The following is a 72,089-nucleotide window of genomic DNA, read 5'->3' as shown; positions in this document are numbered from 1 at the left end:
TACTTTCCCCTCACATATCGTAATGAGAAGGAAATGAATTTCTTCGCCTCCGTCAAGGAGGGATGATAGTGGCAGAGTACGAGAACAGGTTCACGAAGCTGGCCAGATATGCTCCCCTGATATTAGCAGACCAACTGATGCGAATGCAGCAATTTTCTAAGGGTCTGCGAGTCGAGATACGCTCAAAGATGTGTTGCGCTAGCATATCCAACTATACTAAGCTAGTGGGCATGTCTCTGCGAGCTGAGCAGGACGGGGACAGGCTGTCCCGTACATGTGTGCCTATAGCTCCCAGGCCTCGACCGAATTTACCGAGCAGACCGTTTCTCTACAAGAGGCCCCGTGCAGACTCGCCTCCTAGACTTACGGCTCCACTAGCCCCGATGAGACGATCAGACTTGTGGTGCACCTATTACAAGAGGTTGGCCATATAGATGCCTACTGCTTCACCAAGATGAGAGATAACGGCTTCTCGCCGCCTTAAAAGATCAATCGTTAGCTTCCTTAAGCCATATCAGCTTCACCTTTGCGATCAGTACTGCCAGCATAGCCTTTCTATAGGCCTAATGTGCCACGTAGTAAGCCACCTCAACAGCCTATGGTACCACAACCAAACCGTTCTCAACAGGCCCGTGTGCACTTACTTGCAGCTGAGGCATCCGAAGCAGCAGTTATAGCACTGATGGCTTTCAAAGTCACCGCGCATATTCAAGGTACACCAGTATTCTTATTGGTAGACACCGGGTCCACTATCTCTATATTATCGTGCGCAGCAGTCAAGCAACTTGGTTGAAAACTAGTCCTATGTTGGGCTAAGATTCCTTACCGCCATAGGGACCCTCTCAGATACTACCAAGATGTGTAAGGGTTGTTCGATAGACTTAGGGAGCAAAACAATACTCGTCGACCTAATTATTTCCCCTCTATATCATTACAAGTGATCCCCGGTATGGATTGGCTCACCAAGATGAAGGCAGAGAGCAATTGTGACACTCGAGTGGTGACAGCCCATGGACCTGAGGGCACGACCTTTACATTCCCAGTGCAGGTCAGTTGGTACTACTGCATTAGTTGTTATGCTACCCTGCTAGAGGATGTTGATGGTTCGACACTTAGGAACACACCAGTAGTTTAGGATTTTACAGATGTGTTCAGGAAGATACCTGGATTACCTCCTCAGCGTGAGATCGATTTTACCATTGACCTTGTATCTGGTGCGACTCCCATTTCACTACCGACTTATCGCATGCCTCCATGTGAAATGGAGGAGTTGAGGAAATAGATCGATGATCTATTGGATGCAGGCTTTATACGACCGAGTGTATCTCCTTGGGGAGCACCCGTGTTGTTTGTGAAGAAGAAGGATGGATCACTGCGATTGTGTATTGATTATCGCAGGTTGAACCAAGTGACAGTGAAGAGCAAGTATCCTTTGCCCAGGATAGACGATCTGTTCAACCAGTTGAAGGGGGCGCAATATTTCACTAAGATCAACTTGCAGTCAGGGTATCACTAGTTGTGTGTTAGGGATGAGGACATGCAGAAGACAACTTTCAAGACCAGTTTTAGGCACTACAAGTTCCTTTTGATGTCATTTAGACTCACAAACGCATCGACCATGTTCATGGACCTGATGAACTGGGTATTTCGGCCGTATCTATTCCGATTCATCATTGTGTTTATAGATGACATCCTGATATATTCTAAGAGTCGGAAGGAACACGAGGAACACCTGCAAGCAGTCTTTGATACACTCAGAAAGAACCAGTTGTTTGTGCAGTACAAGAAGTGCGACTTCTGAAAGGAAAAAGTCAAGTTCCTGGGATATGTGGTTTCCGAGGAAGGGATAGCTGTGGACCTTGCTAAGGTGACTGCAGTTTAGGACTGGGAGCAGCCCGGTTCGGTTACAGAAGTGAGGAGTTTCCTCGGCCAGGCAGGTTACTACCGTCGATTCATTAAGGACTTTTCCGAGATAGCCAGACCGTTGTCTCAGCTCACTCAGAAGGATCTTAAGTTTGCCTAGAATGAAAAGGTAAAAACAGCTTTTCAGGAACTGAAGGATAAGTTGACGTCCGCCCCTGTGCTAGTATTGCCAAAGCAAAGGGTCAAGTATACGATATACACCGGCGCGTCTCGTGTTAGTTTAGGTTGTGTTCTAATGCAGAAGGATAGGGTTATTGCCTATGTATCGCCACAGTTGAGAAAACACGAGGAAAACTACCCTATGCACGACCTGGAGTTAGTGACCATCATCTTTGCATTAAAGCTCTGGAGACATTACCCCTATGGAGAGGAGTTCGAGCTCTTTTACGACCACAAGATCCTCAGATACATATTCACACAGAGAGACCTGAATATGAGGCAGCGGTGATGGATGAAAACCTTAAAGGATTTCAAGTTCGAGCTCTCCTACCATTTGGGCAAGGCCAACCTTGTGGCAGACGGGTTGATCCGCAAGAAGACGATAGCATTTGCGGCTCTGCTTATGATAGATGAGTGGAATATGGTTGAGTTTATGCGAGACTTCAAGCAGAAGCTTACGGTGGAGGAACCGATCGAGAGTGTCGCACATATTCATGTACAACCACTTATCGATGACTGAATCATAGTGGCTCAGGGGGAAGATGAATGGTTGCTAAAGTTGAGGAAGCGAGCTAGTGATGATGCAAACTTAGAATAGAGAGTTGGTACGGATGGGGGTTTACGTTATCGTGGCCGCCTATGCTTCCCAAACTTTCATGACTTGAGAAGGGAAATTCTCGAAGCTGCTCACAATTCGAAGATGGCGATGCATCCCGGCAGTACGAAGATGTACCGAGATATGAAGGGATTATACTGGTGGGACAACATGAAGGCCCACATAGCAGATTATGTCTCTCGTTGTCTCACGTGCCAACAGGTCAAGGCAGAGCATCGCCGACCTCCTGGACTACTTCAGCCCATGCCCATAGCTGAATGGAAATGGGATTTCATCTCTATGGATTTCATTTTAGGGTTGCCAAAGACGAGGAAGGGACATGACTCCATTTGGGTGATTGTGGAACGGTTGACGAAATCGGCTCATTTTCTCCCTATTAGAGTCTCAAATTCAGTAGATGATTTGGCAAGGTTGTACATCAAGGAGATAGTACGTCTGCATGGAGTTCCTATAGAGATCGTGTCGGACCAAGACAAGCGATTCACATCTATCTTCTGGACTCGTATCCAGGAAGCAATGGGTGTGAAGCTGAAGTTCAGTACCGCGTTCCACCCATAAACTGACGAGCGGACGGAATGGGTGAATCACGTGTTGGAAGACTTGCTGCGAGCTTGTGTGCTTAATTTCAAGGATAGTTAGGATGACTGTCTTCCTTATGCTAAGTTCGCTTATAACAATAGCTTTCAGGCGAGTATTGGTATGGCTCCCTATGAGGCATTGTATGGGCGCCTATGTAGAGTACCACATTGCTGGGCGGAAGTGGGTGAGAAAAGTTTGATTGACCCAAAGTTAGTACAGGCGACCTTAGAGAAGATCGACATTATTAGGCGTCGACTTCTTGCAATAGAGAGCAGATATAAGAGTTACGTCGATACGAGGCGGCGGCCGCTAGAGTTTAAAGTTGGGGACCATGTATTCTTAAAGGTTTCCCCCATGAAGGGAGTCCTTGGGTTTGGAAAGAAGGGAAAACTCACGCTGAGATTTATTGGCCCATCCAAATACTAGATCGAGTGGGTGTGGTAGCTTACCGCATTACTTTGCCAATACCACTCACAGGCGTGCAAAACGTATTTCATGTATCGATGCTGAAGAAATACGTTCCTGACCCTTCCCACATTATTAGATGGGAGCAGGTACAGTTGAGTGAGGATGCTGCTTATGTACTGCGAATGACACGTATCCTGGATAGGAAAGAACAGGTATTGCGTAGTAAGGTTATCCCGCTTGTGAAGGTGCTATGGACACATCACACCGAAGACGAGGCTACTTGGGAAACAGAAGTCGAGGTCCGCAAGAACTACCCTCAGATTCTCAAGGAGTATGAAAAGGTACTGATTTCGTTGATGAAATTTTTTCTTAAGGGGGGTAGATTATAACGTCTCGAAAAAATCCGTACAAAGACCCGAGTACCACCTCAGGCAGAAATCACTATGGACCAAATCCTTTAGAAATTAAACAAAAATTAATTAAGTACTAAACAAAATTAATTAGTAGATTAGCTTGAACCGCTTTCTATACGAACTGCAAGACCCAAAACTAGTAAAATCGTTAACTCTACATTACCTAAAAACATAGGGTCAATCTCTAAACCCAGTTGCTCTCGGGAGCATCTTGAAACTCCGTATCGGACCTGGACCGCGCGTTGAAAGTTCGATTACTGCGAAACTCTATGGTTATGACCGCCTTACTGGGCTTGACAACCATCTCAAAAATCAAGTCCAAATAGTATCCAGAGGCGCACAACCTGAGCCCGGTGTGAAGTGTGTGAGAAACGTGAATATCTTTAGAAATGAACTCGAACTTAAGTGAATTAGGCCGTTCACTTGCAGGCCAATTTTAAGGTTTCAAACTGACAGATTCTGACCCAATTACACCCTCGGATCAGGGAAAATTTCCAACACATGTTAGTGTACTTGTGACCCTAATCGAGTGGCGATGACCGTTGAATTGAAACTGGTCCTCCGCGGTCGATCTATAAATCCGATCGGACCGAAAACTTAACCTGACATAGATCCATTGTCAGGGAATTTTCTCTTGACCGTATGCAGAAAATGGGCCTCCGGATGAGCCCCGTTGGCCCGAAACAACCACTCCTTGGCTATAACCTAAGTATACCATGGCCCTGGGGCCATTGACATCAGTTCTGGGCCTATATAAGGGCCTTAACCCACCCCTCTCTCATTCCATACGAATTCTCTAAACCCTAGGAGAGATAAGAGAGAAAAGAGAAGGAAAGAGTGAGGAGAAATGAGAGAGAGAGTGAGAGATAATTCCTAAGATTCGATCCCACCGCTCTACGTGCTGAATCGCCTCTCTCTTGTCGTTACACTGGCGATTCCGACTCCAATGTTGGGTAAGAAATCCTAAACCTAACCTGTTTTAGGTATCCAAATAGAGTAAATGGTGAAATAACTAACCTATTTCATATTATAGGTTGCCGTTATGCCGTAGACGAAGACTTAGTATTCGAACTGAGTTCGATACGGGTTTATCGGCGAAAGGTGCGGACTATAAACGTTTAGGTTATGCTTTTCAAGGCTTTCAATGTCAGTAATGATTTATGACGAACTTGATTGTTATCACATGTGCTTAGATGCGATGTTTTCCGTGTATTACATATATATATGAACTATGTTGAATATAGTGCATTCCATGTGTTTGTTGAAATGTCTGAATGAAATTAGAATTATGATTTGTGCTTGCCATGATTAATGGTTGAGAATATATGATTGTTGTACGTATAGCAACTCCCTTGTGAAAGGATTTGCTATAATATATGTTTTAACTAATTTATTACATGTATGTGATATGTGTAGTCTAAGTGTTTGATAAAATGCCTGAATGAGAAAATGCTTGTTGAAATATATTTAATGAGGGTGTTGAGATAGGATTCTCAATTCCCTTATCAATAGTTACAGTTTTTTTTTATGTAACCTATCTTACTACTACATGATTTATGGATGAAATGCCTATGTAATGACATGTGCACTATGTGTTTGTTGAAATGCTCAAATGAGATTTATATTTAGATTGGTTGTCACATGTTGTACTTAACTATCACATGTGAATGAAATTGTTTTGGAGTGTGATTGGGGCTACGATGTAGTCCAGGCAATCGATAACGACTTCCGATCGTGTGGCTGAATCAGTTTAGCCACGACGGACCCGTTCGATGAATCCGAGTCGTACGGTGATTATCGACAGTGGTTAGGCCATAAGGAGTGCGTATGTGCTCCATGTAGATTAATTCAACGTGCGCTCGTACCAATCGAGCTTGTCCAGTAACCCGATTGGCCTAATGTGTGTTCACCATGTATGGACGCTACTACTTGAATCAAGGTACCAACTTACCAGTGAAAAGCCCATTTAACCTTGGTACCACGATCCATTAAGACTCATGAGCCGGGTATGGTGGTATGGGACACTGTGTTCGAGCTGTCGGCATACGCTGGGGCGACAAGCCTCCCCGTAGTGTCTAGTGAGTAAACCAAACTCGTGATCCGAATACAGTGGTGTGGGACACTGTATTCGAGCTATCGGCCTACGCTAAGGTGACGAGCCTTTCCCGTAGTGACCTCAAATTTAAACTAGGCCTACGCCGAGGTAACGAGCCTCCCGTAGCGACCTGAACTTGCCTGTCCACTATTTTTAAATTAGGGGTGACATTGCCCTATAACTTGCCTATCGTATGTGATTAACTAGGATTGACGACCCTAGATGGATCATTGTTTGGGTAAATGATATAAACGGAGGTACCTTAGCTTCCCAAACCTGTTGTATGAATGGGTCTAATAAAGGATTGGGCTAACATGATCATGCACCGCATTACATGTGCCTTTGGCGTAAGAGTTGAGCACAGTGGAAGGGATGCATGCCGTGATCATGAGATGATATCGCAGAGGGAGTATAGGCGAGGGCATGCATCATTAACACATATCATCCTTGCATTAACCAGAGTACCTAGGAATGCTTGTTGTATTGCTTTATCATTACTGCTTGACTGAATTGATAACATGTTAACCTTTGCCTTATAGCTCCACTGAGTTGATCACTTACTCCCACTCTAGGACAGTGTTTTAAAACACCAACCAAACTCTGTTGTAGTTGTAAGTGATCATGAGGCTTATGAGATGGAGCCTGTCTTCTATGATGATGAGGAGGAGTTCTCCTACATGCAACTCTCTAGCGGGTCTATGTAGACCTGGAATTGCGTATTGGGGCTACAAGGATATGGATAGATGACATTACACTTTATCATTTTGTATATTTTGGAACCATACATATAATTATTTAACCTGGTGACGTTCATACTCTGGGGACTTACAATCACTTGTATGCTCTATATATTTATCACAGTCTTCCGCTTGCATAATTTAACTATCTCTGGAGTATGATATGCTAATTTAGTATAATCTCACTCATGTTTAATGCACTAATATGGACAACATTTAATCATCATTATCTATGTTGCATAAGTGATGTGTTAGAACTCGGGAGCCGAGCTTCTGCTCGACCCCCAATTTTCAGGGCGTTACACATGCACACTTGGCAAGTAGTAAAGGAACTCCTTCCCAGTTGGAGTATCCTGAAGAGCAAAGGAGCCATTGTAGTTAGTTCACACAGACATCTGTGGACCATTTGAAACACCCCCTCTTGGAGGTAATAAATATTTTATTACTTTCATTGATGATTTTAACAGAAAGCTATGGGTGTACTATATCAAAAAAAAATCTGTTGCTTTTACTATCTTCAAGAATTTCAAAGCTCGTGTTGAAACTGAAAGTGGCTTCAAAATCAAAGTTCTCAAATCTGACAGAGGTGGGGAGTACACCTCAAATGTTTTTCGAGAATATTGCAGGAAACATGGCATTAAGCAACAACACACTGCAGCTTACACACCATAACATAATGGAATTGTGGAATGGAAGAACCGCACCATCCTCGACATGACGAGGACCATGTTGAAGGAGAAAGGCTTACCGAAGAACTTTTGAGGAGAGGCAGTTGCATGTACTACATATCTGCTCAATCAGTGTCCCACTAAGAGCGTCAGGTTCATGACACCATAGGAGGCATGGAGCAGCTACAAGCCGAGTGTGGCGCACCTTAAAATCTTAGGGTGTGTTTCCTACGCTCAAGTTCCAGAAGCAAGAAGGAAGAAACTTGATGATCGTGGCAAGAAGTGTACGTATCTTCATCGGCTACAACAAAGAATTAAAAACATACAAGCTCTACAACCCACTAACTAATAAGGTGGTGGTGAGTAGAGATGTGGTGTTCTGTGAGGAAGAAGCCTGGAAGTGGAACCAGGAAGATTCGGCTAAAGAAAATCAGGTTGAGGCCAAAGAATTTGAAGAAGAGAGGCATGTGAATTAGGAATAAACACCCACATCACCCCCTTCGGATCACAGAAGTCCAGGAGTACGTTATATCTTCCCTAGAAGTACTTCATCAAATCAGAATTCAGCTATCACATCTTTATCTAATTCTCCTTCACCCTTAGCTCCTATCAAAATGTGAAGCCTCAATGACATCTACGCAGAAACTGAAGAAGTGAATTTATTCTGCCTGTATGCAGACCATGAGCCTCTTACATTTGAGCAGGCCGTGAATGATAAATGTTGGAGAAAGGCTATGGAAGAAGAGATCCATGTCATCGAGAAGAATCACACATGGGAGTTGATCTCACTCCCTAAAGGCCAGAGGATAATTAATCTCAAATGGGTGTATAAAATCAAGCAGAATGCCAATGGTAAGATCAAACGATATAAGGTAAGGCTTGTAGCAAAGGACTACAGACAAAAATACGAGGTAGACTATGAAGAAGTTTTTGCCCCAGTTGCTCGCCTTGACACTGTGAGGATGATTATTTCCCTTGCAGCTCATCACAATTAGATGATCTACCAATTGGATGTGAAATCCGCATACTTAAATGGAATACTTGAAGAAGAAGTCTATGTCGACTAGCCTAAAGGCTTTGTCATGCAAGGGGAGGAACATAAGATGTATCAGATGAAGAAAGCCCTGTATGGGTTGAAACAAGCCCCTCATGCTTGGAATGCATAGATCGACGATTATCTTTAAGAGAATGGTTTCATCAAATGTCCGTATGAGCACGCCGTCTATAAAAAGAAGAATGCCCATGGCAATATGCTTATAGCTTGTTTATATGTTGATAATATGCTATTCACTAGAAACAGTCAGGTGATATTTGAAGAATTCAAGCAGGTTATGTTCAATGAGTTCGAGATGACTGATGGTGGATTGATGTCCTTCTTCTTGGGCATCGAAGTGAAACAACAAGTCGGCGGCATCTATATATCACAGAAGAAGTATGCAAAAGAACTTCTTGAGAAGTTTTGGATAACCAATTGTAAAGCCGTGAATACACCTGTTGCAACAAGCCTAAAGCTCACAAAAGATTGCGAATGAAGAAATGTTGACTCAACTTTATTCAAGAGCCTGATCAGAAGACTAAGGTACCTCACAATCACTAGGCCAGATATAGTCTATAGTGTTGGGCTTCTAAGCCGGTATATGGAAGCGCCAAAAGAGTCACACTGGCTAGCTAGGAAAAGAATTCTGAAATATATCAAAGAGACTATTGAATTCGGTCTCTTTTATCCCTACGATGATAAGGCGATTCTTTATGGATACTCTGATAGTGATTTGGGTGGTGACCAAGACGAAAGAAGGAGTACCATAGGCTATGCTTTCTATCTTGGATCGACAACATTCAAATGGAACTCAAAGAAGTAAAGTACGGTAGCACTGTCCACATGTAAAGCCGAGTATGTAACAGTTTCGTCCACTGTATGTGAGGCGATATGGTTAAGGAGTATGCTAAAGGAGTTGAAGCATTCGCAGGAAGAATGCACTGTCATATATGTGGACAACAAGTCGACAATTGAACTTGCCAAAAATCCAGTGCAACATGGGAGGAGCAAGCACATTAATACAAGGAATCATTTCCTGAGAGATCAAGTGAAGCAGAAATTAGTGAAGCTAGAGTACTGTCATACCACTGAACAAGTGGCAGACATCTTCACCAAAGCATTACCGACTGATACATTCAAGAAACTTAGATTGATGCTTGGAATGAAACCTGTTTTTCTTTGAAGGGGAGTTTTGGAGTTGCAAACCCAAAACCCATTTTCCATGTGTCTGTTGATCTTCCAATGCACAACAACAGTTCCCATGAGGCTGTTTTGGAAGATGGAAAGCATCTGTAAGCTTCTAGGAATATTTATGTTGGAAGCTCCTAATAGGGGTATTTTTGTCTTTTCACATTTCATTCAAAAGCCTATAAATAGGCATCTTGTGTTTCCGGTTTGAGCAAGTGCAAGAAGCAAGTTTGCAGCAGCAAGCAGCAGTAAAACAGTTTTAAAAATTCTGTTTTGGTTTCTTTTCTCTCTTTCTTCCTTCGAATCAGTTTTTTTCCTGAGTTGTGTTAAGGCTTTATAAAGCCAAAATTCCTGTCTTCTTAAAACACTTTAAAATCTGGCTCGTACAGCCAACAAAAAGAACTTCCTCTCACTGTCTAGATTTTTGTTCATTTTTCACTACATGTACCATGGCCCATACAACAAAAAAGCACAAGCTTTACTTTCAAATAAATAAATAAATAATAAAAAAGGCACAAGCTTTGTTGTTCGTTTCGCTTTTTTTGTTCTTTTGTTATGGTTATCTAATCTTTTAAGAGGTTGAGTAATATTCATACAACTGCCATTTTTGAGTCAAATGATTTTCAGCCATTTTCGAGTAAAATGATTTTCAATATTTTGTTAATCAGTTACTTGTTTGTTTAGATTACTAGTAATTGTTTTTTATTAGGATTTCATAATCTTTTTTTTTTCCTCTTCTCATTTCCGTTGTTCTAGTGTTTTCGTCATTTTAATTATTTTCAATTTTTTGTATTAAAACTAGATGGCCCTTGATAGAGCACAATGGCAGAACAAGATTCATGCAGCCAACCCCAATTAATTGTGTGATAAGGCTTAGCTGATGATGATGATGATGATGATAATGATTTTTTAAATTTGTTATTTCCCCATGGATGGAATTGACCCCATGCCTAGACTTTTGGAGATTGCACTACTGGACACTTTAGGACACCCTTTTATGTTAGTTCGTTGTACAGTTTTCAGTTTGTTGCACTCTGCTCTTCCCACCCATAACCAGGCATGAACAAGATATGCGTGGACTGCTGAAGTAAGATTTGTAGCATTGATTGAGTTTCCCTATTTCAGGTGGGAAATCCTCCGTTCTCTTGGATGTGAAACCTTGTGATGATGAAACAATAAAGAAGCTGGAAGAGGCTGTCCGCAGTGTTGAAATGCAGGGCCTATTATGGGGAGCATGTATGGTTGATTTCCGTTTATATTTCAGGTTCTATTTCCTTTATGGCCCATTTGGAAGTTGAGAGAATGGGGTTGGGTCTGCCCATTTCACAAGTGAGATGAGAATGACTCATCTCCCTTGTGTTTTGGAGTGAGAAATGTGGTAAAATGCCACTCCTAAGCCCATCGAAAACGAAGGTGAATTGCTTCTGCTCAAAAGAGTGGAATAAAAGCTAATTTCCATAGACTTCCTGATGGGAGTGTTGAATTCAAATGGCATTGGTAATTGCTTTGTCTTTGCAGCAAAACTAGCCCCTTTTGACTATGAGATAAAGAAACTGCAAATCATGTTGACCATCATAGATGACCTTTGTCTCTGTTGACAACCTCATCGAAAATTACCTCACAGCGGAGCCTGCCAATGAATACATACAAAGCTAGCTGCAATATTGTGGCCTTTTAACATCTTTGGACTTCGCATTTTCAATTTTAGGCCTCTTTTTCCTTTTTGAGATGAGTGTTCAATAGAGAAACGGTCATACGCAGGCTTGTTATCTCACAAGAATGTATGTAAGGTTGAAGGACATTACTAGTAAGTCATACAGTTGTGAGAAATTCCTTGTTTAGGGACAGTTTGGGCTCACCCTCAAAATGGGTGTTTGACGTCTAAACTGCATTTTGAGCAAACGCTAATTTGCATTGTGCATTTGCATACACTTTTGCAAATCCCATCTCATCCCCCTGGCAAAATCATTGCTAAAAAGCTGGTTTGGTTTCGTCGAGTCAACCGAAAAAAGTACCCATGAAAACTCCTTTTGTGTAATTGTCCAAACAAGCCCTTATCAGAATGTGGGCTCAATGTTAATAGAAATGCAGTGACAATTTGGAGGATTTTTGAATCCTGTGCGAGATCTGGGTTGTTTAGCTGGTGGCCCTATCTTGGTTGTTAGGTAGTCCACATGTACGGAGAATTTTGACTTAAAATGCACTGACCAGTGGAGTGTATATGTGGCCCACGTGAATAATAATCTATTCTGATATCTTGGCCGTTGAACTTAGATGGGGCCACCATATGAATGTCAATTTTGCACATCTGAACGTTAGGAAGTGTTTTCTTTGATAGGGATCAGTTGGCTGAGGCCTATTGATTGCATTCTCATCCTCTCAAGATAGCATGTGAATTTCTTGTTATGAACCTTTTAATTAAGTGGACCCATGATTTGACACGGTAATGCAGTTTCTGAATTTGCCTGTTATCCATTCCATGGTTCTAAAACTCACCGACTTGTCTTGAAACTCAGCTTACTCAACTCCAATTGGCGAGATTTTGAGCCAAGTCGCTAGAAAACTCAGTTGTGGGTCCAATTTGATCCAGAAGATGCATCGAGTCAGATGACTCACATCACTTGGTCAACTGGAAACAACTCATGACGATTTGAGCTGAGTCACCTGATGTGTGGGGTTCATTGGGGACGGACTCATTTCGCATAAATTGTTTGAAGGTAGAAAGCCTTCCACTGGCAGACGATCATTTTTTTCACAGGATTTCTCATTACTTTTGTCAGCATTCACATTCACACTTCTGATATCTCTAAATGTTGTCACCAAAAACCTTTCCCTATTGATCACTAATACTTGGTCACAATGTCATTATCAATAAAAAGATTGGATGTGTTTTAGGTATGCTCCACACATCATGAGTGTATATCAACCATTGTATTCTATTATTGATAATGTCTTTTTAGCAGTAAAGATTTTACTTGTAATCTGAAACATAGCTTTTTGCCAGGTTTCAGATTACAATTAAAAGTTGTAATGTGTTTACAGCCCGAAAAGCCTTTACAAGCAAATGCAGGTATCTGAACAGCCCCTACACTTGGATTACCTTTAATCCCTTTACAACTTAAGGAATTTGCAGGCATCCAAACGACCCATAAAGGGAAAGGTATTATACAAATTTTGACTGTTTTAAGCATCTACTGTTCTGATATTTTTAATTTACAGTACTAAACATCAAATCTTCTAGTCTACCTGGCTGAGCATAGTGCAGTTCTTGGCAATTTCTCAGAAGATTTTCAAAATTTGAGTTTTTCCTTGGGATATAATCAGCAAAAATAGAAATATCGAAAAATATTTATTTTAAGATTTAATAGATATTTATATAACAGATTAAGGTTTTTACTATTTTCTGAGTTAATATCATGAATTTATCATGATATTTTAATATCTTCTGATATTTTGAAACCCTTGTGACAATTTGTTTAGTGTATTTTTCATGATATTATTGTGAGATTTTCAAAATATGCTATGTTTGTTACACTGGCTATGATTCACTGCATCCAGTTATGCATACGGTAGAGGAGATAATTTTTGATACTCTGCCGAAGTATGATGGTTGATGTGCTGACAAACTGCATGCTGGGATATAGTGAGTTAAATTAAACCATCAAAATCAAGGGTCTATCTTAGGTGAATTGTGAACCGTAACTTTGATTTGATTCCAACTTGGTTTTAGAGCATTCGGTGGATGTTTGAAATAAGAAGTAGCCAATGGTGCTAGTTCAACAAAAGAGAGGGAAAAAAAAATTACATTAATCAGAGGCTAAGATTGTTCAATCAATTTGAATTTTCAATGGTGATGCATCTGTACTGGGTTGCACAGCTTGGATGGTTTGTTGATCTAGCATCAATACACAGACAACGAATTACTTGCATAGTCTCTCTCTCTCTCTCTCTCTCTCTCTCTCTCTCTCTCTCTCTCTATAGGCATTCTGTGCCTTCACCTAATTCACCGATGTTACCGACTGCAATGTATCAAATTAACAATCGATACCATTATTCCACCAGTAGGACTTTTTATTTCATAGAGATGGAAAATAATGGAAATAGTGGGAAAAAAAAATGAAAATCTCACTGCTAATCCATTTGTAATATGTGAGTGGGAGAAAAATCCAGCTCATACCTCTTATTTACTTGACCTGGAGAAAAAGGAGAGGGAAATAAAATTGTCGGAGGCCTCGTTATTTTAGTTAGGTTCAAGTCTGACTAGAATAATATTCTATGACTAGTAAGTCATTTTTTTTTTTTTCAAATTGATCTATTTACTATCTATTATTTGATCTACTAATCTTCCAAAAAGCAATTAACTCATGTTTCATAGACTGAATTAGCTGACATAGCAAAGACGTCGGCCACCTTCCATTTATCTCAAGTGCCCTCAATCTCCAGATTGAGGGATGTTCAGCTTTATATTAGAGCCAACTAAAGTCCTAGGAGAAGGCTCATTTCTTCTGTTTGATTAACTGTGCATTTACTAAACCTTTTGCGAAAAGCCGCAATGCAAAAACCTATCATTTCTTATGATTCCACAGGATTCGGAGAGTAGCATTTCAGAGGCTAATGTTCATTCTCGAATGCTAATTGACACTTGATGCCATTTTTGAAGAATACAAAATTCCTGGGTGGACAAGGCTGGCTTACATGAGTAGGTATTACAAACCTCCTCAACAACGAAATTTATCCTAGAGATGATTTGGTCTGAGGGGATTTTTTCATTACACGCTCTTCAAATAGACCAGACCACATAGGCAAAAATGGCTCTCCAAATGATTTTTAAATGGCCTTTAGGGCCTGTTTGGATGCACCCTCCAAAGCGGCGTTTGAAGCCTAAACACCATTTTGACCCAAACAGCAATTGATGATGTCCATTTGGATGCACATTGCAAACCTTTGCCTAGTCAATTGAAAAAACAGGCTTAAAACCTGCCCCCCTTTTTCTTTCTGAAACTCCACTTTGAGGAAGTGCATCCCTATTCCCTAGCCTCATAGGCCATGAGGTTGATTGAATAGCAAACATTCAAGTGGAACCAATTATATTTTTCGAAATGGGTAGTTCAAGAATAGATTGGAAGCTGCAAATTGCATAGAAGGCAACTTTTTTGAGTTTTGAACTGTTTCAGGCCAGGCGTCGGGCTGGACCTATTCAAAATATGATTTTCGCAGACCCGAACCCAGTCCATTGACAACCCTAACTCCAAAGAGAGACATTCACGGTTGCTCTCCTCACACGTGGAAACAACGAGCTCATGTGCGACATCAGTGCCACTTATCAGGCCATCCACACTTTTAGATGCCAATTTCAAAAATCACCTTGATCTGATCAAAACATGGGCCACATTATTCACTTCGCTGAAGGAGTGCCTTGCCTTCTATCTATTTTTCGTAATTTTCTGAATCATCATTGATCTCTAGATTGAGGATATTCAGCTTTATGGCCAACTGAAATCCCAGGAGAAGGTTCATTTCTTTTGTTTGATTAACTGTGCATTTATTCGACCTTTTGCGAAAAGCCACAATGCCAAAAACCTCTATCAATTTCTTAAGAGGATTCGGATGGTACCATTTCACATAAGCTAATTTCTACTGTCAAGTGCTAATTGACAATTGATGTCATTTTCAAAGAATAACAAATTGCTCGGGGGATGGGGCTGGCTTACATGAGTATGTATTTACAAATCTCCTCAACAATGAAATTTATCCTAGAGATGATTTGGTCAGAGGGGCTTTGTTCATTACCAAAAAGAAAGAAACCGTTGTTACTCTATATCCAAATAGACCACATGACACAGGCAAAAATGGCACACCAAATGATTTTTGAATGGCCTTTAAGGCCTGTTTGGATGCACCCTCAAAAGGGGCGTTTGAGGCCTAAACAACATTTTGACTCAAACGGCAATTGATGATGTCTATTTGGATGCACTTTGCTCGTTTTGAGAAAAGTAGAATGAAATATTTTTCGAAAATAGGCAATTCAAGAATAGATGGGATGTTGTTACAAAGTTCACATTGCATAAAATGCAACTTGTTTGGGTAATATGGATCAATCTACTCAGTCTATTCAATGTTGTAAGTCTGGCCTTACATAGCAACCACAAGAAAATTTTGATTTTTGGGACCCATGGTTTTGAAACAAATCACATTCCAATAAAAATTCTGGTTGGTTTGGATGATTTCATTAAAAGTGTCCTTAATCAAATGGTATGCTGATTTAATGCTGAAAATGCCATTTTGGGTTTTTCCTAATGAGTTTATTTCCTTAATGTGGACCTCTGTGATTTGGTTGGTTACTGGTTGATTCTCAATTGATAAAATTAAAATTGCATTTCAATCCAGTTCTGGTATCAGGAGATGGTTTATGGTTTTGGTACCATTTGGTTGGCTGATAATTGTCTCATTCAATTCAATATTTGCGTTTTGGTCCACAACTTATCATTCCAGATGTTGATTTTTTCACCATTTGCCACACCCAAAACACAACCTTTCTTAACGAACTCTTTGACATGTAACAATGTTTTCCCACATGCAAGAGGCCGATTGGGTACATTTTATTTCGCATTAGTTTTTATCTTTTGACATCTGTTCTTCATAATTCTTACCCAAATGTTATCTGGTTCATTTATAATTTTCCATCCTAATTGCATTGCAGAGGCTTTATCAATCACTTTGAGATTCCTTAACTCCAACCCTACACATGAATTGTTTAAACCTTCATTACGGTGAATATTTTGAGAGTCAAATGCAAATGTCCTTGTAGGACTAAAAAAATTTGTAATCATTACAAACTTACATTTTATTGTGGAGACTGTAATCCAAACAAAAACATCAGCCTATTTTAATATTGATTTGACATTGATGTAAAATTGTCTTATTATATTTTTACCATAATAAATCAAACAATGTAATTGATTGTATTGTTGAACTAAAATGCAGTTGATATAAAGTAATTTGTAATCGTTACTCATTTTCTTTATTGTTTTAATTAGTAAAACAAATAAGCTCTAAAATTTTCTTGAAAAGATATACAAACATTATATAATTTAGTGTTCATGTTGTAACTGTCTTTATTAATGTCAGTATCATAGTTGAGGTGAGAATTTAAGCTTCACCCGCTAAATCTTTCATTAACTCTTTTAATGATGTACCTAATATTAGGACTTGTGCCATTGAAAGCCAAAGAATGTGACACTATTAATGAATTGTTAATTGATTACTTAATTGTGGTTGTGATTGCATCCTCATTATCAAATAGGTTATATCATAAAGTATATTACGCAGGGTTGTCAGTGGGCTAAGCTTGAGCCGAGAAAAGGAAGAATTTTGACTAGGCCCGGCTTGAACAATTCAAATCCATGCCTATGGCTTGTTGACAACCCTTATTATCGCGACATCATGAATTAAAGTCCAACAGGGAAATTGTACATTAAGTCCCATGCACGCGGCATAACGCCATGGTACTTCAGAGATGACTTTGTCTTTCCTTATCTATATGAATATGATTCAATGTTTTGGCCTAATACTCATGCAAGATTTTCTTAGTATAACTTGCATCAAACAATCTTGTTTAATCTAGAATAATTTGAGTTGTGAGCCTACATAAGTATATGAATATGCTCATTTTTCACAAACTAACAGATTATGCAAGAGCATGCCTAACAATGGATAACATGATAAAGCACATGTAGAATATCTGGTAGGGCTGAAAGTTGGGCGGGTTCAACCCAACCGACCCGTGACTGACCTGAAATTGGGTTGGGCTCCGGCATGATGCATTGGGTTCAGTCTCGGGCTTGGGCTATATAAACATCAACCCGTTAAAACTTGGATCGAGTCCGGGTTGAGGTCTTGGGTTGCCCAACCCAATCCGAACCTGATCGATATATAAGTTACTTATAAATTATAATTGAGTACGGATCGTCTGTGTTGAAGGCATAAGAAATTCTAGTGTTGACTCAAACTAATAAGATATGTGGGATTTCTCTCTCTCAAATAGATTGTGCGTTACACAAGATGATTTTTTTAAACAGTAGTTTACCTATATTTTAGCTCGGTTGTTTAGAAAAAATAAAAATCATTACGATAAATAATTACATATATAATTAATAAAATCATATGTACAAAAAGTAAGACATATATTGAATATATAATAGACTAATATGATAACAAAAATATCATCATGCATCTACCTGGCTAACCACGCTTGGGTTAGGATTGGGTTAAAAAATTTCAACCCGAGGTTGGATTGGGTTGAGTTAGAGTTGAAGTATAGGAACCTTGAATTGGGCTAGGGTTAGGTTGAGCACCAACCTTAATATCTGGTCCATATAAAAGGTGGGACACGGGCCAGTAATCACTTGGCAATAAAATCAGGCCGACCAACTCATGGAATGGGACACAATGCAGAGCCGATGGTATGGTTAAAGTTTCTGGTCTGACCCACCAAATGAGTGGATTGGCGTGATTTCATACAAAGTGATCATCATTGCATGACCCACCCTTTGCATGGATTGGATATTCCGCACATGTGAGACGTGGGCTGGAAGCCTTGGAAAGATATGCTCTGTGATAATATCTCATTAAATTATTGATCAGGACAGCTGTGGCTCACGTTCGCCACATATATTGGACGCGGATTTCCAAGGAAGTTCCTGCAAAAGGATTTTGGGTGGGGTTACTTTGATGTTTGTGATAAATCTAACCTGTTCATCCGTCTTTCAAGATCATTTTATGACATGAGAACAAAAATAATGAGGATCCAAAAATCAAATGGACCACACGAGAGGAAACAGTGGGGAAAGGAATTCCTACCGATGAAACCTTCCTAGGCTCCACTTGATATTTATATGCCATCCAAACCGTTTATAAGGTCATTTTCACTGGTATGAATTGAAAACACTGAAAACTTAGACCGATACAAAACTTTTGTGGCCATATAAATATTTCCACGGTAGTCACTAAATCCCCACTCTTTCTTCTCGCGTGGCCCATTTGAGTTTTGGATCCACATTATTTTGGGTTGATTGTCCTAAAATGATCTCGAAAAACGGATTAACGGGTTGGATTTCTCACAAACATCACAATTGGCCCACCCAAAATCCTGGCGCAGGAACTTCCTGCAATATATTATAGTGCACATCACAGCCACGGCTTTGTACGTAGATGCTGAGAATCCATAACTATGATCCGGTGGACTCCATTCCATGAGCCATCATGACAAAATCAAACCGATACTATACATTTTCATGGTTGGCTACATCTGATGAACCACCCTGATCTCATCCACGAGTGCCATCCTGGCACATGTGTAAGCGTTCTATACATTCTACGCTATGGAGAGCTCTCCAAAGAGAGACTTTAACGGTTATTCTCCTCACATGTGGAAACAACGCACTTGTGCGATATCAGAACCACTCATCAGGCCTTCCTTACTTTAAGATGCCATATCTCAAATATCATCTTGATTTGATCATAACATGGGCCGCATGTGTGCAATAAAAATGAATGACTTAGAGAAATTTGCCTTGAATCCAAATCCTACAATATTCACAGTATGTGGCCCATTCAATGATCATACTGGCCCGACCTTGCGAAATTGGCACTTCGTGGGGATTACCTGATGAGCGGCTCCAATCTATCACACGTGTGCCATTTTCAAGCATGTGATGAGTAACTCGAGTTTCACCCAGTGGGTGTGGGTGAGTTACCCTTACCATGGGGTCCACCTTGATGATGTGTTGTATATCCACGCCGTCCATCCGTTTCTCCGGTCCATTTTAAAATGTGGTATCAAACATTAAGCAGATCCAAATCTCAGGTAGACCACACGACAGGAAACAGTGGTGATTGAGTGCTTCACCATTAAAAATTCCAAAAGCCTATCTTAAGGTTTTTATAATGTTTATTTCCCATCCAATCTGTTGATAATATCAATAAGACATAGATGAAGGGAAAATACAAACATCAGATTGATCCAATACTATGGTGGCCCACAAAAACCTTTTAATGGTTATTCATCACTGTTTCTAGTGGTACGGTCCACCTGAGATTTGGATATTCTCAAGGTTTTCCATTGAATCCTAAAATGAGATGGAAAAACAGATGGACGGCGTGGATATACAACAAATACATCAATGTGGGCCCCACACGGTTGGGGTAACACAATAAGGAGTCACCCGGGTAACAGCTAACCCACTCCCGAGTTTAATCTAGTATATGTGGCGACCATAATCTGATGATAGAAGTTCCGATAAACACGTGTAAGTTAGTTAGATACATCTATCACAATTCAAACCTTCCAAGTCAATAGTCTTGGTCTTGCGTATGAGTTCGTCAAGCACATGAGTTAAAACAGAGATAGATACGTTGGATGTAGATCATGTTTGAATGATCCAAGCAATTGATTTGATATGATAGGCAGCCGATAATGGCTGCTAGGAAAGATTCCAAAATTAGGCTAACAATATTGTTTCATATTCAAAGTAAAGATAATATTGATTTTCCGATCGTGACTTGGGAACGGTTTAGCCTGTTTAATTTTAGTTAATAAACACCAGGTGTGTCATTTCTTAGTACCTGCATATCAAGTCATATAGGAAGGCCGGAGTATCAAATATCTTCCCCTGTGAGGCCCACCTTGATTTATGTTTTGTATATCCACGCCGTCCAACAATTTTTCAAGCTCATTTTAGGGCATGGTCCCAAAAAAATGAAGCAGATCCAAATCTCAAAGTGGACCACACAGTAGGGATTGAATGCCTATAATTAAAAACTTATTGGGGGCCACAAGTTTTGGATCAAGGTGATATCTGTGTTTTCCCTCCGTGCAGGTCTGTGTGACATTATCAACCGGTTGGATGGCAAATAAACGTTACGGTGGATCCTGGGAAGTTTTTAATAGTGGGTGTTCAAAGATCACTGTTTCATGTGGTCCACTTTAGATATGGATTTTCTTCGTTTTTGAGACCATGCCACTAAAATGAGTTGATAAACCAATGGATGGTGTGGATCAGACACATACATAATGATAGGCCCCACAATGTTTCTGCATAATCAGTTTTCCAGCTAGCCACGGTTTCCACCGATCACATTAGCCGTCAACGTAGACGTTGGTGTTGCTGCCGACACTACACGTGACTTATTTACAGGCATTTACAAAGGGATTTGGAATACATTTTAGAGGTGTGAAAATAAAATTTTTATTATTATATTCTTAGGGTTTTTATGGACGCGGATTGCGTCCTACAGTTCTGTCGGTGGGCCCACTGTGATTTATCTATTTATCTACGCCGTCCATCCCTTCTCTCGGATCATTTTAAGGTATGTGGACAAAAATGAGGCTGATACAACGCTTAAATGGGCCACACTAAATAATAAGCTTGGCTGCATTAAATGCACAAAAGCAAGAAATTCAATTTGCATTAAATGCAAGAATCATCTGTGGTGTAGCCCATTTGAGCGTTGGATTTTGTCGGCATACTTTAAAATGACACGAGAGAAGGGATGGATGGCATAGATAAACAAATAAATCACAGCCGGCGCGCCCACGGAACTGCCCGTTCGTGGGTGGGGGAGGGGGTTGGACGCAATACGCATCCAGTTTTTATACAAAAATTCCTTCAAACATGCGATATTCCCGTTATGTGATTTGACTATCTATATTTACAGAACATTCCCCTAAATGTACGGATGCAAGATGAAAAGATGAATTTACCCTTACAAGACGCCTTATATTTTCCTGGCGCGGAGAGATATTACACTAGAAAAAATCAAAAGTGACCTGAGTCTTAACTTCTTGTGAATCTGAAAATCTAATCCGATCATTAATTGCATGACTTAATTTTATTAATAGGTATTAAAAAAGATCCATGTCTATGATTTAGGTGAATCATATGATTGAAAATAATGTACACGATGATGGCCACCCTCCAAACTATTTCCTTTTATGTAACCCATTTGGACCTTAAGCATAAATGTTATTATAAAATCTAATAGTTGGAGTGAATTTCTTATGATCTTTAGGGTGGGCCCTATAAAAAATTGACATTATCCCAATTGTTTGCTTTAGCATGGCCTATCTGAATTAGAGATTAGCCTGGATTTTTTTAGCATGGGCCTAACAACAGATTACACAAATAATGGTCAGAGTGGATTTTATATAAAGATCATGGCCTGGCCCATCAAAAATAAAGAGTAACGTCCTTTGGCAATGAGACAGAGGCTTGGCAGGTTTGGCATATGTGCTAAGTCCTTCTTCCCTGGACCAAGAAGAAAGAAGGGATCAATTGAGTTTTTGGATGACACTGTGAATTTCTATAGATGAGATATCCTGCAAATCATTTCACTACTAATTTTACTCTAGAAACAAAAAAAAAAAAAAAAAAAAATAATCTCAAGGAAAAAAAAAAAAAAATACGGACTCTTAAAAGCTCTCAATGAAAAGATGAAATCTTCAATTTTTGTGCATATCCCAATCCTTATTAATTATCTTATCATAGTTAAAATTTTCTTTTTTTACTTTTTTTACAAGTATATTGAAGAAGTTTTATTTGCTCAGTAAGTTACTCCCACCCCTTTTTTTCTTTGTCGTGTACTTCTTATGAGAATAAATTTAGGTTTTATCTTCTTAAAAAAGAAAAAAAAAATGTGAAGTACACTCAAGCCCTTGGGAATAAATTTATCTTTTATTTTCTTTTTCTTTTATTTTTTTTTAAAGTGAGGTACGCTCAAGCCCACCTTAATGCATATATGAAATCTACTCTGACCATTAGTTATGCAATCCTAGGCAAAACCCAAGGCTAAAAAATTAGGCTAATCTATGATTCGAATGGGCCACACAAATCTCCTATATTGATTTATTTACGGGGTCGACCGTAACAACTATAAGAAATTCACTCCACCCATTAGATTTCACAAAAATAATAAATCATGGATGAAATTCGTTTTTAACACCTGCTCTTAAAAGTAGGTCATGCAATAAGTGACCGGCTTGAATTTTCAAAAACAAAGCAGGGTGGATCCCATCCCATGGGACCGACCGCTCCACTGGGACGGCCGCCATTGTGATATGAGCATATTCGGTCGGCAGAGCTCTGAGTGCTCGTAAAAGACTTCTGCAAGACTAAGTATGCCATCGTGATGTCTACGAGAAATCCACACCATCCATCTTTTCAGAACATGTAATGTCATGAGGGCAGAAATGAGGCAGATGTAAAACTCAAGAGGGCTTCAAGAAAGGAAGCAGCAAGGAATGAACTTCTACTGTTGAAACACTAGTGGGGCTGCACAAGTTTTAGATCTGGTGTGTGTGTGTGTCTATATATATATATATATATATATATATATATATATATATATATATATATATATATATATATATATATATATATATAAGATCATCTTGGTAGGAATGACTTTATAAATGGTATGGATGGCATATAAACATCACAGTGGACAACGTGGATAACATCACAATTGGTATAGAGCCACATAAGTTTCGGATCAAGTTGATATTTATGATTTCCCTTCATACAAGTCTATGTGACCTTATGAACAGGTTGGATGACAAATAAACAATATGGCGGGCCATACACGAAGGTTTCAATTGTGGGCTTCATTGTCGCCACAGCTTCCTATGGTATGGTCCACTTGAGCCTTGGATCCAGGTCATTTTTGGGTTCACACCCTAAAATAATCTTCCAAAATGGATGGAGTGGATAAATTCCATATATGACGGTGGGCCCTGCAGAGGTTGCCTAGACCAATTAGCATCAAGGCGGGTGCAGGACACAATTTGCTTCATTGCCGGTGGGGTATTACCAGATCTGCGCTCGAGATATTTTATGAATTTTTTAGGGCCCAGTATGTACTCTTGGCATTGAGTATGTACTCGCCCATTTGCAACCGGTTGCAACTGGTTTCCAATATGAGAAGATGGATGAAAATAAAAGAGTAAAAATGTCTTTTTACCGCTATCTACGGTTAGGAAGAATGATTTCATAAATATAAGATTTAAAGGAATCTTAAGGTAAAATTAATATCTAAGAGAATTTTTTGGGTAAATTTTCATATATTATTATTATTATTTTCTTTATAAAGTAATAATGTCTGAAAATTGTGGGGCATGAGGTATGCGTGCAACATCCAACTTGTCCAAACTATGCATACTCGGATCGTGATCACCTGGAAGAAAAATAAAATTAAGTACTCAACTTTATTTGATCTTTATTTTTTATGGTGTGGCTCACCTTAATAAGAATGGACCAACATTTTTTTCATGTGACCATCATGGTGGGGTTCACCAGTTGGACATATTGGATGTCAAACACATTACACACAGGCCCCACAATTACCACACTTTTTAAGGTAATAACTAAATTAGGGCTTTTTTCTGATTTCAAATGGGTGGAGTGTTCACAACCCCAAGTGTAGGGTCACGATGTAGTAATAATTTCGATGAGACCGAGGTCGAATCTAGAGGGACTAATTTTGTGAATATTTTGAAAGCAACTAAAAGTAGAACTAGAAAAAGATATGAATCTAAATCTATAATAAAATGAAGTAATTGTGAGAGATTTAATTAGAAACTTAAGAAATTCAAAGGTGGGAACTAGGGTTTCCAAAGATCCACTTATAGCAATCAGGGTGATACTGTGCTTTTTGATGATGATTTCAGGATTTTTTTTCTTCACTTCAAGTCTTTGATTCTCTTCATTCCTCACTTGATTTTATTGGATTTTTGGAATGTGAATTCTTCAATCTTGGTCTCCTAAGATCCATCCCTTGCCTTGGTGATTCTTGAGTATCAAATTCATGCTTTTAGCACCCTTTTCAATTAAGCTCTTAAATTCATCTTGCAACACATACATGGTTAAAATAGAACATTAAACATTATCATGTTCATAAAACCAAGATATAAATGGGGGATAATATGCAATATTTGACCCTCAACATAATCCCATAATATTTCGAGAACCATAGGATAATTTCTATAAGCTCAAGTGGTTAAAAAAAAACAATCTAAATAATAGAATTCTAAAATATATCAATGTTGTACATTACCTTCTTGTAAACTCTAGCACTTGGTAAGTTTCATAATCAAGTTCAAAGCATTAATCTTCCAATTAGAACAATTCCAAATATTGAGTTCCATGGGTATATAATGAAGTCTAGACTTATCACAATCAAAGGTTCAATTCTTCACTTTCATGATAACATTGATAATTAAAAGAACATTCAGGACAACCAAAACCTAAACCGAAACTTGCCTTACAATTCATCTTTTAATTCCCTCTTTTATTCTTCCACCTTTTGATTTTTCCATCGATGGCTTTCACAATATGTTAATCTTTTTAAAGATATTTAATAGGTGGCCTTTTTAAATACAACTGTTTTTTAGCTGGGCATTTTTTTTTTCAATTCTTCTCATCGAACATGATGGAAAATTTTCCCAGGTTGGTTCCTTTCATGCTAAATAATCACCAAGTTAACAATTCAATGTTAACTAAAACTTAAATGTGACTGCTAGATGTGGCATGTGAAATCATGACTCGATCAATGTTTAAAACTTCTACTTATGGATTAATAACTCGAACTTAACTTTGAAATCTCCAATTAATTGAATCCCAGGGATATAAATTATCAACATTTAGCATCTTATACTTCGATTTTTTTTAAAAAAATCAATTTTCTGTACTTTATTTTTCGCAATTTTTGTGCAAAGATTAAGAGAACAACTGATTAGGTAACATAATCCCTCATCCCCAACCTAAATTTTACATTGTCCTCAATGTAAAAGAAATAAGCATGTAATGTAAGAGAGGCAATGAAAAGAAAAGGGAAGTGATGGAAAGATAGTACCTAAAGAATGAATTTTAAGGATTTTTCAATGATCTCGGTACGAAGATGGGTTAGCACAAAAGACTCAAACAGATAATAAGAAAACTATCCTAAACAGCGAAAAACAGTAAACCTAACTACACCTTCGTCATATTAAGAGGTCAATCCTGGTAAACATGATCATTCAGAGGTATGGGCATGTCCTCTGAATCAAATTTTTCAACAAATGGCTTTAAACAGTGTCCATTCACTTTGAAATCGTTGCCATTGTTTGGATTCCAAATCTCGACGACCCTATGAGGATAGATATTAGTAACAGTGAAAGGACCGGTCCAACGAGATCTGAGTTTATCTGGAAAAATATGTAATCAAGAATTGTACAAAAGGACCTTCTGATTTGGTGTGAATGATTTTCGAAGAATTTGTTGGTCATGAAACACCTCCATTCTGTCCTTGTAAATTCTCGAGTTCTCGTATACATAGTTCCGGATTTCCTCAAGTTCATTCAACTAAAGTTTGCGCAGCGAGCCAGCATTGTTCAAATTAAAGTTCAAATTTTTAATCGCCCAGCAGGCCCTATGTTCCAACTCGACAGGTAAGTGGCAAGCCTTCCCATAAATAAGTCTAAAGGGAGACATTCCAATAGGAGTCTTAAATACAGTACGGTAAGCCCATAAAGCATCGGTCGAGTGGATTGACACCGTTTTTTTCAGTATGTGTTTAATTTTCCTATTAAAAATTTTAGCTTGCTTACATGTTTGTAGGTGGTATGGAGTGCTCACTTTGTGAGAGATGTCATATTTCTTCATTAAATTTGTGAATGGCCTATTGCAAAAGTATGATCCTCCATTAGTAATGATGGCTCGAGGCATTCTAAAAGGGGAAAGGGTGTTTTCTTTTAAGAATTTAATGACGGTTTGATGGTCATTATTCCAGCATGGGATCGCTTCGACCCATTTAGTGACATAGTCTACTGCTAGCAAAATATATAAATTTCTAAAGGACTGGGGGAATGGTCCCAAGAAATCAATGCCCCAACAATCAAATGCTTTTATGATAAGAATGGGGTTTAAAGACATCATATTTTTATGGGACAATGCTCCTAATTTCTGACCACGCTCACAAGCTTTGTAAAACTCATGAGTATCCCTGAACATAGTAGGCCAATAAAAGTCGCAGTACTGCAGAATTTTGGCCATGGTCTTTTTAGCAGAAAAATGACCACCACAGGCCTGAGAATGACAAAAGGAGATGACACTTTGGCATTCATTGTCTGGCACACATCTCCTTAAGATTTGGTCTGGACAATATTTGAATAAATACGAATCATTCTAGAAGAATTTACGTACCTCGGCAAAGAATTTCTTTTTATCTTAAGTCCAATGTGTCGGCGTGGAACCTGTGGCAAGATAATTAACAATATCCACAAACCAAGGTGATTGAGAGACTTTAAACAATTGTTCGTCAAGGAACATGTCATATATATGTGTCGTCTCAAGGGAATCAGAGAGATCAAGGTGGGAAAGGTAGTCAGCCATTGCATTTGCTACTCCTTTTTTATCTTTTATTTCTAAATCAAATTCCTAGAGTAGAATGATCCATCTTATCGAGCGAAGCTTATCATTATTTTTAGAAAGAAGATATTTGAGCACCGCATGATCTGTGTAGATGATGATCTTGGATCCAATCAAGTAGGACTTAAATTTGTCCAAAGCGAATACTGTGACTAAGAGTTCCTTTTCCGTAGTAGTGTAATTCACTTGGGCAGGATTTAAGGTTCTACTTGCATAATGTATAATGTAGGGCCTCTTATCTTTTCTCTGACCTAATACCACCCCAAGAACATAGTTGGACGCATCACACATAAGTTCAAAAGGGATGCTCCAATCAAGTGGCTGTATGATAGGTGCGGTGGTTAACATGCCATTGAGCTTAGAAAAAGCTTCCTGGCATTGCTCAATCCACTCGTATGGTACATCTTTTTGAAGTAGATTTCATAAAGGACGAGAGGTGACTAAAGTCCTTTATAAATCTTCTATAAAATCCAGCATGTCACAGGAAGGATCACTCGTCTCGTATATTCTTGAGTGGAGGTAAGTTAGAGATAAGATCAATCTTAGCCTTATCTATCTCAATTCCTTTGGACGAGATGATATGTCCAAGGACCATTCCCTTACGAACCATGAAATGCACTTCTCCCAATTTAATACCAAGTTTTTTTCCTCACATCGCTTCAGCACACATTTAAGATTCTCCAAACGATCACTGAAGGATGGACCAAAAATAGAGAAATCGTCCATGAAGACTTCTAAATGTTGCCCCACCATGTCAGAAAAAAATACTCATCATACATCGCTGAAAAGTGGCGAGGGCATTACAGAGTCCGAATGGCATCCTTCGGTAAGCAAAGGTGCCAAAGGGACATGTCAACGTGGTCTTTTCCTGATCTTCAAAAGCTATCTCTATCTGGTTGTAGCCCAAATACCCGTCAAGGAAGCAATAGTACGAGTGATTAGCTAGCCTTTCTAAAATTTGATCAACGAAAGGTAAAGGAAAGTGGTCATTTCTCATGATAGTATTTAATTTTTCGTAGTTAATACACATTCTTCAACCAGTAGTAACTCTAGTTGGCATGAGTTTATTGTTGGAATTGGTTACTATGGTGATTCCGGACTTCTTAGGAACCACCTGAGTTGGACTCACCCATTGGCTATCCGATATATGGTATATGATACCCACATCTAATGGCTTAAGAACCTCGGCCTTAACTACTCCCTTCATATTTGAATTTAATCTACGTCGTGTTTGTCGTGAGGTCTTAGCATTATCCTCTAGATAAATGTTGTGAGAATAAATCGAAGGGTCAATTCCCTTGAGGTCCGCAATCGACCATCCAAGGGCTCCCTTATGCTCAATGAGAATAGAGATAAGCATACTCTCTTGTTCTTTCTCAAGGTGGGAAGAAATCACTACCGGGTATATCTCATCTTAACCTAATATACATATTTCAAATCAGAGGGCAAAGGTTTTAGGTCAAACTTCGGTGCCTTGAAGTTAAACGACAGAGGCATTACATCAGTTTGGGGTAATTCTTCAAATTGTGCCCTCCACCAATTAACTTCAAGTACCGGTATAATATCCAGCATCGTTCCCATCTCCCTAATCACATCATCATCTAAATCATGGGAGTGGGCCATACACATCTTTAGAGGGTCAGAGGATAAGGTCAAAAAAGTTCTATCTTCCACGAAAGAATCAATTGGGTTAATATCGTGGGAATCGTTATCTTCCTCTGATTGTTTACCCATATTAAAAAATATATTTAACTCCAATGTCATATTTCCAAAAGATAAACTCATGACTCCATTCCTGCAATTAATTATTGTATTTGATGTGGCAAGGAATGGGCGACCAAGAATGATGAGAATTTGAGTGCTCATATTCACGATGGGTTGAGTGTCCAAGACGATAAAATCTACTGGGTAGTAGAATTTGTCAGCCTGGAACAACACATCCTCAATTATCCCTCTCGGTACACGAACTGAGTAATCGGCAAGTTGTAATGTGGTCCGGGTGAGTTTTAATTCACTTAGACCCAGTTGTTCATAAACCGAGTAAGGGATCAGATTTACGCTTGCTCCTAAGTCAAGAACTGCATGCTCAATCTGATAATTTCCAATTACACAAGCAATGGTTGGCCTACCGGGATCTTTATATTTTTGTGGCACATCTTACTTCAGGATGACACTCACTTTTTCTGTTAAAAAGATTTTCTTTTGAATATTTTGTCGTTTTTTGGTCGTACACAAGTCTTTCATAAATTTGGCATATGGGGGTATTTGTTTAACGGCATCCACTAGTGAAATGTTGACCTTCACTTGTTTCAGCACCTTTAGAATGTCCTGAGAGTTAGAAAGAGGTTTTGGTGCAATCAACTATTGGGAAAATGGAGCAATCGACTTACCTTATGGTTCCGGTTCTAACTCATGTGGAGTATTGTTAGATCTATCAGTTTAATCTATTTCCAGGTCCTTAGACTTTTCAGCCCTTACTGAAATAAATTTGTCAATTATTTTCTCACTCCTAAGAGTGGTGATAGACTTAGCTTACTCCATTTGATTTGAAGAGCTCGGGTCGCTGACTTCATATTGTTGTTTTGGATTGGGAAGAGGTTGAGCTAGAAGGTTTCCCTTTTCCCCAATAGCATTTTTTTTTATCTCAAGCCCTTGTATGGCCTTTATAAGGTCTTGAAAAGCTTGTAACATACCTTGATTGAACCTGGGGCTGAAAGTCAGGCGGGTTGAGTTGGGTTAATGCTCAATCATAGCCCAACCCAAGGTTCCTATACCTCAACCCCAACCCAACCCAACCCAACCTCAGGTTGGGAATTCTCAACCCAAGCCCAACCCAAGCGGGCTCGGTCAGGTCTATCGAGTGGATATATGCTAATATTTTCGTTATTACATTAGTCTATTATATTTCAATACATGTTTTATTTTTTGTACCTAAAATTTTATTAATTATATTTGTAATTATTTATGGTAAAGAACTTCATTTTTTTCCAAACAAACAAGCTAAAATATAGGACTACTCATTTAAAAGTCATGTCGTGTAGTACACAATCTATTTGAGAGAGAAATCTAGTATGTCTTGTTAGCTTGAGTCATCGGAAATGGCGTGGACCAATAAGACTTGACAACACTGGAATTTCCTATTGCCTTCAACATAGACGATCCACACTCAATTATCATTTATAACTTATACAACGATCGGGTTCGGGTTGGGTCGGGCAACCCGAGACCTCAACCCAAGCCCAACCCAACTTTTATCTAGTTGGTGTTTATATAGCCCAAGCTCAATACCAAACTCAACACATCCTGCTCGAGCGCAACCCAATGTCGGGTCGGTCACGGGTCAGTCGGGTTGAATCTGCCCGACTTTCAGCCCTAATTGAAACGCTCTTGATTTTGAAGATGCTTTAGAACCGGATCCTCTTGAGGTTTCTCTTGATTTAGAATTTGATTAGGGAATCCTTGAGGAGTAGAAGTTTGTCCATTCCTCCAACTAAAATTTGGATGATTTCTCTAACTAGGATTGTATGTATTTGAAGTGGATCCGTTGAAAAGTCTTTCATAATTATCCACGGCATTAGATTGCTCATTCAGTACATCTTGAAAAGCAGGTATTGTTTGGCAATTTTCAATTATGTGAATGTTACAAGCACAAATACTGCAAACAATTTCCATAGCCTTATCCTTATTTAGTTCCATGGCTTCGAGTTTTCTTGTGAGATTAGCCACTTTAGCATTTATATCATTATCTTATTTCAAAAGATAAATTCTGCCCCTCTCCTTTAATTGAGTGGGCCTAGAAGTGGTGCTTAATTTTGGAGAGATGTCTCTTGATTATGTGTTTTCAGCAAGCTTGTCAAAATAATCCCACACATCATCAACCTCTTTGTTCATGAATTCCCCATTACACATTGTCTCCACCATTTGGTGCATGGAAAAAGTCAGCCCATCGTATAAAAATAAATAAATAAATAACTTGTTATTCGCCAAGTTTCAAAACCATATTGTGGGCATGAATTAACAAGATCCTTGAACCGCTCCTAACATTGGAAGAATGTTTTATCTTCCTTTTGGGCAAAGTTCATGATCGATTTTCTAAGGGTGTTCGTTTTATGATATGAAAAATTTTTCTTTATGAGCTCCCTTGTCATATCGTTACATCTGCCAATAGATCGTGGATGTAATAAATGTAACCAAGTCTTAGCTTTCTCTTTTAAGGAGAAGGGAAAGAGTTTCAGCTTAACCGTGTCCTCGGACACGTTCAAAAAATATAGAATGGCTATGATCTCATCAAACTCTTTCATATATAAATATAGATTTTTCATAATCAAGTCCATAGAATTTTGGAAGGAGTTAGATTACTTCTGGCTTGATATCCATATGTCCTGTATTTTCTGGCAAGACCATGCATGAAGGTGTGCTCTCACCCGTCGGTTATAAATAATCTTGTTAAGTACGGGGCGGGGGTGCTTGATGAACCTTATTCTCATCCTGGATTTCCTTAACCCTAGGTTGAGGTGGATTTAGAGGTTGATTGGCCGGTTGATTGACAGCCATAACTTCAGTTAACTCTATGGATTTCGAGTGATGTCTAATCCTATAATGGATAAATAACCCTTGAACCAATCCTCCTTCACTCAAGAGACGTTGAATGTTATCATGGACCCACTTGAGCATGAAACACTCTCATCCCTCAATTTCAGAATCTAACCTAAACCTAAAAGGAAAGAGGGAAATAGAAATCTAGAAATAGAAAGAAATTACCAAATTAGAAGTTTTTATTTTGGGATCTTGCAGAAGAAAAAGGAAAGTGAATTAGTTTCTAAAAAAGAACTAAGAAAGCAACCTAACTAGTTTCTAAAAAAAAAAAAAGAAGGAAAGTTTTTAAAAATAGAAGGTAAGTTAGTTTCTAAAAACAGAAAAAGGAAAGGAAATTAGTTTTTAAAAACGGATTATGAAAGTTTCTAAAAAATAAAAATTTCGTTTCTAAAAATGAATGAGGAAAGTTTCTAAAAAAAAATTAGGAAAGTTTTTATCCTAGAATTAGAAAGTAAATTAGTTTCTAAAAACAAAAAAGGAAAGTTTCTAAACCTAGAAATAGAAAACTAAGTTAGTTTCAAAAAAAATTCTAACCTAAAAATAGCAAGTAGAAAAACTCTAATCTTAAACTAATTCTAAAACTTGTTAATCTCAGAAAAACGCAACCATTAATCCTTGGCAATAACACCAAAAACTTGTTCATAACCCCAAGTGTAGGGTCACGATGTAGTAATAATATTAGTGAGACTGAGGTCGAAACCACAGGAACTAACCTCGTGAGTATTCTGAAAGCAACTAGAAGTAGAACTATAAAAATATGTGAATTTAAATCTAAAATAAAATGAAGTAATTGTGAGAGATTTAATTAGAAAATTAAGAAATTCAAAGGTGGGAACTAGGGTTTCCAAAGATCCACTTGTAGCAATCAAGGTGATATACTATGCTTTTTCAGGACGATTTTAGGATTCCTTTTCATCACTTCAAATCTTTGATTCTCTTCATTCTTCACTTGGTTTTCTTGGATCTTTAGCATGTGAATTCTTCAATCTTGGTCTCCTAAGATCCATCCCTTACCTTGGTGATTCTTAAGCATCAAATCCATGCTTTTAGCACCCTTTTCAATCCAAACTCTTAAATTCACCTTGCAACACAAACATGAGTAAAATAAAATATTAAGCATTATTATGTTCATAAAACCAAGATATAAATGGGGATAATATGCAATATTTGACCCTCAACATGGAGAGGCACCTCGGATATTTGGGGTTACGGAGACCTTATTGGGTAAAATCTGAACTTTTGAGAAAATTTTTCATAAAAATGAAAGCTCTCTCTCTCTCTCACTCTCTTGAATATTTACTACAAATTTCCCTAAAATTATAATTTTACCAAATAATGCCTCTATATGAACCAAAATGCCTATGAAGTGCTTCTCGTAGGAAGAAATTACCATAATGCATATTGTGTTCTTTTTTCAATAGAAAGTTGTAATTTGAAAATTTGTGAGACCCATGTGATATTTATATGATATTCATCCTACCTTAATTCACCGTGATGTCCAAAAACAACCAAACCTTTGATTAATCTAAACAAAATGAATATGAGATTCGTAAGAGGTTTCACTAAATCATGCCTCATGGAACCAAAATTCCTAAGCAGTGGCTTTTTGAAGGTAAAAATTATGTATGTGCCCTCACACTGACACCAAAAATAGGCCGGATTTTTGGGTCCCCCCCATCCCCCCATGATTCAAACACTTGACCTTCATCTCTAATACTATGTCAAATAACCAGTCGCTCTAAAAGCTTGAGCCATTAGAGAATGGTGTATATGTATTTTTTTGAAAAACCTATATTTTTTGGTGATTTTGTTGATAGCCCAGCTATCGACACACATGCGCCAACTCCTATCTTTCTTAGTAGCTAATAGAGTCGATACGACGCATGGGATCATGCTATCTCGAATAAGACCCTTATGGATCAATTCCTCTACTTGCCCCTATAGGATATCACACTCCTTCACACTCATCCGATAGTGAGGGTGATTGGGTAAGATGAACCCAGGGACAAGGTCAATATGGTGTTGAATATCTCGTATGGGAGGCAATCCATCGAGAAGTTCATCGGACCAAATTTCTTTAAACTTATGCAGCAAAGGGTTTTAGTTTCCCAAGGATGTTGGTGGTCTCGAGTTCCGTTCCTTTTACAATTAATGCATAGGTCTACTCTGTTTCTTTGGATTCCTCCACAAAGTCCCATATGATTAAGAGAAAATGACCCTCCAGTTTAAAAGTTTCAAGTGGTTCCTCTAGAGCCATAGGGGCTAATGTGGTTTTTCGGTTGTCATTGATGAAAATATATACATAATCTCATCCTTTATGAGTGGCGTCACGGTCGAATTTTCACGGTCGACTAAGTAGTATGTGACATGCCTCCATGTTAACTACATCGCATGCTACATCGTCTTTATAATGTTTACCAATTGAAAAGGATATGGTCCATTGTTCAGTTACCTTTGTCGCGCTGACTTTCTTAATCCAATCGATTATATATGGGGATAGATGACGTTCCATTTTTAATTACAATTTCTCCACCATGATTTTGGAAATGATGTTCTCGCTGCTCCCATTGTCGATGATCACATCACAAACTTTTCGATTTACCGTACATCTAGTTCGGAAGATGTTATGTCGTTGTGGGTGTACCTCTTTCCTCGGTAAATACAATAGTCACCTCATGACGAGTGACTCACCATGATCCTGCTGAACCCAATCAACCTTATCTACCTCGTCCTCAATGGCATGCTATAACTCTCAACATTTGGGTCTTCCTCAACTTTTTCAGTATTACCATCATTAATGGCAAGATTCGCCACTTATCGTTGGGGACAAGTATTTGATAGGTGACCTGGTTGGCCACAATGATAGCAATTGTTGGGTCTTGACCGAGCATAGGTGTTTGGGATCCTGCTCGGACCAGCAACAGTTATTACACCCCTTTGGGGCCTGGTCTACCCACTTCCCTGATCTCGATTCGCTAGTGTAGGAGGTTGAGTACGTGCTCTCACATGCTCTTTTCCTTTGGGCTGTGGAGCTTCCCTAGGACGAACCTATCGCGGCGACCTTGGCAGCAGGATAGGTCCGTGTGCTGGGACGTTTAAGTCATGCTTCCACTCGAGTAGCCAATTTGATCACATCATTCATCATCTAAACGGGCTACATGTGGACCCAATCCTGGATGGCCATACATAATCCATTGTTAAATTGGGCTACTTGTTATTCAGTCTTGACCAAATCGTTATGCGCACCAATCGGTAGAATTCTTCTTTGTAATCCCTTACCGACTTGCTACCCTACCGATAATTTTGGTATTGTTAGAATAGTACCTAATCATAGTCGTTAGGGACAAATTGTGTGCGTAGTAGCTGTTTCATTTGCTGTCATGTGTGGATTGGTGCTTTCGTTTGTCTCGTCCGTGCAAGTTGTAGTTACTCCCACTAAGCTGAATCTCCGCCCTTCAACTTATAAGCCATAAGTTTGACCTTCTTCATTTCAGGAATTTTCACATAGTTAAAGAATCACTCAACTTTAGAAAGCCAATCAAGGAAATCCTCAATGTGATGTTGGCCATTGAAGCTAAGGATATCGACTTTCATCCTAAACGCTCGATCAACACCTTTTCTAGGATATTGGAGGATCATGCAGTCAACTTCCTCGTCACTAGATCCCCCTTCCTTAGGGATGATCCTTTGGTTCACTGCTGGAACTATATTGCGATCAGGGTGATTACGAGTTCCGGCGCAAGAGTTGGCGAATTACCGTCATGACCACGGAGTTGCCCTACAACCTCCGTCAAGTGGTCGATGGCAGCTTGTAACCCTTGCATGACTTGCCGATTCTCTTATATGAATTGCTGATTCTCCCGTTGCATTGCTTCAAAAGCCACCGTGGTTAAATGATGATTCCACAGAGCATCGTCCATGAGATTGTTGCCTGACTCATCATTAGAAGTCATAGATCCGAGGAAAAGCCTCGCTCTGATAATAAACTGATGCAGGGAAGGACATGTAGAGGTCGAGCACCGTCTTCCTCAGGGGCATAACTATTCTAAATCCACAGAACTTCTCTAGACTCTTCATAGAGATGCCTCGAATCCATGAGAAAAATAAGAAAAAATAGAATAATTTCTAAAAATTTATAATAAATTGATTGATGATGAAAAATGAAATTACAACCTCTTAAATAATAACATAAACTATAAGACGAAGTTTCAGACTCATATTATAACTTAAACTCCTAGAAATCGTGACTTACTATAAATAGCAAACTTACTATTTATAGACGGTCATGATTTCCACTAGACCTCATGGTTGTCGGCTAAAAATAGTAAGTGTCCTATTTGGCTGAACCATGTTATTCTCCTAATTTTTCTAAGAACTTTTCATGTCGGGTGCAACTCTTAAAGCCCAACGGATGAAGAGTTATGCTCAAACTAAAACTTATTATAAATAGTAAAAACAAAATTAAAACAGGAATTCGACTGTTGATCTGGTGGTATTTCATAAATTCAGTGTGGGCAACCTAGCATAGCAGGGTTGAGTGGCTAAAGTAGCTCATCCTACCGCAAAATCATATATGGTACGTCTGATAGCCCATTTCAGTTTACGAGATACGTCTGTTTTAAGTTCCGGCAGTCCGAATCACCTCCCCCTCCGATTGGGCCTTTTCTGGTCCATCTTGGCCATTAAATTATCTACGACCCACTCTACATCAAATAGTATCTCCAATCAAATGATATAAAACGCATATTAACTCTCATTTCGTCGCCACCATCACCCCTTGAATAAATTTTATTTGACTCTTTTCTCTAAAAAAATTACATCATCTTCATCGAACTTTCCCAATGAAAGAAGACTCTTTCACAGGTTTAGTATGTTCTAAACACAAGAAACTGTTTGTGTGATAGAATTAAACATAATAATTCGGACAAATCCAATCCCCACAATTGTACATGTGTTATCATCACCCATGTAAACTAGTAAACTATGACACCATCATATGATTGATACGTGTAGAAAAAATCTCTATGTGGAGTCATATGGAACAAAGCGCCTGAATTTAAGATACATTAATAGCTCAGATTTAAAATTGCGTCGATTGTCCAACACGACACCAAGCGACGTGAAAGCTTAGGGGAGTGAATAGGACCACTTAAAAATATGTACAAATTAAAAGTAATTAATACATAGGCTTCCAAGCCAAGTGGGTCCAAGTACATAGACTACAATAGATATAACTAATTAAGCAACTAGTTTATGTGGGTGAGATAGATATCCTAGTGTGTGCAATTAATTAAACACCTAGCATTCATTCTAATAATGCATCCAAGAACATTTACCAATTCAACTCATAGACATAAATAGAATAGCATGCTTAAATCGAGATGGCAAACGCAATGAGATATAGTGGTTCGGCTAATTATCTACTCCACTCTCGGGGGACACACTCTCCTCAAGTGTACGTATGAGATTTCACTATTTCAGAGGTTTCCAATAGGTTTACCTCTAACATTTATAATTATTTTACAGGTTTACCATAAACTTACGCGTACACACCCGTGTCAGTGGACCACTTACACACCCTTGTCGGTGGCAGTCATACACAAAGACCTGCACGTACTCACCCTTGTTGGTGGAACACGTTTCCACCCTTATCGATGGCTCCCTCAGAGATTTATTTAGTTTTTTATCGACTAACCAAAAACTACTATGGTCTTAATCCAATGACCTATGTACACTCCTATCGGAGGCTCCCACAGAGACTAACACGTACACACCCGTGTCCAGTGGTCGTCTTATACAAGAACATACGTACACTCCCATCGGAGACAATCCTACAGAAAGATTTAGATGTGTTTGGATTTCAAACTCAATTGACTCTAAAATAACAATCTACTTGTTGGATTGAGCCCCATTGATGCGGCTTCTTGAGATGTGTCTTTTCTTTTTTAATCTTCTTCTCTTGTGCTCCACCGATCTTTGAAATCGATCTTCTTCCGCTTCTATGAATCGGCTACTGGCAATGATCTTCCTATTAAGATATTAATATAATGAGAGTTTGGTTTAATTTCCTTTTATAGAGAAAGAGTTTGCAATAGTATAAAATGGGTAAATAATGGCTAGTTAGATTCGATCGATTGAGCATTCGATTCAATCGAACTCCCCTTTGATAGGATCGAACTAGCCTTCGATACAATTGAGTAATTTCAAATAAAGGTAGTTTGCTTGCTGGATGATTTTGGCCATCTTCGATTAAATCGAGGGAATCTTCGATTCGATCGAGTCCTATCGACGGACTATCGATATGATCGAGATCCAGTTGAAAATTGTTGATTTGGTTATATATTTATCAACAACTTTAAACCTCTTAAAGCCTATCTTATTATGTTCAAATAAGACTCCTAAGGCTTGAGATGATATCTTAAGCTTTACCTATTAAGAATAAATCATCTAGAGGTAGGTTGTTTTGTAATTAAAGGGATTAAGGGCTGGGATTACTAATGCACCTCACTTTTACATGTGTCTTCAAGCTTTGATGCTTCATGTCTTCGAGTTTTCAATCATTAATGTCTTTCTATGAAGGCTCAGCCAACTTAAGACACCCCATCTCACAGCATTGATAAAACGAGGTGCTAACAAGATTCTCTCGTAGAATCACTACAGACAACACTTCCCCACCCTCAGATGAATTATCTTTTACTACTAGATTTCCTTAATGCTTAATCATGTGAATTAGGTTTGTAATTTTCCTTATATGCTTTCTTGAGTTTACAATTTTTATACAAGTGTCTATTCTTCCATAATTCCAACACTTATCAGTTTTGTGCCCTTTCGACTTGGATCTCGTTTGATCTCACCCACAGATACCCTTCTCAGTAGATCTTCCTCTAACCATCATAACATCACCAGTAGATTCTCTATGTATTTTTATACAAGACTCTTCAGTAAGCAATGTGGACATGTCTAATTCCGTAGTGAGATTTGGACCATTGCTTAGATTCATAATCAAACCATCCCATGAATCTGGCGTCGAAGAGAGTAGAAGTGCGACATTTTCTTCATTGTCAATCTTCATATCGACCACTGCCAATCTACTAATTAGGGTATTAAACATATTAAAGTGTTTTTACAAAGAGGACCATTTCTTTATCTTCAAGTTGTAGAGTTTCTATTGGAGAAATATCTTGTTTGACATCGATTTTCCTTCATATAAGTTTCACAATTTGTCTCACAAACATTTTGTAGTGTTTGATCGAACACGTTGAGCAAAATTAAATCATCTAATACAAAAAGAAAGTCCGTCATGGCTAATTGATTTTTCTCCTTAAATATCTCATTTTTCATCTCTTAAAACTTCTTTTCTTTTCTTTGAATCGCAATTACACGTCCTTCCTTCACCAACATGGTACTTATCTTGATTTTTCATAACGTATAATTGAATTCATCAAACTTCGACACCTCGAATCTGGTAGAACTCAATTCATCCATTTGAAACATAATTGTAAAATAGACGTCAACACTAATTTTCCGCTAAAAGGTACCTCAACCTGTCTTTAATACCAATTGTTGCAAAAAAATGCCTACATGTGATTAATGTAAATGGGATTAAAATTTTAAAAAAAAATTGGTCAAACAAAAACTAAAATGGTCAAACCATAACAAGAGATAAGATGCACAAGAATTTACGTGGTTTAGCAATATACCTACTCCACGGAATAGTAATATAAAACTTTTTTCTTCACAATAAAAAAGTTAAACAAAAATACAAAGTTTACCTCTCTCTCAGCAGTACAAGGAATCCCACGCCAAAAAATATCTCAGAAGATAAATACAATGAAATACCTCTTTCTAACTATAACCCTGCTCATATGGACCACATCAGTGAATATCAATCCTCAAAAAATAAAAACAATCTTCACCTCGTGTACCTATATATATATATATATATATATATATATATATATATATATATATATATATATATATATATATAGGTACATACGTACGTTAAAAAAAATTTAACGAGGGAGAGCAGGAGACGTCCCTGCTGATGTAACAAAATTTACTCCAATCATTAGAGTGCACACTAAAATTTAAGCACGGGGCCAAACATCAAATCCATCTGTAATTTAGGTAGGCCATGCGAAGGAAAGCGATTGGAGGTCGAGTGATTTAGGATTGCCATGCAAAGGAAAACAATTTGAAGTGTGAGGGTATCCCTTGGGCCTAGCATGGGCTGACACACCTAGGGTGGCTATTAAGTAAACATCGGTGGAGCTAACTCGAGCAGCTTACCCCTTTGCACTAGGGGCACCCTAATTAAGACTTCAGGTAATCCCTTGAAATAAAAAAATAAAAAAATAAAAAATAAATCCAGAATGTAAGTAGGTAGGTTTTTTTTTTTTTTTTTTTAATTAATAAATAAATAAATAAAAAATTAAAACGTAACTTATTAAAATGTCCATCAAGTGGATCACATCATCTGACCCAAAGGGCATACGCCCCACAGCTAGCGCTACAGTTATCTGGATACATGTATGCACCCCGAATTCAGTTATCTGGATTCAAAGTTTCAGGTCCAGGTACAGAAGTGGGGCCCATATGGAGAAAAAATCATCAACAAAAACAAGAATTCGTTTACATAGAAAAATAAAATTTCGTGGATTTTTCAACAATGAAACGCATTGGGTATATGAAGAAAATTGGGGACCTAAAGATAAGCCACATAAATTTTGGCTCTTTCATGAAAACGGATTAGAAAAATCCAAAGGTTTGACGAAGATACAGTTCACATGCGAATCTCGATGGAAATCGAATTGCCCGCAGCCCACGCCACAAGGAATATCAATGTGTCACGACGTGGACCAAGCTTTGTGTAGCCACCGTGATGTATGTGTTTTATCCACACCGTCCATCCGTTTTTCCAGATCATTCTAAGGCATGGAAAAGACAATGATGAAAATTCAAAGCTCAAGTAAACCACACCATAGAAAACAGTGGGGATTGAATGGCAGCCGTTGAAAACTTCCAGGAGCTAGAGAAGTTTTGGATCAAGCTTATATTTGTGTTTCCCCTTCATCCAGGTCTTTTTGACCTTATGAACAGGTTAGATAGCAAATAAAACATCATGGTCAGGCTTAGGAGGTTTTTAACGGTGGGCATTCAATTCCCATTGCTTTCTATGGTGTAGTCCACTTGAGCTTTAGATCTGCATCATTTTTTGGCTCATGATTTAAAATGAGATGAAAAAACGGATGGACGGTGTGGATAAAACAAATAACATTACGGTGGGCCCCACAGAGTTTCGGCCACGTCGTGACATAGGGATATTCCTGTTGCGGGTGTGCTCCGGACAATCCGCTTCCCTCTAGATGGCTATTGATGGCAAATTGATTTTCAATGAAGTGATTGACCGGGGAAAGCATGTGGGGCCCACCTTAGTCTTTGATCACTGCTGCCAGTCCTCTATATAAAGGGCCATGAGTCGAAGATGAAATGCATCACATACATCTCCATGGCTGCTTCATCTCTCACTAGTAACAGCCATTTGATGGTTGCAGCGCTTGCTCTTGGGCTGCTAATGGCATGCCTGGACATTGCAGGTAACGTGTCTGTTTATTTTGAGGTGCTTCTCCTACAACGTCTACAACGTAGTGTGTGGGGCCCAACGTGATGTGTTCATGGCATCAAATCCGTCCATTGATTCTGGTGTGGGACAGATGGAACACATGATGGCCGGCCGGCAGTCTAGGCTGGAAGGTTTTAGTGGCCCTGTGGGGGTCTCCATCCCAACTGTCCCTTGTGGTGTGACCCACCTCATGGATGGTTGGATGTGTGTGCTATATCAAGGTAGGCCCCACATACCACATTCTAGAACTAGCTTATTCACAGACGTTGGAAGAACCGGTCTCATCTTCTGGAACTGGATTGGGTCCTGCGCCCACCTGGATGAACTCCATGGGGCCCACCATGTTGCATGGGTTTTATCCACATCGTCAGTCTATTTTTCCGGTTCATTTAGAGTATTGTCCCAAAAAATGAGGCGGATCCAAGGCTCAAGTGAACCACACAGTGGGGATTGAACGGCCACGATTGGAGCTGCATTAGTTTAATTTGATCAAGCTAATATTTGTGTTTTCCATGAGGTATATGTGACCTTATTAGATTATATGTAAAATAAACATTATGGTGGCCCACTTCACCCTTCGATCTCCTCAATTTTGGGTTCATATCCAAAAATTATATGGAAAATGGATGGATGATCGTGGATAAAACCCATACATCACAAGGTGGGCCCCATAGAGCCCGTGCCTGGACCCAGTCTATTCATGCAGGGCAGGACACAATCTGCGTCCCATCCATCTATATCCATCCATGAATGCATGGACCCAACCCATGGTTCCCATACCTCAACCCTGACCCAACCTAACCCAACCCAACCTCAGGTTGGCAATTTTCAACCCAAGCAGGCTCAGTCCGATTGGTCAAGTGCATACATGCTAATATTTTTGTTATTACAATAGTATAATATATTTAGATACACTTCTTACTTTAGTTACCTATATTTTTATTAATTATATATATATATATATATATATATATATATATGTAGTTATTCATCATAAACAATGTTTTTTTTTTTTAAACAAATGAACTAAAATATAGGACAATTACTCCTTTAAAAGTCATGTTGCATAGCATGCGATTTATTTGGAAGAAAGAAATCTAGTGTATATTGTTAGCTTGAGTAATTAGAAATGACGTGGACCAATCAGACTAGTAGCACTTGAATTTCCCATGCCTTTGACACAAACAATCTACGCTCAACAATAATTTACAAGTAACTTATATAACGATTGGGTTCGGTTTTTATTTGGGTTGGGCAACCCCAAGGCTTCCACCCAATTCTGACCCAAGTTTTAACGATTTGATATTTGTATAGCACAAGCTCAAAATCAAACTCAGTATATCCTACCCAAACCCAACCTAATGTTGAGCCAGTGGATCCGGTTGATTCATCCCTATAGGAAATGTTGGAGATTGGACACCTACCATTGAAAATTTTTAGGGGCCACAAAAGCTTTAGATCAAGCTGATATTTGTGTCTTCCCGACATCAAAGGTCTTTGTGACCTTATAAACGGATTGGATGGCAAATAAACATCCAGGTGGGCCTTTGGAAGATTTCGATTGCGCGCCCCATTTATTCCACTGCTTTCCATGGTGTGGTCCACTTGAGCTTTGGATCAGCCTCATTTTAGGTTATGGGTCGTACTGTAAAATGATCTGATGAAATAGATGGACGGGTTGGATATAAAACATACATCATGGTGGTGCCATATATAGAGCTTTACCAAGTCAAAGCAGTACCGACCTCGTCCTGTTTTCTGCACCACGCAATCCGAGTCCTAGCCATCCGTTTTTTCGTACGCTTTGTACCACCTAATAATGCACCGACATGATTTTTTGGCCACGAACATTCATTGCATGCATGGGCCACCCTATGAACGTGGTAGGACCGGACGCGGTTTGGCTATTAACGCTGCCACCAGCCAGGTGGCTAGTGGTCAGTGCTACGTGGACCCCACCATAATGTATGTGTTTTATCCACGCCATCCATCCATTTTGAAAGATAATTTTAGATCTTGATCTCAAAAATGAGGTAGATCTAAATTTAAGTTGGAACGCACCACGGGAAAGCAGTAGTGACTGAATATCCACCAATAAAAACCTCCTAGGGCCCACTGTAATGTTTATTTGACATCTAACCTGTTGATTAGGTCATACAGACTGGGATGAAAGGAAAAAATATATATATCATCCGGATCCAAAACTTTTATGGCCCCCAAAAAGTTTTTAATGGTCGACATTCAATCAACACCGTTTCCTGTAATGTGGTCCACTTGAGATTGGGACATACCTCATTTTTGGGTTCCTAATATAAAATTATCTATAAAAATATATGGACAGCATGGATGAAACACATACATCATAGTGGGCCCACAGAGCACCCACCACTAGCCATTGTTTAGTGCAGGGTCAGTAACCGATCCGTTCCTGGTACGACTGATGTACTTACCTGACTTGATTGGGACTCAGTCAGACCCGATCCGGTTCGATACCCTGACTCGTCTGACTGGGACGAGTTGCGATTCGACTCTGATCTAAACTAGTCGGATCGAATCGCCGGGGTCTTTTAATTACTAGGTCCTAATGAAAAAAAAAAACTGATTTCCACTGGAAGATTCAAGTCCCATTGCTCAAGCATTTCACCACAATGCAGGTGCACAATCTGTAGGAGTTTGTTATGGAATGGATGGCAACAATCTACCTACACGACGTGAAGTCGTAGATCTTTACAGGTCAAAAAACATCGGACGGATGAGACTCTACCATCCAGATCCAGCGGCCCTCCAGGCCCTGAGGGGATCCAACATTCAAGTCATGCTAGCCGTTCCTAACGACAGACTTCAAGAGCTGGCAACCAACCCGGCCGCCGCCAATACATGGGTCCAGAACAACGTAAGAAACTACTGGCCTGACGTCCGGTTCAGGTATATTTCCGTCGGCAATGAAGTAATCCCCCGCGGTTCAGCACAATTCGTCCTACCCGCCATGCAGAATGTCCTCAACGCAATCTCATCCGCCGGGCTACGTGACCAGATCAAGGTGTCCACAGCTGTCGATACTGGCGTCCTTGGAAACGCCTTTCCACCCTCCAATGGCGTCTTCAGCGATGCCGCCCGAGGAAGCTTGGAGCCAATCGTGCGGTTCCTAGTTAGCAATCGGGCCCCACTCCTCGTGAATTTGTATCCTTATTTTAGTTACACAGGGAACCAAGCCCAAATCTCTCTTCAATATGCGTTGTTCACTTCTCCGACGACCGTTGTTACCGATGGCCAATTCAGGTACCAGAACCTGTTTGATGCTATCTTGGATGCTACCTACGCCGCTCTGGAGAAGGTGGGCGGGTCATCGGTAGAGATCGTTGTGTCTGAGAGTGGGTGGCCGTCCGCCGGAGGTAATGCAGCGACTGTTGAGAATGCAAGAACATACAATTCGAATTTGATACGGCATGTTCGACAAGGGAGTCCAAGGAGGTCTGGGAGGGCCATAGAGACTTACATATTTGCTATGTTTAATGAGAACCTGAAGGGTGGGCCGGAAATTGAAAAGAACTTTGGGCTTTTCTTCCCTGATAGGCGACCTGTGTATGATATTAGTTTCACTTGAAAGAGTTTTGAGGTCGAGAGAGATTGAATAAGAGCCATTGGCTATGCATATGTATTACTTAAATCTTGGATAAGATGCAGCACGGCTAGCAGGTTAGCATAAAAGGCAGCTGTACGTGTTTAGCAAGTTCTTCTCCATGTAATGGAAAGTTCAAAAGGAAATAAAGGGCTTAATTCTATATATCTTGACTTACTCTTAACATCAATCTCATGTGGATGGTTTTGTAGTAGAAATATGATTTATAGTCCGTTTGTTTCACGCCCTTAGAAGAGGCGTTAGACATTTGAATCGTGTTTTGAGCTAAACCCAACTCTGGGTTGTGCGTTTGGATGCACTTTCATTAAGTCACTGAAAAAGAAGGGTGAAAACTAGGGGTGTAAATGGGCCGGACTCGGGCCTGGAACAACAGAATTTTGAATATGGACGGCCCGATGGCCAGGTCTGAAACAGTTCAAAATCCGGGTCAGACCTACCTCAAGTTCAGCCCGTTGACAGCACTAGTGAAAACTCCTTTTGCTGAAATCCCCTCTTGCTGAGTACGTCTAAGCAGGCCCACATTGGCTGGTGTCACCAGTTAAATGGGTGCATGGTTGCACAATGCCTACTATAAAAGTGGCTTCAACTAGAGCTGTCAACGGGTACATGGATCACTTGGGAGTATGCAATGGGTCCAATTCGACTTTAATGGGTCCGGGCACCCTTTTAGACCCGGTAAGAAATCGAGTTGGCTTAAGTCTTGCCTTTTGTACCTAAAAGTGGGTCCGATCAGGTTTGGGTCAAGTCATCAACTTGAACCAATTAAAATTGGTTAAGGTAGACACACGTATTTGAGAAAAGGTTCCATGAGGTTAACTTTACGAGAATTTTTCATGAGGTTTCTATGTGCAACACCTTGGCCATTTAATACTCAGGTATTGGATGTCATTGAGTGTTACCAATAAAATTTTAATTAAAATATATAGAAAGCCGCACAAGCTTACACGTGCGTATACTCAAAGACCTAGGGATCACGAGTTAAAATTTAACCTAAGAACCTGTGGCTCGATTGAACCTCATACCCTAATAGATCGAACCGTATTGTAGTACATGTAGAACCCGGACCATCGGATTCCTGGTCCATTAGAGCCTAGCTTGCAACTAGAGGAAGTCGACGTCACTTAGCAATGAACGAAATGCTCGATATGAGTAATGGTCAGCAGAACATGTGGGTGAACCCCTAGGACCCCAAGAATAGTGAACCAATCCGATTCAAGACAACTTAGGTCATGTCGGTTGTTCTAACTTGGGTAGCATAAAAACAAGACAGAATTGGCATCTGTTGGTCCAACCGACCGATTATCGATCCTTGTTGGTCCAACCAACAATTGTCATCAGTCCAACTAGTTGCCCCTGAATTTCAATACTCTGACAATCATTGAATTTGCAAGTGGGGGTATAAAATGCTTTTGCCCATTTTCTTTCAATTTGCAAATTTGAAAAATGGAGTGAGAGAGTGAGTGAGATGGAGTGAGAGAGTGAGAGAGAGCTTGACTGGGACATCAAAAGATTGGGTGTGGATCATCGCACTAGGCCATTCCTCTACAAATCAGGGTCGTGCATGCCATCTCACATCTTCTCCAGCTAGAAAACTCGTCGATTAGCTAGGTAGAGAGTCCTCTCACAGTGCATGCGCATCTTTTTCCTAATTTTTAGCAATTAGAAGCTATTAGGGTAAGAAATCCATATTTCTCATCTGAAGCTTAGGATTTTTTATTCTAGGGTTTGTTTATGTTAGGGTTTGGGGTCTTTACAAGCAATCTATGGTGGCTCATTCTTGTCTGGGAGCCGTATTTGAGCATGGCCTCCCGAGGGCATCAGTTGTGTACCAATTTTAAGCTCCACTCGCCGAATAGAGTTGGAGATTGTTTGACTTGAGATAGGTTGTTCACTCCCCAAGTATAGGGTTGTGATGTAGTAATAAACTCGGTAAGACCGAGGTCGAATCCCAAGGGACTGATACTTGTACGTTACCTGAAACTAGGTAGAAATAGAACTAGCCTAAGATGAAATCTAAATCAAATATAAATTGATGAATGATGGTGAGAGATTAATGTAAAACTTAAGAGAAATCAGAGATAAGAAACTAGGGATTCAGAGGATCCACTTGTAGAGATCAGGGAGATCTACGGTCGATTCATGAACTCAACTGGACTTCCAGTCCCATCTTCATCCAGTTGGAAGATAGAGCCTGAAAATCAATTCTTAACTTTATTTAACCTAGTTTTCAAGAGATCAGACGGGTGTAAATTAGAGTGGATTCCATCACAAAATCATGCCCATGAGACAAAGCAAACAACAGAATTAAACCAATTCACAGCCAATCTGAGTGATGTATGAATGTTAGGAAGAGTTCCATCATCCAACCATGTCCAAGAGGCAATGGTGAACAACAGGGTTTCCTAATTGCATAGTCACAATAAGGGAATGGACATACTCAAAGCCATCACAAATATATTGTAATTTAAGTCACAATAAATCATTAAAAACTGGAAGCATTCCATGAAATCAACTAGCATCAAAATCAGTTTAACATGAATCAAAGCCACAGGAGTACTCCCATCACACCACAAGCTTCACCTCTTAGCCCTAGCTAAGAGGGTTAGCCTAGAAAAGACATGATTAGGCTAATCTCTCAAAAATAAAAAAAATAAAAACATAATAAAAAAAAAACTTCTAAACAAAACACTTCTCTGTTTCTCTTCCTCTCTCCCTAACGTGGATCCCTGCCAAATTGCCTTGCCCCCGTCTCTCTCTCCTTTCCTTTTATAACAGCAACAAGAGTCGGTGGAGAGGCTGGATTCGACGTGCGTGAAAAGCTTCTGCAGCAACAGCCGCGTGCGCAAGAGAACTTCAAGAAGCCTTACGTTGGACCCACGTTTTGGAGTTCTTGACCGTCCATTGATGCGGTCCGACTTCTTGGGTGTGGTCTAGACCCCCTTTTCCATCATGTGAACGGTTTGGATCACGAATCCGACCGTTATTATGATCACGGAATGGCCCATAGTGGCACGCTGCGTCCGATTTTTCCGGATTGCGAAACAGAGCCAGCGCTTCTTGTGCTGGCTGTCGGTGGGCCCCACTCCTTTATGTTTCTAAGAAATCCACTCCAGCCACCAGATTCATCTCGAAATTTCGGTTAGAAATATGTGTTTTTTGGCCTTCTGTTGATGAGGACCACAGGATTTTCTTAAAACCGTCAATCTTCCATTTGGAGAGTTGGATTTTCTCCTTCTGCATTTCTTTTGGATTTTCCTCCTGTTCTTGGCTCAGACGACCCTTTGGGATTCGATGGACGACTCAGATTAAGCTTATAGGTCCACATGGTGGCCCACAGGGATCATGCAGCGATCCTCTGTTCTCAGTTCTCAGCAATAGACACGGGATCGGGCGGAAATTTCGGTCGACTGCTTTGTTGACTCGGTGCAATGTGAGTGCACCGACAGTTTACACTCTCACTCACGTGAACTGGGTCCCACCTTGATGTTTTCGTGAAATCCGCTCCGTCCATCCATTCTGTCATATCATTTAAACCGTCAAGACTAACTTTGAAGCATATCCAGATAACAGGTGGGCCCCATATCACTGTTTTGGTGGCTAATCTGTCAGTTGGGCCACTTTCACAGTGATCCAGGAGCTGAAATTCGACGTGTATGGTTCATTTATGGTCCTCAGGCCACGTATGGAGTTTCAAGCCGATCAGATGGTGGGAACCCTATAATCTTACATTCTGGATGTCTTTTATGCCTGTTTAAGATGAGTGGCTGGAATTTTTCTAATCTTTGGCGTGTAAATCCTTGATCTTGATCCCATGGAGCCCTGTCCAATGCCTTGGTGATGCCTGAGCGTTAAATCCATGCTTTTAGCATCCTTTCTAGTCTACGCTCCTAGATTCACCTTGCATCACAAACACGATTAAAATAAACCGTTAAGCGGTGTTATGTTGGTAAATCCAGGTAGTAATTGGGGTCTAATATGTAATATTCGACCCTCAACACAACCCCCAACCAGCATTTTGCTAGTCCCAAGCAAAGTATGTGAAAAATAAGTTAAGAATTACAGGACAATTTATATGAACTCGAGTAATTTTTGAAAAACAAATCAAATACTAGAATTTTGATATTCATGAATGTTGGGCATTACTCTCTCTTGCCCTCACGCGCACGGTAAATTTCATAGTTAAGATCAAAGTATTAATCCACCAATTAGAAAAAATTCTAAACATTAGGATCCATGTGTGTATAGTCTAATCTCGGCTTATCATCATTAAAATTCACTTCTCGATCTTAGGATATCATTGGTAACCAACACGAGAATTACCAAAACTTGCCTCACAAATCATCATTTCAATTTTTTATTTTTTATTTTTATTTTTATTTTTTTGCTTTTGATTTTTTTCTAGTAAGAGTAACGCCAAGGGGAATCAAATCCTCACCTACAGGGAGCAAACCTATGATGAAGACTGTACACCCAAATTTTTTCACATATCATTCATGGGGAATTAAGTCTACACCTATAGGGAGCAAACCTATGGTGTAGACCATTCGCCCAATCCTTTCAATTTCTCAAGTTGGTTCCTTTCAAGCTTAGTGATCACCAAATTAATCCTTCAATATCGAATGAAACCTTAATGTATAAGCGAAATGTGACATATAAAATTATGATTCAATCAATATTTAAAACTTCTAATCATGGATTAATAGTTCAAACTTAACTATGAAATCTAATAAATAGTTGAATCCAAGAGTCATAAATTCCAACATCACTTATCTTGTAATTCTAAATCCAAGATGGCTGTAAAAATCGCTTCGAATTCATACGAAATTCCAGAAAAATTTAAAAATTTTCACAATTTCGGCTCAAGACCAAGAAAACACTGATCATATAACCTAATCTCCCACTCCCAACCTAAAATCAACATTGTCCTCAATGTAAAAGAAATGAGCATGCAATGCATATGAGACAACGAAAGTAAAGTGATGGGAAGATAGTACCTGGATAATGAATTAAGAGAAATACTTTCCAAAGATATTTACGTAAGAGCGGGTCAACACAAGAGAAAAACCAATAAGAATAAAATCCTACCTATACCACTTTCGCAGGTGCTCTCGATTGCATTTAGCATATGCAACAAGCCTTTAAACCCCTAGGTTGCCCCTAGTGGACGAGTTGTAGTCTCGTGAGGATTTACAGCAATGTTACCCATAAACATTTGAACTAACTAACTAAAATAAAATAAAATAAAATGAAAGGCTAGGTTGCCTCCTAGGAGCACTAAGTTTACTGTCTTCAGCCAGACAAATAAAGCAAACTACCCTAGTCCTATGAAAGCGATAAACCTACCTATACCTCCATCAGACTAGGAGATCAATCCTGGTAAACAGGAGCAGTCAGAGGCATGGACATGTCCTCTGAATCAAATTTCTCGACAAACGGTTTTAATCGATGTCCATTTACTTTAAACTCTTTGCCATTGTCGGGATCTCTTATCTCAACAGCCCCATGCAGATAAGCAGTAACAACAATGTAAGGGCCGGTCCAACGAGATCGAGGCTTACACGGAAAGAGATGAAATCGATAATCATATAAAAGAACTTTCTGACCTGGCGTAAATGATTTTCGTAGAATATGTTGATCATGAAACGCCTTCATCCTGTCATTGTAAATTCTCGAGTTCTCGTACGCATCGTTCCGGATTTCTTCAAGTTCATTTAATTGAAGTTTACGTAGCGAGCCAGCGTTGTCCAGATTAAAATTCAGATTTTTAATCGCCCAGTACGCTTTATGTTCCAACTCCACAGGCAAGTGATAAGCTTTTCCATAAATAAGTCTAAAGGGAGACGTTCCAATAGGGGTTTTAAAAGTAGTACGGTATGCCCATAAGGCATCGGTCAATCAGATTGACCAATCCTTACGATCAGGGTTAACCGTTTTCTCTAGGATATGTTTGATCTCCCTATTGGAAATCTCAGCTTGTCCACTTGTTTGTCGATGGTATGGGGTGCTCACCTTATGAGAGATACTGTATTTCTTCATTAAGCTCTCGAATGGTCTATTACAAAAGTGTGAGCCCCCATCACTAATGATAGCTCGAGGCGTCCCAAACCGTGAAAGGATGTTCTCTTTTAAGAATTTAATGACCGTGCGATGGTCATTATTTCGGCACGGAATTGCTTCGACCTATTTAGTGACATAATCTATAGCGAGCAAAATATACAAATTTCCAAATGATTGGGGGAATGGTCCCATGAAATCGATGCCCCAGCAGTCAAATGCTTCTATGATAAGGATGGGATTCAAAGGCATCATATTTCGACAGGATAGTGCTCCCAATTTTTGACAACGCTCACAAGCCTTGCAAAACTCATGAGTGTCCCTGAACATAGTGGGCCAATAAAAGCCACACTGTAAAATCTTGACCGTGGTCTTTTTAGCAGAAAAGTGACCACCATAGGCCTGTGAATGACAAAGGAGATGACACTCTGATACTCGTTATCTGGCACAATCTCCTTAGAATTTGGTCTGGGCAATATTTGAATAAATATTGATCGTCCTAGAAAAAGTTACTTACCTTGGTAAAGAATTTCTTCTTATCTTGCGCAATCCAATGTGTCGGTATGGAACCTGTGGCAAGATAATTAGCAATATCAGCGAACCAAGGCGAATGGGAGACTCTGAACAGTTGTTCATCAGGGAACATGTCATTGATATGGGTTACCTCAGGGGAATCAGAGGTATTAAGGCGAGACAAATGATCGGCCACTACGTTCTCTACTCCCTTTTTATCTTTAATTTTCAAATCAAATTCTTGGAGTAGAAGGATCCATCGTATCAAACGGGGTTTAGAATCATTCATGAAAAGAAGATACTTAAGTGCCGCATGATCTGTGTAGATAATGATCTTGAATCCGATCAGGTAGGACCTAAATTTATCCAAAGCGAACATTACGGCCAGGAGCTCCTTTTCCATAATCGAGTAGTTCATTTGGGCAGAATTTAAAGTTCTACTTGCGTAATGAATGATGTAGGGCCTCTTATCTTTTCTCTGGCCTAGAACCGCTTCAAGAGCATAATCAGAAGCATCGCACATAAGCTCAAAAGGAAGGCTCCTATCGGGTGGCTGCATGATAGGTGCAATAGTTAACACGCCCTTAAGCTTGGTGAAAGCTTCCTGGCATTGCTTAGTCCACTCGTATGGTGCATCCTTTTGCAGAAGATTACATAAGGGATGAGAGAGGAGACTAAAGTCCTTTATGAATCATCTGTAAAACCCTGCGTGTCCTAAGAAGGATCGCACATCTCTGATGTTCTTGGGTGGAGGTAAGTTAGAAATAAGATCGATTTTTGCCTTATCTACCTCGATTCCCTTGGACGAGATGATATGCCCGAGGACAATTTCCTTATAAACCATGAAATGACACTTCTCTCAATTAAGTACCAAGTTCTTTTCTTCATATCTTTTCAGCACACATTTAAGACTCTCTAAGCACTCGCAGAAAGATGAACTGAAAACAGAGAAATCGTCCATGAAGACCTCTAGATATTTCCCCACCATGTCAAAAAAGATACTTATCATACATCACTGAAAGGTGGCAGGGGCATTACATAATCCAAATGGCATCCTTCTGTAGGCAAAGGTGCTGTAGGGACATGTAAATGTGGTCTTTTCCTGATCCTCAGGAGCGATTTCAATCTGATTGTAGCCCAAATACCCGTCAAGAAAACAGTAATAGGAATGACCAGCTAGCCTTTCCAAGATTTCATCAATGAAGGGCAAAGGAAAGTGGTCCTTCCTCGTGACGGTATTCAGCTTCCTGTAGTCAATGCACATTCTCCAACCAGTAGTAACTCTAGTTGGCACGAGTTCATTATTGGCATTGGCTATGATGGTGATCCCGAACTTCTTAGGAACCACCTGAGTTGGACTCACCCATTGACTATCAGATATGGGGTATATGATACCCACATCTAATAGTTTAAGAACCTCGGCCTTAACCAATTCCCTCATGTTTGGATTTAGTCTACGTTGTGATTGCCGAGCGGTCTTCGCATTATCCTCAAGATATATGCGGTGAGTACAAATCGAGGAGTTGATTCCCTTGACATCCGCTATCGTCCATCCAAGGGCTCCCTTATGCTCAATGAGAGTAGATATAAGCATACTCTCTTGTTCTTTCTCTAGGTGGGCCAAGATCACCACCGGATATGTCTCATCTTGACCTAAATAGACATATTTCAAATTAGAGGGCAAAGATTTTAGGTCAAGCTTCGGCGGCTTGAGGTTAGACGGTAGAGGCACTACATTAGTTCGGGGCAACTTCAAATTGTGGCCTCTACCGGTTAACTTCAAGTACCGGTGCAGTATCAAGTAAGGCACACGTCTCCCTAATCATGTCATCATCAAAATCATGGGAGTAGGCCAGGCATGTCTCTAGAGGGTCAGAGGATAAGGTCAGAGGTGTCGTATCTTCCACTAAAGAGTCAATCATGTTAATGTCGTGGAAATCGTCATCATCCTCTAAGTTTCTGTCATTATTGAAAAAGATGTTTGACTCCAATGTCATATTCCCAAAAGACATAGTCATGACACCATTCTTACAATTGATAATTGTGTTTGAAGTGGCAAGGAATGGGCGACCAAGAATGACGGGGATTTGAGTGCTCATGTTATTGATGGGTTCGGTGTCCAGGATGATAAAATCTACAGGGTAGTAAAATCTATCAACTTGGACCAACACATCCTCAATTATCCCTCTGGGTACACGAACAGAGCGATCAGTAAGTTGTAGTGTGGTTAGGGTGGGTTTTAATTCAACCAAACCTAACTGTTTGTATACCGAGTAGGGAATCAGATTGACGCTCGCTCCTAAGTCAAGAAGTGTGTGATCAATTCGATGGTCCCCGATTACACATGATATGGTTGGGCTACCAGGATCTTTGAATTTCTGTGGCACATCTTGCTTTATAATGGCACTTACTTTCTCAGTCAAGAAGATCTTCTTTTGAATACTCTACCGTCGTATGGTCGTGCACAAGTCTTTCAGGAATTTGGCATATGAAGGAATCTGTTTTACGACATCAAGTAGATGAATGTTGACTTTCACTTGTTTCAACACCTCTAGGATATCCTGAGAGTTAGAGAGAGGTTTTGGCGACCAACCGTTGGGAAAATGGAGCAACTGGCTTTTCTAGAAGTTTCGATTCTAATTTTTATAAGGCCTCACTAGATCCATTATTGTTATCCTCTTCTGGTTCTTGAGGCTTTTCGGGCCTAACCGAAAGGGTTTTATCAATGATCTTCCTACTCCTAAGAGTGGTGATGGATTTAGCGTGCCCTATTTGATTTGAAGAGCTGGGATCACTTATCCCGTATTGCGGTTTAGGATTGGGGAGCGGTTGTGCAGGAAGCATCCCCTTTTCTATAACCATCATACGTGAATCCATCTTTTGCATAAAGTCTCGCATTGCCTGGGTCAGCTCTTGCATGAAATTTTGAACCGGTTCTTCTTGAGGTTTCCCCTGATTTAGATTTTGATTGAAGAAATCTTGAGGGGTAGCAATTTGTCCATTTCTCCAACTAAAGTTTAGATGATTTTTCCAACCAAGATTGTACGTATTAGAGGTTGGTCCATTGAAAGGTATTGATAATTATTTACGGCATTGGATTGTTCATTCAACACTTCTCGAAAGGCGAGTATCGTAGGATAATTTTCAGTTGTATGAATGTTGCAATCACATATGTCGTAAGCACTTTTATTAACCTTATCCTTCTTTCCTTCCATGGCCTCAACTTTTCTTATGAGCGTAGTCACCTTACACTTGAGATCATCCTCTTCTTTTAAGAGATACAATCCACCTTTCTCATTTACTTGAGTCGGCCTAGACGTGGTGTTCGATTTTGGGTAATAGTCCCATGATTGTGTTTTTTCAGCAAGACTATTGAGGTAATCCCATACCTCGTCAACATTTTTATTAATAAATTCTCCATTACACATTGTCTCGACCATTTGGTGCATGGAAGATGTCAGTCCATCGTAGAAAAAATTTGTGATGCGCCACGTTTCAAAGCCGTGTTGTGGGCATGAACTAACCAAATCCTTGAACTTTTCCCAACATTGGTAAAATGTTTCATCCTCCTTTTAGGTGAAGTTCATGATTGCTTTTTTAAGGGTAATCGTTTTATGATGTGGAAAAATTTTCTTTATAAATTTTCTTTGCATATCATTCCATGTGCCAATGGATCTAGGACGCAGTGAATGTAACCACATATTAGCCTTCTCCTTTAAGGAAAAAGGAAAGAGTCTCAGCCTGAACTGGGTCCCACCTTGATGTTTTCGTGAAATCCACTCCGTCCATCCATTCTGTCAAATCATTTAAACCGTCAAGATAACTTTGAAGCATATCCAGATAATAGGTGGGCCCCATATCACTGTTTTGGTGGCTAATCTGTCAGTTGGGCCACTTTCATAGTGATCCAGGAGCTGAAATTCGACGTGTACGGTTCATTTATGGTCCTCAGGCCACGTATGGAGTTTCAAGCCGATCAGATGGTGGGAACCATATGATCTTACATTCTGGACGTCTTTTAGGCCTGTTTAAGATGAGTGGCTGGAATTTCTCTAATTTCTGGCATATAAATCCTCGATCTTGGTCCCATGGAGCCCCATCCAATGCTTTGGTGATGCCCAAGCGTTAAATCCATGCTTTTAGCATCCTTTCCAGTCCACGCTCCTAGATTCACCTTGCATCACAAACACGATTAAAATAAGCCGTTAAGCGGTGTTATGTTTGTAAATCCAGGTAGTAATTGGGGTCTAATATGCAATATTTGACCCTCAACATAGGTAAACCCTTAAACCTTGTAGAAAGTTTAATTATGTTACAATCTGAGAATTAACGATAGAATTGTCGATGAATTAAGATTTGGAGCTCTTTCCCCCAAATTCTCTATGCCTATGCTATATCAAAATTGAGAGATTTCTGATTCTAAAGTGAGATTTACCCTTTAAGTTTTTTAGCGATATTTTTAGTCTTTCAATAGTCTCAATATTTGATAATCATGTTGATTAATATTCTATGAATCATGCGATGACCCTTACAAATTGTCTTATGTGTGTTAAATTTAGGATGAATTATCAGAATCCATAACATACTTAGCTCCTTCTTAAAATCCATAAATGTTTATAATCCTATATATGATCACATAATATGTTTAGCCTACGCTTAGGTTAAATCAAACACGTGTACTCCTTAGATGTATAATCATATTAATATAATCCTTATCTCGTGGAATTCATGTAGATATGAATTATAACATGCCTTGATATGGATACACATGAATTGTGTGGATACATCACACACGTGGAATAGTGCCTTATCAGCTCCTCTGGTACTTGAACTAATGGCCATCCTAGGAATTGAGTTAAATGAAATTCCATTGTAGACTTACCATCTTGGTGTATCTTTATGTCTTGTTAGCCTTGTTTGGGTGGAATCTCATTGTTGTGTCATTTAATGAACTTAGTACCTTGTTGGCTTTTATTAGGAGGAACCTGTTTATTGGATTTATATATTCGGAATGGTAAGGCCTACATGTTGGACTAAGGTTGGCCATTAGTTGTAAAGGCTTATTAAATGGATTGTTTGGGAATTAAATTAATAAAGGTTGCACTAATCATGCATTCATGGCACGCAGGCATTATCAAATGGCTAATCTAGATGATATGGGCGTGATGTACCTTGAGTACTTCTATGGGTTCCTACACCACTGTTCGAATGACCCATTTATTGTGAACTGAGTCAACTGTTTGAAAGACCCAATCTCTTGTAACGAGCTGGGTTGACTGTTTGAAAGACCCGGTCTCTTATTATATTGTGAATGGGTCAACTATTTGAAAGACCCATTCTCTTGCATTTGGTTTGGCTAGATATGCATCCCCAATTCAATAAACATTTCATGCATTTATACATTTAAATAAAATGAATTATAAACTATGGTTGTTTCGTGTGTCTTTTTATGAAACTATATCTGATTAATATGTCATTGTGTAATTATGGGGGGATTTCTCATTGAGCTGGTGACTCACGTCTTGAAGATTTTGTTGACAATGAGGAGATTCAGTTTTTCTCAACTTCCACTCCCAGACAATGAGGAGATTTTCCCACCTAGGCTCCCCAACAGCAGCTATACCAACGCCTAGGTTCTACCTCAACAATCTAACTCTGCAAAGCCCGCCCTGTTATATCAAGAGTAGAGTCAGGATTGGAGACATCCAATCATCTATTTTCTGATTCAAGAAAAAGAGTATATGATTTTATTTTTCTCATTCTCACATCTCAATCAAGATCAAAACGTAGTCTATTCCACACATTTCCTATTCAGTAAATAATATTTTCTTTTCTTTTACTGCATTTAATTTCTATTACCTTATATTTCTTATTTTGTTTGCCTACCCAGGGCTTCGGCTCTGTGAAGCAAGGCTAAGACCTTTTATTCTTCATTCATTTACTTTTTATTGCATTTATTTTTTATTTTGTTCGCCTGCCTGAGGCCTCAATTATGTGAAGCAAGGGTAGGATTTGTTATCTTTCCTGCTTGTTTATTTCTTACTCTATTTGCCTGCCCATTCTCTTTTGACTTTATGAAGTAAGGCTAGGATATGCTTGCTTTTCCCTTTTTTTCAACTACCCGACCCTCTCATAGGTTGTGTAGCATGGCCATATGACTAACATTTCTTACAGATATGTGATTTCTCCAAAAATTGCACTTCCCATAAAATAAAGACCCCACGGAAGTGCAAGCAAGAGAATTTACCTAAACCCTTCTTCTCTCGTAACTGAGACCCTTACCCAGACTTCCAGGATCGCAGGCCAATCATAGGAGTCATTCATGTTGAAGGATTTTTTTGATTCTTCAACCTTACTTAGCAAGTTTACAGCTCTGGCAACCATGAAATATTACCTCGCCAAATCGATTGGTGGCGATTTCAACAGTTTTAAACATATTATTCTGGCCACCTTGGAAATGTATTCCACAGCTAAGGAAGCCACGACGAGCTAAACAAATCATATACATAGAGTCGTCATCACCACCTCAAAGGATCAACCGCACACAATAATGAAAACACAATCCTATGAAAGGCATTCTTCCACCGCGTTCCACGCATATCAAGTACTGCGTCGCACGTGCGTCGGGGGGGGGGGGGGGGGAGGGTTTGAAGCAGCATAAAACTTTTTCAACATAACCCTTCTAGGTTATTCAAACTTTTGTATTCTTCCTATCTCTAAGTATGGTCATCCTAAGAATCTGATTAACGGAATTAAATTTCTCATATCAAATTTCCAAACCAAACGAGTTTTTAATGTTGCAATAGTATCTCTACTAGTACTTGCAATTAGCATGTCATCCACATATAATAAAAAGATAATAAAGCCACCATTGGGGGGGTTGAAGCAGCGTAAAACTTTTTCAACATAACCCTTCCCGGTTATTCAGACTTTTGTATTCTTCCTATCTCTAAGTATGGTCATCCTAAGAATCTGATTAACGGAGTTAAATTTCTTATATCAAATTTCCTAGCCAAATGAGTTTTTAATGTAGCAATAGTATCTCTACTAGTACCTACAATTAGCATGTCATCCACATATAATAAAAAGATAATAAAGCCACCATTACCATAGCTACAAACATTGGAACAATGGTCTGCCTCACATCTTTGAAATTTCAAGCTCACAATAAAGAAATCAAACCACATATACCAACACTTTGTTACATGTTTTAAATCGTAAAGTGATATGTTCAACTGATAAATGAGATTATTCTCATTTTATTCAATAAAGCTTTTAAGTTGAGTCATATAAATTTCTTCATAAAGATTTGTTCGAGTTCTAAGTCAAACACGGTTGTCATACTTAATATAGTACGAATAGTACTCAAATGAATAACTGGAGAGAAATTTTCATTAAAGTTAATACCTAATTTATGAGTATACATTTCTCATCCCATGCGCCATCTTTTAATATTCCCATTAATATCTTTTTTCAGCTTGTAGACTCATCTGTAACTAATAACATTCCGCTATTTAGTTAATTCAACCAATTTTCAAATCTTATTCATATGCAGAGCTTCCGTCTCATCCTCTATGAACACTCTCAATTTGTTAACATCAATAGATTCACATGCCTCTCAATATGAATAATGCTCGTGCTCTTTTGTCATGCAAGCGTAAGTCATAACATAATACTTGAGACAAACAGGTGTTGTAACTCACTTCATTCGATTTTACTGACTTTGAATTTCAGTACCTAGTATCTCCTCTACATGCTTTTCATCAACTTCATCTTTAATGATATCATCAACTTTCTAAGTTAATTTCGAACATTGTTTAAAGATTTTTATTCAATTATCTCTCGTGACTCTGAGCTAGGAAATTCTATGTCTTTCTACAACGAATCTTCATTAAAAATCACATCTTGACTAATCATTAACTTGTGAGCAGTAAGATCGAACAATTTATACCATTTTGTTCCACGTTCATAGCTAAGAAAAATACACTTTCTAAACATCGCATCTAGTTTGGTCCTATGCCTTTTAGTAATCTACACATAAGCATCACAACTAAAACTATGAAAGAATGAATAATTAACAAGTTTTTTAGACTATACCTCTTCAGGGATCTTGAATATAGTATAGTCATAGGAGAACGATTTATCAAATAACAAGCTGTATTAATGACTTCTACCTAAAAACACTACTTGAGTATAACCGAACTCAGCATGCTCATAGCACGATCTATAAGCGTACGATTCATACATTTTATAACTCCGTTCTACTGTAGAGTACTTGGGACAATGTAGTACCTCTCAATGCCATATTCACTGCAAAAATTCTTGATTTCTTTTAGGGCGTATTTGGATTCACGGTTTCGAGTGTATAGTATCGTATTAGTAGGGTTGATGGGACATGTCCCTCGTTTGGAAAGGAACAGCAGGCGACGCATTCAACGCACACGAATACGCCCGAGAATCACTTTGCATCATCGATGGGATTGTACCGCGCAACCGGCCGGACGCTTAGTCAAACATAAATAAGAAGAAAGCATTTTCTTCTTTCACTATGTTGCTGGTAATGCCCAGTATGGCCGTCTTTTGACAAATTCACACCGTCCATCATCTTTCTCTCGAGATTTAAACCATGAATGGTGAGCTTTAATCATCTAATGATGTGGCCCACTGAGATAATCAAGCTGAAACAACAGTCGAACGGTCTTCTTTTGATCATTGTAGCGATCATGAGGAAGTATATGGCCATGAAAGGTCAACATTTTTTTGATGAGTTTTTCTCTCTCTACCTGATGAACGGTTCAGATCCACCTTTCACTGCATGCTGGTGACCCACAACGAAAAGACGGAACCTCTGTTTCCCAACAGAGTCGACTTACGTCGACTCTGTGAAGTTTGGTGGCCTACTTATTGAAGCTTCTTGGAAAATTCACTCTGTCCATTGGATTTAGGACGGAAAACCATCCGGAAGGGAGTATTTTTGGAGTGAAATCAGCGTGGCCCATAAGGGTGTTTACTCCGCCGTCCATTTCATGTTTAACGGTTGAGATTCTGCAATAGTTTACATAGAAACAAAAGGACACCTAGGCAAGGGTAATGCCCACCCTCTGAAGTGAATGAACGACTCAGATCATTCAATGGAACAGCGAGTGAGCCCCACTACACACATATATACATTGTGTGGCCCTTATTCGATCATTTCCAAACATTGATCTGACATGAAATTATATATATGCTAGAGTAATACGTCATATCCAAACATTGGTTAGTGGCACGTCTCCGCTGGATGTATTCTGAATATCGCCCAACGTATACGTGAACAGTACCGGATACAATACAATACAACCAAAATACAAATCCAAACACGCCCTTAAGGTATACTCTCCACCGTTATCAGTTCTTAGACACTTAATTTTCTTCCATTTTAATTTTCAACAAATGCTCTAAACTTGATAAAATAAGCAAAAGCATCGCTTTTCATTTTTAACATGTAAACCCATACTTTTATGAAAAAATCATTAATAAAAATAAATTACTACAAACCTCCCAAGGAATCAACTAGATCTTCACAAGTATCAAAATAGATTAGATTTAAAATATGTTTACTTTTAATAATGGATGAAGGAAAATAAGCTCTATGAAACTTTCCAAATATGCAATTCTCATAAAAATCTAACATTAATAGACTTTAAACTAAGAAGTAAATTTCGATCAAGAAGTACATTTATTTCTTATTTGCTCATATGGCCCAACCACATTAGGCAAATTGTAGCAAAGTCTGTCACATCATTAGCAACAATAACATCGCCAACTACAGTATCTTCAATCAAACGATATAAACCGCGCATTAATTCACATTATGCCACCACCATCACTCCCTTCATAATTTTTAATTGAATCCTTTCACCAGAAAATTTATAGTCATCTTCATTGAACTTTTCCAATGATTGAAGACTCTTCCATAGATTTGGTATATGCCGCACACCAGAAATTCTACGTACAATACCATTAAACATAATAATTTTGACATCTCCAATCTCCACAATTTTACACATGCTATCATCGCCCATGTAATTTGTATCGCTATCACATGAATGATATGTGTGGAAACAATTTCTGTGTGGAGTTATATGGAATAAAGCGCCCGAACCTAAGATCTATTGATGGCTCAAATTTTCTTGTGGAATCGTTACAAATAATACTTCCCCATCCTTGGATAAACTGTCTTTCTCTACTAGATTTTGTTGGGAATTATTTAAATATGATATTTGATCATATGAATTAGGTTTGTAATTTTTTTTTATTTACTTTCTTGAGTTTATAATTTTTACACAAGTGACCATTCTTTCCAAAATTTCAACATTTACCTATTTTACGCTCTTTCGACTTGAATCTCGTTTGATCTCTCCTACTGATACCCTACTCAGTAAATCTTCCCCTGACTATCATAGCATCACCCATAGATTCTCTGTACATTTTTTTACAAGACTTTTCAGTAAGCAATGTGAACACAGATGACTCTGTAGTGAGATCTGGAATATTACTAACATTCATAATAAAAATATCTCATGAATCTGACATCGAATAAAGTAAAAGTGTGACCTTTTCTTTATTGTTAGTCTTCACATCGACCGTCGACAATCTACCAATTAGGGTGTTAAATCCATTATAATATTCTTACAAAGAGGACCATTCCTTCATCTTCAAGTTATACAGTTGTCGTCGGAGGAATGTCTTATTTGATATCAATCTCCCTTCATATAGATTTCATAAAATTTTCCACATACCTTTTGTGATGGTTTGATGAGAATGTTGAACAAAACTGAATCATCTAAAGTAAGAAAAATATCCGTCATAACTAATTGATTTTTTTCCTCAAATGCCTCATCTTTCATATTTACAAGCTTCTTTTCTTTTCTTTGAATCACAATTGTGCATCTTTACTTCACTAACACCGCTTTCATCTTTAACTTTCACAATACATAATTGGATCCATTGAACTTTGGCACCTCAAATTTAGTAGAACTTGATCCAGCCATTTGAAACACAATTGTAAAACAAACACTAACACTAATCTTGTACTAAAAGATTTCTCAACCTTTGGCTCCAATACGAATTGTTGTAGAAAAACGCATACATGTGATCAATGTAGGTGAAGTTAAAAATTTTAAAAAAAAAAGAAAAAAAAAAAAGAAAAGAAAAGAGAGACAAGATGTGCACGTATTTACGTGGTTCAATATTATGTCTATTAAAGAAAGCAGTAATACAAAACTCTATTCTTCATTAGAAATAAAAGAAACAGAAATACAATACTTCTTATATCTGAACCCAATAAAAATTCTCATATAATGAAATATCTCATAAAATAAATTAATAGAATGCCGAACCATTCCCTATCTGTCACTCTCCTCGTATAGACTGCCCTTAAAAGAAAAGAAAAAATTAAAAAAAAAAAAATCGTATAAAAGAGACCTCTAATAAACTAGGTTTTATCGTCTGAGGGGCCGGAAGGTTTCTTACTTGATGACGTCAGACATCCACTGACTCAACCCAGGTATGCAATTACTGGGCAATAACAATTTTTATTAATTTTTTTTAATGCAACTCTCTAGATGCCTAAAAGTAATTTTTAAAAAAATAATTGGTTCTCCGGTTTCAACATTATATTATTAACCTAAATTCACAGATGGTCACAGAGCCACAGGTCGGAGAGTTAGGCCGTGTTTGTCCATTTTTGGCCATTTCCTCCTTAATTCTTGCGATCTTGTAGCTCCATTGAATTGTCTACGGCCTATCCCACTACACGTGTAGGCGTGGTAGTAGAGTCCTACTCCTATTGCTATTTTGATTTTAAAGATAGAATGTTATCACTGCATGCAGTTGGAAGGCCGATTGCCTGTGACCCTCACTGCCCAGGAAGCGGATTGGCTGGTGGACACACATCAGCTATCTAGCTGGTGTGGGTACGTGCTGACGCTTCTCCAGCTCCAAGTTGTACGAACGGTTCAAAGGATATCAAAATTACATAGACCCCACAATATTTATTATATCCACACCATTCATCCATTTGGAGATATCATTTTAGAGCATTATGCTAACAATGAGTGGTATCCAAAGGTCAAGTGGACCACACAAAAAATATCAGTATGATTCTCACCATTAAAATATTCGTAGGGCCCACCATAACGTTTACTTTCCATCTAATCTGTTCATAATGTCACGCATGCAGACTTGGATGAAGAGGAAAAAACAAATATCTTATTGATCCACGACTTCTGTGACCCCAAAATGGTATCAATGGTAGACGTTCATTCTCCCACTGCTTTTTTGCAGTGTGGTCCACTTGATCTTTGGATCTATCTTATTTTTTGGATCAAGACTTAAGCCGAGCTATCCAAATGGACGGACAGTTCAGATATAACACATACCTCATGATGGGACCCACAGAACTCGGTGACGTCAACACAGCAGCCAGATAGTTGATGTGTGTTACACCAGCCAATCCACTTTCCAGTGCCCGGGGTTGTGTGGGTTCAGGGAGATGTCCTTCACAAATCTAATACGTCCGTCTGTTTTGAAAGACAAGAATATGACAGGATTCTAAAAATCAGAAAGATTTAGAACTCAGGTGGGCCACACCAACAAAACAATAGGAACAACAGCCATTGAAACCTTTCTAAGGCTGACCATGATGTTTATAAGACATCCAAACGGTTCATAGAATTATTACCATTTGGATAAACTGCAGGAAAAAATAGCATATTCGTACAAAACTTCTGTCATATGAGTTTTGGATCCCCACTGTTTCGTGTGTATGGCCCACTTGAGTTTTGGATCTCCTGAGTTTTAGGATCATGTATTTCAAAGCAGATGGACAGAGTGGATTGGAAACGGATTGGCTACTCCCCCTGCCAAGAGCCCCGTGGCTTGTGGTCAGTGCTCCGTGGGCTCTATCATGATGTATGTGTTTCATCCATTCCGTTCATCCATTTTTAAAGATCATTTTAGGAATTGATCCAAAAAACTAGAGGTATATAAATATCAGGTGTTCCATACCACATAAAAACAATAGTGATTGGATATCCACTATTAAAATCCTCCTAAGGCCCACTGTACTGTTTATTTGATATCCAATCTGTTGATTAGGGCATACAGGCCCAGATGAAGGTAAAAAACAAAAATCAGCTTGATCCAAAGCTTTTATGGCCCCAAAATTTTTTTAATGGTCGACGCTCATTCAACACTGTTTCCCCTAATGTGATCCACTTGAGACTGAGATATATCTCATTTTTGGTCTCATACTGTAAAATGACCTTTCAAAATAGATGGACAGCATGGATGAAACACATACATCATGGTGGGGCTCACAGAGCACCGACCACCAGGCATTGGCTGGTGTCAGGGGGAGTAGCCAATCCGTTCCATTTGTCACAGATATCTCTGTGGGCCCACACAATCCCGGGCACAGAGATATCTCTGTGACCGGGTAACACGCATTGCGCTCACGTACAGATGTACTTAGTGTTGACCGTACGTACGTATGAATTGGGAGATCAACACGGAAATTCCCGCGCTAGCATGATAGGTGGGGCTACGGTGATGTTTGTGAGAAATCCACTCCGTCCATCCGTTTTTGGAGCTCATTTTAGGACATGTAACCCAGACTAAGGTGAAAAAGAAAACTCAAGTAGGCCACATGAGAGGAAATAGTGAGGATTCAATGAACACTATTGAAATATTCGTTTGGCCACCAAAGTTTGTATTAAGTTATAATTTTTTGCATTTTCACTTCATCCCATGGGAATGACCTTAAAAAACGATTTAGATAGCATATAAACATTAAGGTGGAGCCCAGGAAGGTTTCCATTGTAAGCATTTATTTCCCCACTATTTCCTCTCGTGCTTTCAATCCATCTCATTTTTTGTCACATGTCCTATAATGAGCTTGCAAAAAAGATGGACGGGTGGATTTCTCACTAACATCACAGTGGAGCCAGCGAAAGGCCGCCTTACCTCCCCACCAGATTAATTGATTTTTTTTTATATATAAAGGTACCATATCAAAAGGTCCATCAAGCGGATCTAACCAAGCGACCTGGACCCCGCCAGTCCGTTATCTGGATTCAAAGTTACGTTTCCAGCTACAGAAGTGAGGCCCATGTGGAGAAAAAATTACAAACAAAAGACAATGAAGTTTTTCAATAGAAATTGAAATTTTGTGGACCATTCAACAAATAAAACGTGATTAAATGAAGAAAATTGCGGATTCAAAGATACACCACCCATGAATTTTGCTCTTTCAAGTACAAAGAAAAGAAAAGTCCAAAGACTCAACGAAGACAGTCCACGTAGCTCATGATGAGTTGTTGATGGAAAATTGATTGACTGGGAAAGCATGTGGAGCCAACCTTAGTCCTTGATCAATGCTGCCAGTCCTCTATGTAAAGGGCCAGGAGCAGATGATGAGATGCATCACACGTCTCTATGGCTGCTTCATCTACCACAACCAGCGGCCTTGTCATGGTTGCTACAGTGCTTGTTTTTGGGCTGCTAATGGCATTCCTGGATATTGCAGGTAACGTGCCTATCTATCTATCTATCTATCTGTCAATCGCATGCAACCTTACCAAGTTCGTGCGCTTAAGAAAAAAGGTGAAATGGATGATGCCGTTGACAAGTCCTATGAACCCTACCTAGACGTATATATGTTGTATCTATACCGGCTATCCATTTGGAAAGATCATTTTAGGACAAGATTTCAAACCTTAGGTAGCTCTGCTTCTTAAATGAAGCATACGAGAGAAAGGAATGTAACAATGATGCCCACCATCAAAACATTCCTAAGGCCCACCATGATGTTTATTTTCCATCTAACTTGTTTATAATGTCACATAGATCTGAGAATGGGTTTAAGGGGGATTAGGTGAGAGTGGGTTTGAAGATCCATGGATCATTGCAACGTCCTATCTGGGACTCACATACCAACCCTTGCTGGGAATCGGCGCTTGGGCAAGGGATTTAAGTAATCCTGCTTTGGTTTTGTGTGGGCGTTATTATACCCTTGATTTCTGTGGTGTGGTCTATAAAAATTTTGGATTCATCTCATTTTTAGGCCTATCTCATGAAATGATGTCACAAAACGAATGGATGGTGTGGAAATAACACATACATCATAATGGGGTCTGCATGACTGGGTGACATCAACGCACAAATGGGAGGCGGTGGTTCGTGGCAATTCCAAACGGGCGCGGTTTAGATTGTGTTAGGTGGCTAGTGATCGGTGCTATATGGACCCCACTATGATGTATGTGTTTTATCCACAACATCCATCCATTTTGAAATATAACTTTAGGGCTTGATCCCAAAAATGAGGTAGATATAAGTCTCAGGTGGACCACACCATTGGAAAACAGTAGTGATTGAATTCCACCATTAAAAACCTCTTAGGGCCAACTGTAATGGTTATTTGTTGACTATGCCAAAAAGACTTGGATGAAGGGAAAAAATTATATATCAGCTTGTTCCAAAACTTTTGTGGCCCCTAAGAAGTTTTTAATGGTGGTCGTTCAATCAACACTGTGCTATCCACTTGAGATTTGGATCAAACTCATTTTCGGTCCACTTGAGATTTGGATCAAACTCATTTTTGGGCTCATACCATAAAATGATCAGGAAGAATAGGTAGACAGCATGTATGAAACACATACATTATATTGGGGCCACAAAGCATACATAGGTGAATACCCTATCTGTTTCCATTCCTGACTCTTTTTTTTTTTTCTTTACACAAGCACCTTTTTTCTTTTACACACGTGCACACACACCACCACACACTCACGCCGTAGTGGAATTTACCACCTATGGTTACGCGAACCCTCAACCAAGTGTTGAAACTCCTGCGAGTCTACCACCAGAGCAAGAGTAAGGACCCCATTTCCATTCAAGTCTTTTCTTCCAATTCCAAACATGAAGTGGAATGGCCTCCAAGCCATGGGATTACACGACAATCCTGGACAGTATGTAATTATTACATTTTGCAAATTCCATCCCATTTAAACCCATCTAATCCCATGCACCGAACACCTCCTATGGTAGTCACAGTGAGGCCGAACTTGATCCTTGTAATCTATATCCACGCCGTCCATCTGTTTGGAAGATCATTTTACGATAGAGTCCAAAACTCAATAAGATGTAAAAAAAAAAAGAAAAAAAAAATGTGTACCATACCATCGGAATAGGGGTGATTGAATGTTTTACCATTCAAAACTTCCTATGCCCACTATAATGTTTACATAATGTTTATTTTCCATCCAACTTGTTGATAAGGTCATATAAACTAAGATGAAGTGAAAAAACAAATATTTACTTTTATGTGTCTCATTAATTGTTAATCACCACTGTTAAGATATGGTCCACCTAAGAATAGGGTATGCTTAAGTTTCGACTCATATCCTAAAATGATATATAAAAATAGATGGGTAGCGTGGATACAGTATGCATAAATCAAAGTGGGCCCCATGGTAAAGCTACACTGTATTGGGTGGGGCCGCACTTAATCTGCTCCCGACACGGGCAGAAGCAGATTTCCTGCTAAAGGATTTGATAGTAATGCACATTAAAGAAACGCCTACCGTTAGAACCATCCTAGGCTCTCTTTTGATGTTTATATGATGCACAAACTATTTGTAACATCATTTTCCACTGGGATGAACAAAAAAAAAAAAAAAAAAAAACTTAGCATAATACAAAAAATTTGTGACCATAGTAATCTCTTAGGGGTGTTTGTTCAATCCCCGTTGTTTTCTCTCGTGTGGCTCATTTGAGTCTTGGATCTAGCTGATTTTTAGTCGTACGTTCTAAAATGATCCCATAAAATAGATGAACGGAATAGATTTATCATAAACATAACGCTGAACCTCACCAAGGCTCTCGTGCAAAAACTTCTTGTTAAAGGCTCTATAAGGAAATCCCATAAGTGTGTCCCACCGTGTTGTTGTGTTCTGTGGGTTCCACCATAATGTTAACAATATATCCACACTGTCCACCTATTTGACGAGATCATTTTAGGGTATTAGATCAAAGGTGAGGTAGATCCAAGGTTCAAGTGGATCACAACATAACAAGTGTAGTGGGAATTGAATGCCTACCATTTGAGAACTTTTTGGGCCCAGTAAATTTTTGTATAAAGCTTATATTTGTTTTTGACCTTTCATCCCAGTTTGTGTGTCATTATGAACAGGGTAGACAACAAATAAACATCATAGTGAGCCTTAGGAAGGTTTCAACTGTGGACTTCATTCTCCTTGATATGATTCATTTTAGCCTGGATATGCTTTTTTTACTGGGCTCATGACCTAAAATGATCCATCATGGTAGGGCCCACAAAAGAATAAACGATATTGATGCAACATATCCATCATGGTAGGGCCCACAAAATTTGATGACGGCCACCTACTATGTTCATGGCATGCAATCTGCTCGCATCCCTATCTATATTGGCCTTAGCAGGCGAACTGAATACTTAGATGATAAATATCAATTACATAATGCCAATTTTTCGATTTTACCTTTTCTTAAAGCGCTAGCATCTTTCTGGTGTAGTTTTCAAAGTTTCCATCGAATGGTGGAAGACAAAACACATCTCGACCTTGTATTAATGTTGCGGGAAATTGACCATACTCGCCTCGAAGTTTGGGCAAATTACCCATAAAGCTACGTCATTTCATATATCCTTAGAAGGGCCTTCTGACATCTTTTGGAGATTGTTTCGGATGAAAATGCCCCTGACCTTGGTTCAGGACTTGTACGGTCCTGGAGTGAAGTAGAAGTCACCTATTGTTGCAACCCCTGAGAAAGTGACGGATCGGCTACTCCCCGGGGCACCAGCCAATGGCTGGTGTTCGGCGGTCTGTGGGCCCCATCACCACGTATTTGTTTCATCCATGCCGTCCATATATTTCTCCAGATCATGTGTAACGTCCTTAAAATCGGGGGTCGAGTAGAAGCTCGACTCCCGAGTTCCAATGCATCACTTATACAACATAGATAATGATAATTAAATGTTGTCCATATTAGTGCATTAAACATGAATGAGATTACCCTATATCAGCATATTGTTCACTCCCCAAGTATCGGGTTGTGATGAAGTAATAAACTCGGTGAGACCGAGGTTGAATCCCAAGGGACTGAAACCTGTACGTAATCTGAAACTAGGTAAAAATAGAACTAGCCTAAGATGAAATCTAAATCAAATATAAATTGACGAATAATGGTGAGAGATTAATGTAGAACTTAAGGAATTCAGAGGAAGGACACTAGGGATTCAGAGGATCCACTTGTTGAGATAAGAGAGATCTTATGCCTCCATCAAGAATGATGGAAATTAAACTGAACTTACTTGATCTAGTTTTCACGAGATGAAAGGTATATGAATTAGAATGGATTCCATCACCAAACCATGCCCAAGAGACAAAGCAAACAACAGAATTAAACTAATTACTAACCAATCAATCAATGTATGAAAGTTTGGAACGGTACCGTCATCCAACCATGCCCAGGAGACGATGGTGAACAACAGGGCTTCCTGACGTCATACACAATAAAGGAAATGAATATGCTCAAAGTCATCGCAGACCCATTGTAATTTTAGTCACAACAGACCATTAAAAACTTAAAAAAAAAATATTCCCTTAATTAAAGCCAAAATCAACATCAATTCAGTCTAAACAAAAGGCATAGCAAAAGTATCCCATCACGCTACAGGCTTCACCTCTTAGCCCTAGCTAAGAGGTTTAGCTAATCATGACCATGATTTAACTCACCTCTCAATGCATAAAATCAGGACAAGGAGAAGAAGAAAAACAAACTGTTAAACAACTCCACGTCCAGCCCACTCCAGCCTCACGTCCAGCCACGTCCAAGCTTCTCGCCTCCTCTGATTCTCCTCCCCCTTTACTCTCTCTCTCTCTCTCTCTTCTTTTTCTTTTGTAGCTGTGAAAGTCTGTCGAGAAACGCTGGCCGGAGTCCTTGCTGAGGTCGGTCATTGCGGAAGGAGTTACGCACTCCTTTCGCAGAACGTGCGCAGCTACACGTGAGAGCCCGAAATTTCTGCCCCTTTGCTGGTATTTGTGATATCCACAAACGACGTAAATGAAGACGTCACTACGGATGGTTTTGGCCCCTCTACGCAATAGATGGTCTGGATCAAGCACCTGATGTACGATAGTGGCCCACCTGGATCAACCGCAGCTCTATTGCGGTTCTAGTCCACGCTCGTAGATTCACCTTGCATCACAACATGATTAAAATAAGGCGTTACACAGTATCATGCTTGTAAATCCAGCTAATAAGTGGGGTCTAATGTGCAATATTTGATACTCAACACAACCCCCAACCAGCATCTTGCTAGTGCCGAGCAACGTATGCGAAAAATAAATTGAGAAATACAGGACAATTTCTATAAACTCGAGTGATTTTTGAAAATAATCAAGAACTAGAAGTCTAAGATTCGTGATTGTTGGCATTACTTTCTCCTGAAATCAAGCTCACGGTAAACTTCATAGTCATGTTCAAATATTAATCCATCAATTAGAACAATTCTAAACATTGAGTTCCATGAATGTATAGTGTAATCTCGGCTTAACATTATTACAATTCACTTCTCTATTTCAGGATATCATTGGTGACCAACAAGAGAATTCATGACAACCAAAACCAAAACTTGCCTCATAGTTTGTCTTTTCGTTCTTCCAACTTTTGATTCTTCTATTCAAAGTAACATTAAGAACGGGAATCAAGTCCTTACCTATAGGGGGCAAACCTATGATGAAGACTGTACATTCAAATTTTTTATTTTTTATTTTTTTTTCACATATCATTCATGGGAAATTAAGTCTACACCGATAGGGAGCAAACCTATGGTGTAGACCATTCGCCCAATCCTTTCAAGCTTAGTGATCACCAAGTTAATCCTTTAATATCGAATTGAACCCTTAATGTGCAAGCGAGATGTGTTTTGTGAAATCATGACTCAATCAATATTTAAAACCTCTAACCATGGATTAATAGTTCGAACTTAACTGTGAAATCTAACAAATAGCTAAATTCAAGAGTCATAAATTTTCAACATCACTTGTCTTGTAATGCTAAATCCAAGATGGCCGCCAAAATCACTTCAAATTCACAAGAAATTCCAGAAAAATTAAAAATTTTCACAATTTTTGCTCAAGACCAAGAAAACACTGATTAGGAACCTAATCTCCCACCCCCAACCTAAAATCTATATTGTCCTCAATGTAAAAGAATGAGCATGCAATGCACATGGGACAATGAAAGTAAATGAGAAGTGATGGGAAGATAATACCTGAACGAAAGAATCAAGAGACTT

At 39.1% G+C, this 72,089-nt stretch overlaps 1 protein-coding gene and 1 non-coding gene across 2 annotated transcripts; both read left to right on the top strand.

Moving 5' to 3' along the window:
• Positions 1-31,274: 31,274 nt before the first annotated feature.
• LOC131228364 (small nucleolar RNA R71) lies at positions 31,275-31,381 on the top strand. Its single transcript, XR_009162869.1, has one exon. It is a non-coding gene; the product is annotated as a small nucleolar RNA R71 (small nucleolar RNA).
• Positions 31,382-41,335: 9,954 nt separating this feature from the next.
• LOC131227310 (glucan endo-1,3-beta-glucosidase-like) lies at positions 41,336-45,267 on the top strand. The gene is made up of 2 exons (XM_058223081.1): positions 41,336-41,476; positions 44,157-45,267. Exons 1-2 carry the CDS (start codon positions 41,365-41,367, stop codon positions 45,104-45,106), a joined length of 1,062 nt encoding a protein of 353 aa, XP_058079064.1. The 5' UTR covers positions 41,336-41,364; the 3' UTR covers positions 45,107-45,267.
• The last annotated feature ends 26,822 nt before the right edge of the window (positions 45,268-72,089 follow it).

This window comes from Magnolia sinica, chromosome 15 (assembly GCF_029962835.1).
Source record: "Magnolia sinica isolate HGM2019 chromosome 15, MsV1, whole genome shotgun sequence".
Classification (NCBI taxonomy): domain Eukaryota; kingdom Viridiplantae; phylum Streptophyta; class Magnoliopsida; order Magnoliales; family Magnoliaceae; genus Magnolia; species Magnolia sinica.
The sequence above is the reverse complement of the archived record's forward strand: the minus strand, read 5'-3'. Positions and strand labels throughout refer to the sequence as shown.

Excerpts from the sequence above, each read along its gene's own strand:
- LOC131227310 (XM_058223081.1), top strand. The coding sequence starts at position 41,365 with ATGAAATGCATCACATACATCTCCATGGCTGCTTCATCTCTCACTAGT. Across the intron at positions 41,477-44,156 it reads GGCATGCCTGGACATTGCAG|GTGCACAATCTGTAGGAGTT; the intron begins GTAACGTGTCTG and ends ACCACAATGCAG.